The sequence below is a fragment of the Oryx dammah genome, unplaced genomic scaffold (assembly GCF_014754425.2).
Source record: "Oryx dammah isolate SB20612 unplaced genomic scaffold, SCBI_Odam_1.1 HiC_scaffold_27, whole genome shotgun sequence".
NCBI lineage: Eukaryota > Metazoa > Chordata > Mammalia > Artiodactyla > Bovidae > Oryx > Oryx dammah.
In genome coordinates this window covers 89,324,677-89,396,765 of record NW_024070211.1, presented here as the reverse complement: position 1 = coordinate 89,396,765, position 72,089 = coordinate 89,324,677, and the positions used below count along the sequence as shown (strand labels likewise).

The 72,089-nt window shown below is 41.6% G+C and overlaps 1 protein-coding gene and 1 long non-coding RNA gene across 2 annotated transcripts; one reads left to right on the top strand and one right to left on the bottom strand.

Moving 5' to 3' along the window:
- Positions 1 to 3,434: 3,434 nt before the first annotated feature.
- On the top strand, positions 3,435 to 15,968 carry LOC120854777. Its single transcript, XR_005719057.1, has 4 exons — positions 3,435 to 5,672; positions 6,535 to 6,686; positions 11,371 to 11,477; positions 15,895 to 15,968. It is a non-coding gene; the product is annotated as an uncharacterized LOC120854777 (long non-coding RNA).
- A 4,724-nt stretch (positions 15,969 to 20,692) lies between these two features.
- LYPD6 (LY6/PLAUR domain containing 6) lies at positions 20,693 to 59,416 on the bottom strand. Its single transcript, XM_040229012.1, has 4 exons — positions 59,233 to 59,416; positions 42,213 to 42,311; positions 25,976 to 26,106; positions 20,693 to 23,876 (listed from the first exon to the last, which is right to left on the bottom strand). Exons 1-4 carry the CDS (start codon positions 59,348 to 59,350, stop codon positions 23,709 to 23,711), a joined length of 516 nt encoding a protein of 171 aa, XP_040084946.1. The 5' UTR covers positions 59,351 to 59,416; the 3' UTR covers positions 20,693 to 23,708.
- Between the last annotated feature and the right edge of the window lie 12,673 nt (positions 59,417 to 72,089).

The following is a 72,089-nucleotide window of genomic DNA, read 5'->3' as shown; positions in this document are numbered from 1 at the left end:
CTCCACCTATGTAAGAGGATAAATATTCCTTTTTTGGCTTTCAAGTCTCATGAGGAGTCTAGTTTTCATACAAATCTAATAATGAAAATGGGCTTCCCTGGTGGCTCAGTGGTAAAGAATCCGCCTGCCAATACAGAAGACGTGGGTTCAGTCCCTGGGCAGGGAAGATCCCTTGGAAGAGGAAATGGGACCCTACTTCATTTTCTTGCCTGGGAAATTCCATCGACTGAAAGAGCTGTTGGCCTACAATCCACGGGGTCACAAAAGTGTCAGACACAACTCAACGATTAAACAACAACAACTAATAATGAAAATAGATTCTCAATTAGTCAGAGAAGATCCTAGAACCTGATCTCTTAGGATTCCCTCAACATAAATCAATGTTACTCAAGACCTACTAAGTGCCAAGCACCAAGCAGGCAGTGGGGGTGTAGAGTAATGGGCAAAATGCACACAGCATGCAACTATTAGTGTTCATAGTATGGGACACACAGGAGAAAAGGATTTGCTTTCACTGCAAAGAGCATGAATGGAAGAGAGACAGGTAATTTTTTGTACTGTCCTTGCTCTATCAGTGGCAGAGTAACATGAGGAAAAATGTTATTTTTTTTCCCTAACAGCCAAGCAAGTATTCCCACCTGCCCAGCACATAGAACAGAATACCCTTGTGAAGTATTTATGTAAGCAGCTTTTGAAGAAAATTAAATGACAAAAGGTCTTCCTACAATCTTTCTATACTTTTAAACTCGACAATTTGAGACCGTAAGAATGACGGGAACAATCTGTAAAAATAGTACTTTAAAGAAAATGTATTAAAGTCTCAGATAACTACATTACATGTCATACACAAAGTAATCTTATTTCAGATTCTGTGATGAGCAAAAATGGCTATTTAGCAGAGAAGGCAAATGCTGCCTTATGGCTAAGAAGAATTGAGCTCCACGTCAAATGTGAGAAGAAAATTCAACTTCTCTTTAAATGCCATCTACTGATGGTTTCCAGCAAGCCTTTAGCTATTTTGCAATCACCCATTGCACAAGGAATTTTGATGATCAAGGGTATGTTAAAGTGTTTAGAGATCTTTCTGAGATGGATGATCTCAAACATCTCCTACTTGCTACAAAAGGCAGTTATTACTAAGTCAAAATTTCTCGTGATTTGAAAATCCTGTTTACTTGTGAGCTCTTGTTTCAGAATCTATGCTTCAGGCACAGAAATTTGCCTTAGGTCTAGTGTTTATGATGGTGGAGATCATGTTTGTTTAAAGTCGAATAGGAATGGGGCCAGGAGAGATGGCCAAGTGGGAGTCAGCCATCGGGGGGAAATGGCAAGTTACCCGTGTAGAGCAAGTATGAATCCTGTAACAGAAGGAAGGGAGGCCCCTGAAGCTACTTGTCACATGCTTGAACCCCTGCCCAAGACCCCAAAGAGGGATGAGCCTGTACTTGAGCATCTGGCAATAGGAAACACTGCTTCCAGTTTTAAACAACCCTGCTGCTGCTGCTAAGTCGCTTCAGTCATGTCTGACTCTGTGTGACCCCATAGACGGCAGCCCACCAGGCTCCTCTGTCCCTGGGATTCTCCAAGCAAGAACACTGGAGTGGGTTGCCATTTCTTTCTCCAATGCATGAAAGTGCATGAAAGTGAAAAGGGAAAGTGAAGTCGCTCAGTCGTGTCCTACTCCTAGTGACCCCATGGACTGCAGCCTACCAGGCTCCTCTGTCCATGGGATTTTCCAGGCAAGAGTACTGGAGTGGGGTGCCATTGCCTTCTCCGCATTTCAACCTAATGAAGATCTTTTTCAATCCTGATTTTTGTCAGTGTTTGTTTGCCATTCTTCCCAGCTCCAGGTCACATGCAGATTAATGAATGTGTCTTCTATACCTTTATCCAAGTTTTTTTATATTAAATATGAATACAACAGTGTTAAAGTTAGAGACTTATGAAAAGACACTAAAGAGTGTTCTTCAGAGTAACATCTATCTGTTAATTAGCATCTTTTGAATACAATTGTTCAATTCATCTATTTAAATGTACCTCATTTTTCTTCTGTTTTGTCCCCAGGCCCATCTTGCAACTTGGCTGCTCTATATGTATCACATTTTTCACTTGTGTCAATTTAATAACCATGACAACCTGAAAAAAAAAAAGATTCATTTGACATTACCTCTTCAATAATATCTATTAATCACCAGATTCCTCCTGTGTATAAGTTCTCTCTTGTTGTTAAGTCATGTCCACCTCTTTGCAACCCCATGGATTTGTAGGCCTCCAGGCTCCTCTGTCCATGGGATTCTTCAGGCAAGAATACTGGAGTGGGTTGCCGTTTCTTTTTCCAGAGGATCTTCCCGACCCAGGGAGTGAACCCTCATCTCCTCCACTGCAGGCGTATCTTTCCCACTGAGCCACCAGGGACGCCTATAAGCTCTCCCTACCATCCTGTTAATAAGTAATCCTAGAATCTTACTTAGAATCATATTTCCAAGAAAGTGCAGGGAGGAAAATGCTTCACCCTCTTCATTTTGAGAACCAGTATCCCACTTGCCCATCACCAGCCTTTCAACAACTCTCCTTCTCTCTGTAATTTCCTCACTGGAGAAACAATCTGTTTCTGAGAATCTCAGGATTCACTGAAACCTCATGAAACAAATCTTAGCCTCCCTCATGTTAGGGTTATTTGTGTAACATCTTACTCCCTCCACCCCCACCCTCAAGATCGTCAAACTTGATTATGAACTCCTTGGCAACAAGGGATGGTGCTTATTTTTCTTGTTGTCCCTGCCGTGCCTTGCACTGTATATTTGAAGGTTTGAATGGAACTGAATCACTCACACAAAGGAAGAAACTTAGTTTGATCTATGCAGTCTCAAAATCATTTTCTTGGTCAAATTGGATTCTTTTCATCTATCTTAACATCTAATTTGTGCATAGCTGAATTAGTCTTGCAGTTAATCTGATGTGGTTTTCCGTCTACTGACGACAGTAAATTCATTTTCCTGATCTGGTGATTTTTAATCATATAGTCACAGCCCACTCACACAGAAAAATAAAACAGCAGATTAAATAGCAAACTAATAGAATGATGAATGGAATTATCCCTAAACACAAAGGCTTTTATATATAATCTATAGTTTTTGCCAAGTCATTTTTTCAGTTTTGATCCAACACCCTTTTGTTAAAGTGATAATAATAGTCACAAATCTGTGAGTGTTGTTCTTGTTGTTTAGTCACTGAATCATGTCCAAATCTTTGCAGCCCCATGGACTGTAGCCCACCAGGCTCCTCTGTCCATGGGCTTTTCCAAACAAGAATACTGAAGTGGGTTGCCATTTCCTTCTCCAGGGGATCTTCCTGACCCAGGGATCAAACCTGCATCTCTTGTGTTGTACCCATTACTATTTGTGTGACTTTAAGCCAATTAATTCAATTGTAGAACAAAGTATAATAAAGGTTAGTTATACCATCATTATTTAAATGTATTATCTCATTTAATCCTCACAACAACCTTGTGAGCCACTATTATTTTCTCCTACTTTACAAATTTGCTAGGTACTAGCTGCTGGATGATGTAGCATTCATAGAAATGGTCATGTCAGAATCAGTCAAGGTCTTGCCCCCAAGGACTTCACAATTGAATTTTGAATAATTAACTGTAATCAAAGAGCAGAATCATATATTTGCTATAGCAACATGAATGCAAAATGTGTGTGAGCACAGAGGGTTTATTAGCTAACTTTATATAAAAGAGATTCTGCCCTTGGGTGTCTGTTCAACTCCCTTTTTACCTCTCTCAGCCTTGCTAACTCTGCCACACTGCTTTTCTTTCATTCCTTGAACAAATCATGCTCTTTCCTATGACAGAGCCTTTGAAGCTACTCTTTCCTCTACCTGGATGCTCTTTCCGCTACCTCACCTGACTACTCTCATAGGACTGTCTCATCCTTTGAATCTTACCTTAAAAGTCCATGCCCACTTAAGATGTTCTTTCTCTTCATTCATATCCTTTCTCAGTCCTTCACTGGATTCCTTCATATACTTATGTATTTATACTTTATAACTTATCAGATATTTTACTCCCATACTTGTTTTTATCAGTCTCTGCCTTTGATAAAGAAGAGACCCTTTGGGAATCATCTTTTACCTCTACCCCATTGCATTCCCAGGACCTAACAAAGAGTAAATATTCTTTAAATATTTGTTGAGAGAATTGATGACTATACTGCTGGATGACTTGGGTAGGATTTTCAAAAGCTAAACTTCATTTCTCCTCACTCCCCAAAACAAATTTTAAAGGTATACAGAAAAGAGTTGACTTTCATTGGATAGATAATCAAAGCTGATCATAATAGATTCTTTATCTTCCAACATCAAAATTGAGTGTGTATATTGAACTGGATAACCAGGTCATTGTTCCCTTTTTTGTATTACTTGTTATCTAAATGGTCACATTTCCTTGTGTTTACAAAGTTCCTTTTGTTTTTTCATTGTTTCGGTTCCTATTTTGCAGGTATTTCATCCCGGAGTTTTTATGATGGTTAGTAAATTCCCACATGCAGATAACATTATCTTCCGAGAATCAGGAAATCACCTTCTCCTGGAATTAGTGGCTACAGAACTGGCTTGATGGTGAAGCTGGGAACCCTCTTCTGACAGTTACATGCCCCCTCCACCCCTTCAACAGTTCAATACCATTGGGGAGGAAAGAGAAAGGCAGACAGCAAGAGCTTGAAAGCTCCCAGCTTGTTTCTGCCAAGACACATCAGTTTCAGGTCATGCTTCTGCAGCGCACGTGTCATGGAGCGAGCATAAGCTGTCAGCATGCAGAACAGAGACGTTCCTTTGACAGATCCCACGTCTACATTCCAAACCCATTACAACAGGAGAACTTGTTTCCCTCCAATGAGCTGCCCCCTCCCTCAAGTGGACGCCCAGCTGCAGAAAGGCACTCATGGCTGGAGAGCCACGTCTTGAGGAGGCCTGGAAGAGCCGCCTCTCTAATTGTCATATGTATTTACAGGGCAGAGCTGCTATATTCACAGCTGGGGTAAGGGTGGGGAGGGACAAGCAGGCAGAATCACAGCCTGTCTCTATAGAAAGGGCTGCCTGTCACTTCACATTCTCACCAAATGTGTTCCATTCATATCTAGAATCATAAAAAAGTGAGCTTCAGATTTAACTTTCTTTTAGTGTAAACCTCACACTTCCAAAAGTAGCTTTCAAGAAATGACTAAATAAACACTATAATGAAAATTATAGACTCTGCCTAATTACTCATTACCTTTGTGTTCTAGTTTCCAGGTATAAGAGGCCTGAGGAGGAAGGCAAAAAAGTATTCATTGACCGGGGTTACACATTTTGAAATAATGGGAGAGAGGAAGTTCCATTTGACAACAGAATGTGGTTTGAAGACAACCCCCTGCCCCCACTGCATTTCTCTCCCAACTTTCCACTAAATCTCATAAAACCCAGAAATGGATGTGAACTTTTTACACTGGCTAGAGCTAGTACTAATAATCAAGCTATTGCCAGAATCTAGGAGGAATTTCCATGAACTACAGGATGGTGGAATTGGATTGAGAAACACATTCTGTGGTCTTCTAATTCTTCATCTCTAGAAAGAGAGCAAATCTGAACAACCTTCGACCACCCTCCCGTTGTCCCTGGCCCAGCAGGTAAAAGCTGAATCACCCAGAGATACGGGGAACTGTCTCTGTACCACGCAGGGGGTGGAGAGAGATGGGTTGGGGTGGACTGATGATGTTGATGGCAGGATATGAATGTGTGAAGGCAATAAGAGCACCGCATGCTGGAAGAGGTACATTTTCACCTATTTTGGATGTTCTGAGTGTCAGAGCATCTTGCCACAGTCCAGTTGAGCCACACTGGATGAAAATGTGTGGGATATGAGGAAATAGTCTTGGAGCTATGCATAAAATCCTTCAAGGGCAAAATCATTCATTCAGCCAGTGTTTACTGAGTACCTACTATATGCCAGACACTAGTCTTGCCACTGGGTAAATAATTGCTTTCAAGGAGCTTACTTTCAAAGTGGGAAATAAAATAAATAAAAAACAAATGTTGTAACTCAACAGCAAGTGCTATGAAGAAAGTTATATCTGAATAAGAAAGTAGAGATGGGAGTGTAGGAAGGCCTGAGGAGGAAGTCCTCCTGAGGACTTGAAATTGAGATAGGAGGCCAGTGTGAAGGTTAAGGGAAAGCTTTCTTGAAATCAACAAAACTAAAAATGCACTTTCCTTTTTACAACACAGATTCTCATTGCATTTTAACTCAGTAGAGTAATTAGGATGTTTCATAGTACAAACAGCATTTATTCACATGGGTGATATCATAGCACCACCCTCAACTGCTGGGGGGATAAACTCCAGTCAGTCTGGAGAATTTATTAACGACAGGAATGGATAAGCTATTGTTACCAGCCTGATCAGATGTCTGCCTACCTTTATAAATAAAGTTTCTTTGGAAAAACATTAGGCCCATGAAGCCTAAAATGCTTACTATCTGGCTCTTTACAGGAAATGTATGCTGAATCTTATTATAAAACATAAGGAAAGAATTTGAAAAATAATGGACCTGAAGACAAGAGCTGGAAGTTAGGTTCCAAGTGGAGGTGCCAGCCTGAAGGAGGAACGGGGACATTTTCCATGTGTCACTGGGGTAAAGGCAGGTAGGATATACAAACACGGAACATCAGCAAATCTGGAGATGGTTTACCAGGTCGTTCTCCTCTGATTCTTTCTATTTCTTCCATGAAGAAAAGAAGCGAAGTCATCCACATGGAGTGTGGAGAGGGGAGAGTGCTGGATTTACAGATATGAGAAATGAATCAAAAAACCAGAGGGACCAGAGGTGAGAAGGGACACATCCAATTATTTAACAGAGTGTATCTGCAGAGTTCTTCCTTCATTTGAGAATTTGCAGATTAAATAGAATTTGCAAATTAAATAAAATTAACATGGGACTTTCAAACAATCACCGAGGATCAGGAGAAAAGAAATATCCTCACCAAGACTTCAAAAAGGAAATAGCTACAAACTGATAGTTTATTATAAGAGATATTAATTTCTAGCAAAATTTAAAACATGTTTTCAATGGCCAAGCAACTGCATTTTCAGGTAAGTACCTTAGTGAAATGTGTAAACATGAACAAGTAGATAAATAAACCTCATACAAAGGCTTTTATTGCAGTCCTTCTAGTAAGAGCCAAAAATTGAGGCCAACCTATATGTTCATAGCAGTGGTATAGCCAAAATAACTTTGGTATATTTACATGATGGACTTCATTCATGTAAAAGTGACCTTGAAAACACAATGTTGAGAAATATTCAAGTTGCAGAAGATTATTTATAGTCCAGTCAATCATTTACATAAAATTTACACACTCATAAAATAATGTGTTGTTTATTAATCTATATTTAGAAAACAAAAACAAGGACTGTGATCACAAAATTCATGACAGCAATTAACTGTGAAGAGAGGAATTAGGAGAAATTGTGTTGAGGGAAAGATTTATAGAAGACTTTAACTTTATGATAATAAAGTTAAATGTGACACAGATAAAATGTGATATAATATTAATATTTGTTAATTCTAGGTAGGCAGGTGCATGGGTATCTTACTATCTTTTTCAAAAACATTTTGGTTCAATTATTTTTCAAACTGAATTATGAAAGTTTATAAGGATTTTTTGAAAACACTGAAACTGGAGTTGAGATTTTTCTTAAGACTGTAACAGGGCACGGCCACCCATAAGCTCAGCACAAGGACTTCCCCGGCAGTCCAGTGGTTAGGACCTTACACTTTCACTCCTGGGGACCCCGGTTCAATAGCTAGTTAGTTAACTAAGATCCCAAATGCTGCTCAAAACCTTAGCACTGATGGTAGGTGGGTGGGGAGGCACATTGGCCCTTCACCATTTCACCCCATCTCCTCGAGATCTGCAGCTGGAAGCCCCATCACCTGAGGTCTATCTCCACCTCACCTTTCATTTCTCACCTTACACATCCTTCTCTCAGGACCTCTTTTCCTACTTTGCACGAGTGAATTCTACTCCCCTCCATTGCACTTGACAAGCTGTCTGTGTGCTCCACCTTGCTGCAGTTAGCACTCTAGAACAACTTCCCATTTACTTGTTTGGGCCCACTCTGGCATCGCTGACTCCTTAGGGAGAGGCTGTGTGAAACCATCAAGAGTTCTCCAGCTGGCACAGTTCCCAGCCCTGACTACATGCTTCCTACATTTTTGATGATTTTGTAGATTTTGGGTCCAGACTGTGCTGTAGGGTGCTCTCTGCTGGCAGAGGGCAGAGTAAAGGTGCTGAATGCCTGAAGATGCCAGAGGGAAATCATCTAGGCAAATTGTCTACTGAAAATCTTTCGCCTGGAGTTGGATTTGCATTTCAGAATCATTGATGTCTGAAGCTGATCTTCATAAAAAAAAAAAGTAAACTCAATTTTTAAAAAGCAGCTGATCTTCAGGCTTGCTTTTCCTCTTTGCTTTATCTAAACATATGTGTAGGGAAAGTTGGCTCAGAAATTATTCAAAATTGGATTTTTCTTTTATAGTTTCCACTCAAAATCCCCCATGTTTTCCACATAAAGTAGCCAAGCCTCAGCCCTACAGAAAACATCCTATCGATATTTTCCTATTTTTCCATCTTGTCCAATTTTGGAAAATGTTGGAACCACATCAGACCCACCCATTGTAAGTGATGGGGAAAAGATGGATGGGGAAAAACCACTCTTCCACACTTCTGTCAAGCTTGACCTTAACTCATTTCTAGTTTTAAAATAATAACTTAATAGTGATGCCCTCAGCTTGAAAAATACTGGTCAGAACATGTTAAAAAGGCATGAATTCAGGGACTTTCCTGGTGGTTCAGTGATTCAGACTCCATGCTCCCAATGCAAGGGCCACAGTTTCGATCCTTGGCAGGGGAACTAGAACCCAGAGGGCCATGAACTCTATTCTAATTTTTGAGTAACGCAATATTGTTTCCAGGACCCAGACAAACAGCTGAGTCTGCGACCGTGTAGTAGGTTGTGTAGTCCTTCTAGAGTGTTCACCATCCCTCCCTACACTCTGCGTGCCCTGTCCATGACTTGGAGCCCCAGTGGAGGAGAGCCCTGCCCTCCCCCGTGGGCAGCAGCTTGGCCAGGGAACATGAGTGGAGGCAAAAGGTACCAATCCCCAAAGAAAGCTCCAGGAGGCATTGGTCTTTCCTTTAGCCAGCTTGTTCACCTTTCCTGACTCCAAGAGGACAGCATATTACAGAAAGAGGCTGCCCTTTTAGCCTGAATTCCAGAATAAAGAAAATTCAGGGAGCTAACTTGCAGCTGATACATAATGTGAGCAAGGAGAAAAACCAAACAAAATGAAACAAAAACCCTTTGTTTGGGAAGCCACTGAGATTTTAGGGTTGTTGGTTACCATGTCATAACCTATTAAAAGATGACAGATGGTGAACTTAAAATTAGAATAAATTAAAAATATGTCCCCATGCAGTAGGTACCAGGTCAGACTCCTCTCTGCTACCAAGAGCAAGGGCTCTGTAGACGGTGAGAGGGAATTTTGCTATAGCCGGGCCTCTTTTTTTCTGGAAGTCTAGCTACAGCACATATTCTCTTTCTGGTACACAAGTTGACATGAAGCCTCTTGTTTATTGTTTGTTTGTTTGTTTTCCAATTCATCTCAAAGGTCCAGAATTTTCTGAGTCTGGAGCCAGCTCCAGGGTCCCCCTAACTTCTAGGCAACTCTTTAACATTTCTAGCCTGGTTGCAAATCACCATTGCTATTTGAACTGAGCAGATTATTTCCTGTCTTCTCTGTATCACTGGTTGGAGAAACCAGAATTTCCCAAATTAGAGTAATTTTTTTCCTATTGATTTTGCCATTAGTGACCTGCAACAGTCTCTCCAGGAAAATAGAAAGACTTTCATTAAATATTTCTTGAATGTGGGTGTAGCCCAGAGTCTGCCTGTGGCTATCCTGTTGTTTAGAAGCAAGACCAGAGTATCATAGTTACAGAGAGGAAAAAGGCTGAGCTTCATGGAAAATGGTTCTTGGCAGGGGTGATTTTCCGGAGGAAACATCCCTGACTAGGGATGACAACACAAATGCTGGATACAATACAATACAATAGAAAGTAAACCCTGGATCCGTGAAATGAGCGGTATCCATTTAATTTTAGTAAAATCAGTGTATCGTTTTATTCAGCACACATAGGAACACTCTGTTTATCAAAATAGCTTTCTCAATACCAAACATGCATATGCTGCTGAGAATTCAACATATTATCCTTACTTCCAATTATCATAGGTCCACATTTTAAAGTAGGAACAAAAATACATGACTACAAAGATCACTTTTAATTTTTAGAATCTTAGTTAATATTATTGGAATATTAGTGACAAACAGCATCTTAGCTTCTTTAGAAGAAATTCTTCTTTAGGTAGGATGTGCTCTTTTACAGTATATCATCTATCTTTGGCATGAACTCTCTCTTTTTGGTTTCTCCCACCCAAATTCTTTGCCTCTTTTTTCCTCCTTTCTTTTCCTTCTCTCTTGTTCCCCACCCTTTGCTCTAAACAGCTTTACCCCTTTTTTGCCTGGTGTCTGTTTCCCATTTTCACCATCCACCTGATGACCTTAACCCTGGGAGGGGCTGTATCGTGGCAGGAGGGTGAACTGAACTTAGAGTCAAGGGGGTTAGGGCTGAGTCCTAGTGCTGCCACCAACGTATCGTGTGACGTGGGGTAAGTGACATAACTTCTCTGTGTATCCATGACCTCATCCATAAAATGAACTGAGGAAACAATTCAGGACAGAGGGAGTAGTCCAGGTGCTGAATGATGCTGAGAAGTTGGGTGAGGAGGGGACTGGGGCGTGACACCAGGTTGAGCGGCTTATTCCTCATTGGTGGGTTCAGTGGATTCACTGTGGGCTCAGCAGACAGATGCGAATGTGATGAGGAGTGGGGGGGCGGTAACAGGGAAATGAAGACAATGAGCATCACCATCTTTCAAGAAGTTTGGCTTGTGGGACACAGCAAAGAGAGAGGGGGTAGCTGCAGGGGGAAGTAGGGTTCAAGTCAACTTTGCTTTGCATTGCTTTTATGATATTGAGTGTGGACGGGAGAGACACGATGAAGGAAGAACCCAAAGATGGGGGCTGGGGAGTGGTCTATTCAGTGAGGTCCTTGAGGATCCTGTGCACAGACGGGGATCAACCCTGTCCACAGCACATAATGAGAGGGACAGAGGCCATCAGTGTGGATGGAATGAGGTGCCTGGTTTAGTGGCAGTAAGTTGAGCTGTTCCCTATTGCTCAGTTTTCTTTTTCATGTAAAGTAGGAGGAGAATTTCATCTGTGGAGGACGAGCGGAAAGCTGGAGGTTTGAAGAGAGTAAATACTTCGTGAAGTTCTCCAGCAGGGAGTGCCTGCGAGTTCCAAGATGCAGGTAAAGCACAGCGTTGGAGGAAGCTGAGAGTTGAGGTTGCTCTGCCGGCTGGTCCTGGTAAGGCAAGGACCTCTAGGTCAAGATCTTTGCACCAGATGAAAATAAACATCTCTAATCTGCCCTGCTTATGTCTTAGGTCTGTTGCTCAATAACTCAGTTTAAATGAATTACTTCTTCCTTGTGGGCTAGGTTGATTTCACTGGACAGGATCAGCTGGTGGAAGATAACCCTCCAACTCCTATGCATAAACTTGGCCAAGATCAGGCTTTTTCAGAGGCATCCACAGGGAATACTGTATTGGCAAGGTCCTTTTGTATCAGTTTGATCTGGTTTAGTAATATACATCTCTTCTGTGTCCCATATGTGCCAGATACTAAGAAAAGAGCTGAGAATGAAAAGGAGATATTACCCATTTCCATGGAGTTTACAGTATAGTGGGGACTCATAATAATAACTAATTAAATAATTATAAGTGAGCAAAATATCATAAGGGAGTTTAGTTCTACAGCAAGCAGTGGGCTTCCCAGGTGGCACTGGTGGTAAAGAATCCGCCTGCCAACACAGGAGCCTCAGGAGATGCAGGCCCGATTCATGGGTTGGGAAGATCCTCTGGAGAAGGGAAGGGCAACCCACTCCAGTATTCTTGCCTGGAGAATCCCACGGACAGAGGAACCAGGCAGGCTACAGTCCCTGGGATCGCAGAGTCGGACACAACGGAAACCACTGAGCATGCGCACATGCATAGCAATCAGTAGAGAGGGCTCCACTTTTATCTTGCTGCTGCTGCTAAGTCACTTCAGTCGCATCCGACTCTGTGCGACCCCATAGACGGCAGCCCACCAGGCTCCCCCGTCCCCGGGATTCTCCAGGCAGGAACACTGGAGTGGGTTGCCATTTCCTTCTCCAATGCATGAAAGGAAAACTGAAAGTGAAGTCGCTCAGTTGCGTCCAACTCTGTGTGACCCCATAGACTGCAGCCCACCAGGCTCCGCCGTCCCTGGGATTCTCCAGGCAAGAACACTGGAGTGGGTTGCCATTTCCTTCTCCGCCACTTTATGTTAGAGGTGAATATGTTATCGAAACCTATGTTTGTGGGGTCCAGCTGCTCACCATTGAAAAGCCAATAAACAGGCCAAGTTGGTGGAAAGGAAAGTTTGCTTTATTTCAGATGCCAGTAACTACAAGAAGAGGGGTGGCAGGCATCTGTCCAAAGGCCGATTCTCCTGCACTGACAACCAGTGAGGGAAAGGGCTTTTATATGCAAAAGTGTGTGGGGTGGGGCGGGGGAGAGAACTACATGCAGAAACAGCACAGTCATCTGTAACAGTCATCTTCAGGTTGGTCATCGGTGGTCTGCCCAGCATCATCTTTGTTGTTTTAGATATAGTTAATCTTCAGTTCCAGGGCTTCCCTCATAGCTCAGTCAGTAAAAAACCTGCCCGCAATGCAGGAGACCTGGGTTCAATTCCTGGGTCAGGAAGATCCCCTGGAGAAGGAAATGGCAACCCACTCCGGTATTCTAGCCTGGAGAATCCATGGATGGAGGAGCCTGGCAGGCTATAGTCCATGGGGTCGCAAGAGTTGGACATGAGTTCGTGACTAGGCCACCACCAGTCTTCAGTTCCAGAGTCCATTTGTTCCCATTTCTCTGAGGCCAGTTCTTAGAACTGTGGCAGCTCATGTCCTGGGTATGGTCTGGTCATCGTGTAATTAACTTTCCACCTGGTATTTTAGTATCTATAAGGATATGGCTCTGAATATTACCTCTAGCTCCTGAGAAAGAACTAAAGGTCCTTGACTATGCTTCATGACTACAGTATTACTGTTTAGTCTTCTTTGACAGTTTTCCTTCATTTCCCCATTTCTTGCTTCTCTGATTAAACTTATTCTTTGACTAAAGTTTTCCACAGACATAAGGCAGGCAGAGGTCATGGTGGAGGGGCAAGGACCATAAGGCCCTGCTGTTTCAAGAGAAGATGCCAGGGATGCGTCCAAGACATGAAAAATGAGTAGGTGAAAAGAGTTAGCTGGTAGGGAGGGGTGAGCATCAGAGGGTCATGGACATTACATCTTAAGAAAGGTGTGAGGTCAATCGGGAGAAGTTGGTAATTAGCTGTAAGTGACTCTAACTTGGAAAGTTTTGGGTGCCAATAGACTAGTCATGATTTCGTTTTCCAGACTCACCTTCACTAAGGCTGCTTCTGTGATTATGGATCATCCCTGATGGATGTTTAGCCTTTCAAGTCCTTTAGCTAATGGCTGCCCGTTGGTCACCTTGTGCACAAGGACTCCAGACCAGCTACATCGGAATCACTGCACGTGGAGCCTGGCCATTATTTAGAAAGCTTCCAGGTGATTCTAATGTGGAGCTGGCATTGAGGCCCCCCTTCTCCTCCCCACCTCCTCTCCCCTCTGCTGTGGGGAGACGTGGGTGCACTGGTGCCAAACCCTCAGGACACCCAACTTCAGGTCTGAGAATTAGGGCAGGAGCATTCACATCCCTCAGCTCCACCCTCTTCCTTCAAATGCCTCAGGGAATTCCTGCTTCCACCAGGTCTGAGAAATTGAATTCTTGCATACGTTTAAGTCTGAACAGGCTCTTGCTTCTTCCTTTTGAGACATTTGCGTGCATCTTGGTAATTTGGGCCTCATATCCTTGTCTAGTTCGTTTACAGGTGCTCCAACCGTCCATCCACCTACCCTCCTTGCTGAGGCCTTTGTGGCTGTTCTGGCCAGTGGGGCAGCAGGCAGTGTGTTCTCAGCTGCTCTCTCAATGATGTTCCCCTACTGCTCACAGCATTGGAATAGTTAGGTGTCTGCAGAGATCTACAATCATTCATTCAATCTCCTCTCTTGAGCCTTCCAAACTTTGCCCTGTTCTTTCCACTTTAAATACCAGGGATAAAGTGCCCCAGGTAGCAGGCTACACATATCAAAGTAGAAGTGTCCATGTTCGTGCTCAAAAGAAGCATTTCCCAGCTAAGTCAAATGTTCACCTCTGTGTACCAAAGGGTGAGTTCATCTTCTGAGAATTTGAGGCAGTATTTGTCTACCCTATTTGCTCATGGGTAGGACTTCTGAACCAGGTGCCTGGGGACCCTAGTACAAATCAGTTTCCTAGTAGTCCACCTAGGTGGCTTGAAGGTCCTGAGGTAGGTGAGCAGCCAGGAATTCCCTGTCCCCTTCTCAGAAAATGAAAATGATGAGAGGCCAGCTAATTGGACTAGATACTCATGTTGGCTAGTCTCAACACATTCAACTCTAACCTTGCCTAAACACTACCATTAGGCTTTTCTCCCAGACTTCTCACACTCCAAATAGACCTTCTGGTAAATTACCCCGCTTTGAGGACAGAGGTCTGGGAGGACAGAGACCTTCCTGGGAGGTCTGATTGCACATTGTGTGTTGATCTTGGCTGTCTTGCATGGAGGAGGGTGCGTCTCTACATGGTACACTTGGTATTTAGGTCAGGCACACGCAGGGTCATTAATTAATTAAATATGATAATAAAGCTAGGGATGGGCCCAATCCTTTATGCACTGAGAAAGACTTTAAAGGTAGGGATACTCCCAGGTCTGAATGTTTCCCGGGGCCAAGCGTGAGTCATGAGTGAGCCCAAATGTGTTCTCTCTGGACCTTTTCACCCAGATACCTCAATGCAAAGCACCTTGAGCATGACCCCTGTCCTCAAACAACTCATCTTCACACAACACCACTGTGTGATACAGCCCCTCGTTGCTCACTAAGGCGTGTGTTATTACTGCTGGGAGAAGCTGGGGTCAAGGCAAAGCTAAACTGATGGGCAGCTAGGAAGCTGGACCAGTAGCCTTGGGCCCGTGAACACCAGGGAGAAGGCAGACAGGGTGTGGGGAAGGCAAAGCTCTGGGTGCAGACTCCCCATGACCCAGATAGTGACACTCCTCTCTAGAGAGATTAGGCGTCAGACAGTAAGTCGCTTTTGAATGCTTCTTAAAAGATGAATGGATGTGTTGAGTATGACTTATTTTTAGCCCTTCCTTTTACATCATGGCTATTTCTGACAGTGTTTTTTCCATTTTGCCTAGCTTCAACAGAGTTTCTTGTCACACACATTTCCCCACATTCACAGAATGATCCTGTCCCTTTCATAGGAGGACTTCAGTGGAGGCCTCAATTCCTAGCCTGAACGTGGCTTTGGAAGCTGGTTTTTGACACTTGATGTTCTGAAAACCCTGAGAAAACTGTTTCTGAATAAGTGATTATCTTTAATTTAGATAAATAATCCTGCTTGTTTAGGCCATGATTCTGAAAATGATTTTTCCCACTGAATATTTTTTCTTCTCAAGTGAGAATGAACAGTCTATGTTTTTTCATCAGGTTAGCTTGCATTTCTGGTTAAAATTTGCTCCCTCTAAATTTATTCTCTGCCCTTCCCTAGGTTGGTAATGCTAGTGGCCCTGCCCATCTCACAGCTGAATGAAGGAAGAGGAGGCCTCTAAAACCTGCTCTCCATTACCTATGTATTAATTACTTTGAGCAGCGAAGAAGGAACATTTTGATAAGTTTATCTTTTCTCTAACTCAAGCACAAGCAATATAGCTTTCTGAGACTAATGGTCTGGGTTCTTTGGGGTTCTTTTCCCCTCCTGTATACAAAGAAGTGGGCTTCCCTGAAGGCTTAGATGGTAAAGAATCTGCCAGCAATGTGGGAGACCTGGGTTCAATCTTTGGATCGGGAAGATCCCCTGTAGGAGGGCAGGGCAACCCATTCCAGTATTCTTGTTTGGAGAATCCCATGGACAGAGGAGCCTGGCTGACTATAGTCCCTGGGGTCGCCAAGAGTTGGACACGATTGAGCAACTAACACTTATACAATAAAGGGGGCGGATTAGATGTTTTCTAAGTTCCCAGTCATCTCTAACTTTGTGACCTGAGAGATGGCTTTTTAGTAAAAGTGCCAGATAAAGGTAGACTGTCACTCATGCCATCCTGGTGACAAGTGTGTGTGGAAGAGAGTCCTGGATCAGGAGCAAAGTCCTTGTGGTAGAAACTACCAGTTGGACCTCCTTTAGCTACTCTCAAGTTTTAGCTGTAAAAGCTGTAAGTGAGGTCATGTTGACTAACTGAAGCAACGATTTGTTGGAAGTGCTTTGATGATAAACTAAAATACAAAGAATCAGGAGTTGCTATTAAGAAAATAGCAAAAAGCCTCTTTCAGAAACCATTTCTCAGCTTCTGAATTTTAGGTCTCTAGTCAGCTTAAAATATAACTATATAGAAATTCCTCCTCCCACCCACTGTCCCCCATCCAATTTCAACAACTGCAATGAATTAAAATTTGCAAAAGGAAATAACAAAACAATAGTAATTTGCTAATGGGAAAAGCCATGATTCTAAAATGAGCTACGGAGAGCAACCCCTGAAAATGAAGGCTTGATTTGAAAGTCACTTTGGAAATCTGCTTTGGTTATGTGATGTCAAGTTGTAAGTTAGAAATTTCTATGTTCAAAAAATGCAGAGACCTGTTTTTCAGCAGATTCCAGTGGTGAACACACCAGGCTAAAGTCATATGGCTCATGTCCATCCTTTAGTCCTGCTCCAGAGTTGCTAGGCAAGCTTAGAAAATTGGCGGAATCTCTTAAGATCAAGTTATCCCAGTCACAATGTGGATTGATAGCAGATGCTCAGAGTTTTCACATATTTCACTCTAGTATGAAAGTTAAAAGTAATTTATTTTCAAGTATTTGTGAAAGCCCTTTTGGTATTTCAGATAAAAGTTACCATAATGCAGCTAAGATACCACATCTAGCTTTACATACGCCCCGAACATTATTTGTAAATAGAATCTTATAAATATGTTAGGAAGGGGATATAAAAGGCCTTTATAAAGCAAAGGATCCTTCTGGAACTCCAAATTGGGTTACCACGTAAATCTATGTTTTCAAAACCAGATTTTCTATAAAAGCACAGTCTACCTACAGCACTGCTAACCTTAAACACACAGAGCTATTCACAGAGGTTAGTAGTAGGAGCTATATTCATGTAAGTGTGACACCTTAATAAGCACCAATCACATCACCAATACAGAGCCTAATAGAAAATCTCTAACTTTGGGGAAAACATATATTTTCCTGGAAATTTCAAAATAAAGGGTCAACCAGTAATGCTGAAGAAGCTGAAGTTGAACGATTCTATGAAGACCTACGAGACCTTTTAGAACTAACACCCAAAAAAGATGTCCTTTTCATTATAGGGGACTGGAATGCAAAAGTAGGAAGTCAAGAAACACCTGGAGTAACAGGCAAATTTGGCCTTGGAATGTGGACTGAAGCAGGGCAAAGACTAATAGAATTTTGCCATGAAAATGCACTGGTCATAGCAAACACCCTCTTCCAACAACACAAGAGAAGACTCTACACATGGACATCACCAGACGGTCAACAGTGAAATCAGATTGATTATATTCTTTGCAGCCAAAGATGGAGAAGCTCTATACAGTCAACAAAAACAAGACCAGGAGCTGACTGTGGCTCAGATCATGAACTCCTTATTACCAAATTCAGACTTAAATTGAAGAAAGTAGGGGAAACCGCTAGACATTCAGGTATGACCTCAATCAAATCCCTTATGATTATACAGTGGAAGTGAGAAATAGATTTAAGGGACTAGATCTGATAGATAGAGTGCCTGATGAACTATGGAATGAGGTTCGTGACATTGTCCAGGAGACAGGGAGCAAGACCATCTCCATGGAAAAGAAATCCAAAAAAGCAAAATGGCTGTCTGGGGAGGCCTTACAAATAGCTGTGAAAAGAAGAGAGGCAAAAAGCAAAGGAGAAAAGGAAAGATATAAGCATCTGAATGCAGAGTTCCAAAGAATAGCAAGAAGAGATAAGAAAGTGTTCCTCAGTGATCAATGCAAAGAAACAGAGGAAAACAACAGAATGGGAAAGACTAGAGATCTGTTCAAGAAAATTAGAGATACCAAGGGAACATGTCATGCAAAGATTGGCTCGATAAAGAACAGAAATGGTATGGACCTAACAGAAGCAGAAGATATTAAGAAGAGGTGACAAGAATACACAGAAGAACTGTACAAAAAAGATCTTCACAACCCGGATAATCACGATGGTGTGATCATTCATCTAGAGCTAGACATCATGGAATGTGAAGTCAAGTGGGCCTTAGGAAGCATCACTACGAACAAAGCTAGTGGAGGTGATGGAATTCCAGTTGAGCTGTTTCAAATCTTGAAAGGTGATGCTGTGAAAGTGCTGCACTCAATATGCCAGCAAATTTGGAAAACTCAGCAGTGGCCACAGGACTGGAAAAGGTCAGTTTTCATTCCAATCCCAAAGAAAGACAATGCCAAAGAATGCTCAAACTACTGCACAATTGCACTCATCTCACATGCTAGTAAAGCAATGTTCAAAATTCTCCAAGCCAGGCTTCAGCAATATGTGAATCGTGAACTTCCTGATGTTCAAGCTGGTTTTAGAAAAGGCAGAGGAACCAGAGATCAAATTGCCAACATCCGCTGGATCATGGAAAAAGCAAGAGAGTTCCAGAAAAACATCTATTTCTGCTTTATTGACTATGCCAAAGCCTTTGACTGTGTGGATCACAAAAAACTGTGGAAAATTCCGAGAGAGATGGGAATACCAGACCACCTGACCTGCCTCTTGAGAAATCTGTATGCAGGTCAGGAAGCAGCAGTTAGAACTGGACATGGAACAACAGACTGGTTCCAAATAGGTAAGGTGTACGTCAAGGCTGTATATTGTCTCCCTGCTTGTTTAACTTCTACGCAGGGTACATCATGAGAAATGCTGGACTGGAAGAAACACAAGCTGGAATCAAGATTGCCAGGAGAAATATCAATAACCTCAGATACGCAGATGATACCACCCTTATGGCAGAAAGTGAAGAGGAACTAAAAAGCCTCTTGATGAAAGTGAAAGTGGAGAGTGAAAGAGTTGGCTTCAAGCTCAACATTCAGAAAACGAAGATCATGGCATCCGGTCTCATCACTTCATGGCAAATAGATGGAGAAACAGTGGAAACGGTGTCAGACTTTATTTTTGGGGGCTCCAAAATCACAGCAGATGGTGATTGCAGCCATGAAATTAAAAGATGCTTACTCTTTGGAAGAAAATTATGACCAACCTAGATAGCATATTCAAAGGCAGAGATATTACTTTGCCAACTAAGGTCTGTCTAGTCAAGGCTATGGTTTTTCCAGTAGTCATGTATGGATGTGAAAGTTGGACTGTGAAGAAGGCTGAGTACCAAAGAATTGATGCTTTTGAACTGTGGTGTTGGAGAAGACTCTTGAGAGTCCCTTGGACTGCAAGGAGATCCAACCAGTCCATTCTGAAGGAGATCAACCCTGGGATTTCTTTGGAAGGAATGATGCTAAAGCTGAAACTCCAATACTTTGGCCACCTGATGCGAAGAGTTGACTCATTGGAAAAGACTCTGATGCTGGGAGGGATTGGGGGCAGGAGGAGAAGGGGACGACAGAGGATGAGATGGCTGGATGGCATCACTGACTCAATGGACACGAATCTGAGTGAAGTCCGGGAGTTGGTGTTGGACAGGAAGGCCTGGCATGCTGCAATTCATGGGGTTGCAAAGAGTCGGACATGACTGAGTGAGTGAACTGAACTGAACTGAAAGAATAACCAGGAAACATAAATGAGCTGGAGTTTTTCAAGGTCATTTTCAATTTCTATCATTTTACTAAGAAAAATGCAATAAAAGTGTTGCATAGCTAAAAATGACATTTTTACTATTTAAATATTTGTTTCCTGTTGCAGAAGATACTGTCAAGGGAAAATGTTTTCTATTGCATCATCACTAATATAATCGACCCCAAGAATAAAATAAAATGTAAAAATAACGAGTTAATGGGATAGCACTTAAATATATAGATACACACACACACCTTTTTCTATTTCCTGATTTAACAAAGAAAATGGTCTAGGGAAACTGCAGATCTGATTGAAGGGTCTGGTAATCTTTCCTTCTTTGATTTTCTGCAGCACTTACTGTCTGCATGAAACATTTGGCATGGATGAACTGTCTTGTGTCTTTTCATGCATGTATTTCTTGTCTATACAACTAAGTGAGCTCCTGGAAGGAAGTTCCCTTCAACACTGAGCCCAGTCAATGCCTTGTACGTAACCCGGGTGCCTTTGTCATTGATTGGCATGTGCATTGAAGGGAGGAGCCTGATGAGATACACTTAAAATCTTTATTCATTGATTTACAATATGTACAATATTTACAAAGTTTAGGCATTAAATCCCATATTGATGTGAATGCTGTGGGAAATCTAAAAATAAATAAATGGCACGTAGGTTCATATACACATTGCGGCTCTTTGCATTTCATCACCAACTGTAGGATTTAATGGAAGATTTAAGGTGGTAGAAATTCAGATGGATGATTGGTCCTGGACCTTCCACATGAATAGCCCTTCCTTGGCTCCTCGAGGCTGGGGTTGGTGAGTAAACTACTTTCTTTGAAGAGAGTGAAATACCAGCCATTCTATAGGCACACGGGTGCACAAAGTCAACCCATGTGGAGTTTGCAGTGACCCCTTGGGTGGCAGCTAAGTTTGCACCATTGCGGACTGGTCCCTCCACACCAGTCAGGGAGGCTTCGGAGAGGTGCCTTCTTACAAAGAACCAAGATTTGGACTTTATCTCTTATTCTAATCACATGCAGTACGTGGAAGGTGTCAGTGGAGAGTGACCCATGCATGAAAATGTATTTGTAGGTATATACAACATCAAACTGTCATTGGCTTATGGCATCTTCAGAGGTAGGAACCACCTGCCTCCTCTTTGATAGCAAAAGGAATGAATGAAGAAGCCATACCTCACCCCCCAAAAGAAGAAACACTGTCTGAGGTCACACACAAATGACATCCTGTAGAAGCAGGACTAAACAAATTCACATATAAGATGAAAAAATACCCATGATGTTAGGCCTGGGAGTTTTCCTAGGGGTGGCAATTCTACCTTCCCTTCCTCTTCCATCCCGCCTCATCCCACATAACCTAAACCAGAAGGAAAAGCTTCTTAGAGCCTCAGTACCTTCATCTGTTAAGTGTAAATAGTAGTAACATTCCTTACAGGGTTCTCACAGGGCTTATATGACCCAGCTCACGTAAAGTGCTTAGCCTAGCGTCTGGCACCTAAGAGGTGCTTAGTAAATGTTTTGCTTTCTCTCCCTCTACTTCCCCTACCCCAACTGTAAGCAACATATTGATAAGCCTACCAAACTCAGAATTAAGGCCATTTGATGCAATCAAAATGATTTTGTATCAGAGTTTCTGATGTCAGTTCCCATTTGGTCCCTTCGTGGTGGTGGGGGGAGGGGGTGTCTCATTTTATGAGTCCAAGATCTCTTCCTGTGCAGGGCTGATGGCCCCCAACAATTGTCCTCCTAATCAACAACTGTCCTCCTAATCAGTAATGATTCCACCGAGGTCCATGCAAAGATATGCCCTAACCCTGCTGAGAAACTCATACCAGTGATGTTCACCACCTGAATACCTCTTGGACAGCAACACTGAGGAAACCATGAGCAAAAACCTTGAGGCCAACATGTTACTCTTTTTCATAAGTTTTTTCAACACTGGTGCAAGTATTATAGATAACTTTCAACAAAGATATATTACAAGCTCTACCACCGTTGAAAAATAGGCGTTCTGATTTGATTGTTTTGTTCAGAATAAAGAATCTTTTACAATATATCTTAGTTTCTAGTTATGCCATACAAAAATAAATATTATATAAGTGATTTATAAGGAAGAAGAAAAAATTGTAACCTGAGGTGCCAAAAATATAGGAAGGATGGTGAAAGTTTTACCATTCAAAAGCAATCATCTGAAACCAAGAAAAACTTCTCTCTGGGTTTTTGTACTGTTCTCATCATGACCCTACTGGCCCACTTGCTTCTCATCCTGGGATATTACAACTTCTTTCCCTATCAACCTGGAGACAACATAATGCAGAAACTTCTCCCTGAAGTCACCGGGGGTTTGGAAGAGAAAGAACAAAGGAGGCTCTTGGGCAGTGTAAATTGCAGATGAAAGGTTTGGCAGAGACACTGACTGGGCACTCACAAATCAATTCCACATGTCTTCCTTTCATTCTGAAATCCTTTCTCTGTCTCGATTAGCCATGCCTGAATAGAAGCTCACGCTTGGAGGAAATAAGCCCATCTTGCTGTCAGCCACTTTGGAAACCTATTGGTCCAAGTAGAATCCAGAATTTCATGGAGCAAAATTAGGTGCCAGTCAAGGCTAATCTCACCAATTATATGAAGGGATAAACAGCTGCCTTATGAACGTTAATTCAATTAAGTTGGGAAAAGTCCTTTTCCAGCCACCTCTCCTCTCATACAAAAAACCTTATGATTGCCTTTTTTTATCCCATGCAGAAAAAAGGGGAGTATGATTCCTATCACTGGAGAAGAATATTGGGACAGTTAAATTGGACAAAATGCTTACTATTTTTCTAGGGACTTAGATCAGAATTGCCAAGAAAATTGTCTATTCATTTGGGAATCAAAGTTTTTAAAACTCTAAAGCTATAAGTGAATTCATGGTTGGACCACCTAAATCAGTGGTCATTGACCTTTCTCCTGAAGAACACAGATCTATATGTGTCCATATAACATACTGGGGCTTCCCAGGTGGCACTAGCGGTAAACAATCCACCGGCCAGTGCGGGAGACAAGAGACTCAGGTTCAATCCCTGGGTTGCAAAGATCCCCTGGAGTAGGAAATGGCACCCTACTCCAGTATTCTTGCCTAGGAAATTCCATGGACAGAAGAGCCTGGTGGGTTATAGTCCATGGGGTCACAAAGAGTCAGACACGACGGAGCGACTGAGAACACACAACATCTCAGAGGGTCCCAGGACTTCTGTGGTTCGTGCATGTATTCCAAACTAAGAGCCCCAGATCGCAGTAAACGAAAAACTATTTTTTGGAGGGAAAACAAATGCTTATGGCATAGAATTCAGGGGTTGTTTGGGGGCAGGCTGCTTTGATGAGGTCTTGAAATGACTACATTGAAGCAATGCTTGTTCCTTGTGGTAAGTAGAAGTGCTTGGCTGTGAAGACATCCGGAGTGCTGTGTTTTCACATATGTGACTATTGTCAGGCCAATGCCTCATGCATGACTATGGACCCTCAAGGCCCCCAGGGATTGCTACTACAGGGTGTCTCTGAGCTGCTATAATGTGAGTCCCAACCACACCCACAGGCAGGACACTATCACGGACATGCAGTGTGGGTGCCCATTCGTCTGATTTATGGGTGATGTTGTAGCAAATGTGGCATCAGTTTCATTTCGGGGGAGCGGCAAGTTACAGATATTTCCTTCACAACAGGAAGTACAGACCTGAAAGAAAGAAGAGAAAAAGAAGGGTGATGAGGAGCTGGCAGATGAAGGGGGCAGAGACTTTTGAAGGAATTGGCTCCCTCACAGCAAGACTCAAATGAAAATTACCTGTTCTACAACGGAAACACCAACTCTGTGTTTAAGTGGGTGGGATGAAATTTCACCTGGAAGGGTTGTGATCAAAATAAAACCTCCTGCCCGGACTAAACTTCTAGGGGTATGCGTTCTGTTTTTCACATTCTACCAAGTGGTTCTTATGGGTTTCCCTGGTGGCTCAGATGATAATAGAATCTGTGTGCAATGCAGGAAACCTGGGTTCAATCCTGGTGGGGAAGATCCCCTGAAGAAGGGAATGGCAACCCACTCCATTATTCTAGCCTGGAGAATTCCATGGACTGAGGAGCCTCGCAAGCTAAGTCCATGGGATTGCAAAGAGTCGGACACAACTGAGCACAACAACATGTGGCTATTATATCATTTTACCGCCTTCCAAGGTCTCAGTTATTCCATCTGTGAAATGAGAATTGTCAAACTTACATTTGTCAGAGAGGCTCTCTGACTACTTGAGGAAGCTGTTAAGACAGTAATTAATTGGCTACGTTTTCACAGTGAAAGTGAAATGCCTACAACCCAGTTAATTTAAACTTATTTAACTTTCATTAGAACTGTCTGCATAATTATCTCCACTCCCATGGGTAAGTTAAAATTTGAAGGGCTTTCATTTATGCAGTTACTCCTGCTTTATACTGCTTTCCTCATGCAGCATAAGAAGAAAAACCCGAAAGATTATTGACAGAAATTATTTTAGGCCATGGCTCCCAAAGTACAGTAATCTCAGCTTCAATTGCAAAGTTACTAGAAATGCAAAATCTCAAACTTCACCCAAAATTTAGCAATTTAGAATCTGCATTTGAACAAGATCCCCAAGTGATTCTTACACACAGTAATGTTTGAAAAACTCTTTGATGCTTAATATCTTGTTGTTATCTTGCAGAGATCTGAGTTAGGTCATAGGTGACATGGACTAGGAAGACATGATGTTGAAGAGAGAAACCAAAGGTCAGAAGTGAGTTTGGATTCTGTCTGTCACTAGTTCACCTGAGCACATGAATCACTTCTCTGACCTACAGCTTCCTTCTTGGTAAAGTGTCACCATAATATCTGAAAGCCAAGCTTAGCTTAGAGTGGGGTAGGGGGGTCTGGTCAAATAAAACCTTTGGGTTTATGTTTCATATTTCAATTATTATTTATGACCATAATTTCTCAATAAACCAAAAAAAAAAAAAAAAGAATTTCTAGTGTATTTCACAAGTCCCTTGAAAATTGAGTGTTGTCTTAGGAGAAAGAAGCCCCCGCTAATAGTGAGAGTGGGGGCTGCCTCCAGCCACCAGGAAGGTGGCCCAATGGGGAGAAGATGGCAGCCTCCAAGGTCAAGGACTGACATACAAGACAGGTACAGCCAGCTTGGAATGAATGGCAGGAGAGTCCGGGGTGTTCCCCGCTCCAATCATGAGTCTGGCTGCCCTTCTCTGAGTCTTGAAATTTTCCTTCAAGGCTGCCTTTGAAGTCTGTTCTACACTGAGTGCTTCTGTCCAGGGACCAGATGGAGTTTAAGGAAAGTAAACCCACAGGAAACAGCAAGGTCTCCTGTTACTGGCTCAAATGACTCAGGAACCAACGTGTTAGTGTTGGTCACTCAATCATGTCCGACACTGTGACCCCAGGAGCCAGCAGATAACTTCCAAATCAATGTCCCAATAAAGATATGCGCTCCACTTTACAGAAAGTTATCAAAGCTAAATTACCTTGTCCATCCTCAGTTGAATGAACTTAACAATAATTTTCAATACTTTCCTGGTGTTGTGTTTACATAATTTATATTGGTATACATAATTTATACTGGTTATCCTACACCTTGATATAGTTTTTTTATGCTTTTAGCACCAACATGAAAGGAAGCATCTTTTCATAATGGTATGAAGACAGTCAAAAGTCAGCCTACATGGGGTAGTCGGCTCATGGAGCTCACGAGCCCTAGTGGGCATCTGGAGAGAAGGAAGCCTGACTATGGTGTCCCGTCATTTGCTCTGTTGCCAGACCTTGTGGCCTTCATGCTCGGAGTCTCTGCAGCCAGTGGACAAGCAGTCTTCCAGTGGAACACAGCGCTTGGTGACAGAGATGCTGTTTCCCGTGACTTCCATGGTGTGTTGAGTGTAGCAGTATCTAGTTTCTGTCAATAGGGAAAACATGTTTTAATTGAGATGGGAAACATTAGCCCATCCTGGATGAAAACCAAACAACAGGAGTGTCGACACTAAGATCTAATGGCACCCTGAACATACACTGTGTTAAGTTGATATCCAATCCCAAGATCTCCTTGGAGAGATCCATTCTCTGTGATAGAAGGAGACCTTCTGAATAACACTGCTCTCTGCCCATAAAATCTTCATAAACCAAGACCTAGTGGTACCACTCTTTGTCTTCCAACAAATTTTGCCACTGCCAAATTTTGCCATGGTACTGATTTTTATTTTTAGGGCACGAGAGGTTTGGAGGAATGATTTAGGATGTGGGAATCATATAATTTTCAGGAAGACAAAGGGGTGAAAAGTCAAAAGAATGCAAGGTTAAAAGAAAAAAAGTGAGACAGGTAATGAAGATCTTCAAGGAAAGAAAAGACTATAGCAGAGACTGGTGTGTGTGTGTGTGTGTGTCCATCCAAGTGTGTGTATAAATGTCCTTACGTGTGAGCCCATGTACAAGATTGGGGAACAGCTATTCCCAAGTATGACAGAATGATTAAAAACAGATTCATTGTATCTGGAGAAAATGACTTCATCCAAAAGAAACAACTTTTAGCCTATGAGCATTGAATCCTACAATTCATGACAGGAGAAAACTAATCCAGCAATAAGAGTTATCTCTCCCCAGGGTGATTTCAGTTTCTTTCCAAAAAGGCAGATGGACATCATGAAGTGAGTTTTCAGAGTCCCTCTAAGCTTAGGAGTCTGAAAACTTGAGATTTCCTCCAAAATTCCATGGAGAATTTTTTAACTTGCAATTTAAAGAATAAAGAAAAATGACTTTGTCAATGTAATTCTTTAAGGCCTCTAGGCAGTGTTCAGCTTTCTAAGCCTGGGATTTAGGAGAATGTTCCTGCTTCACTGTCAGATTGAAAAAAATAATAATAACTCTTAAGAAATGCCACCGAGATGTTTTTCATCCATATCTTGGACCCAACTTTGCATGCTTTATACATTTTGGATATTTAGTGACTAAAATAGAATTATGACCTTCTGTGATATTATTTATTAGGCAATAAAAATTCCCCTCACCAAAGTACTAAAATTAAGAGAAGAAAACTCAGGAATTTTAGGCCCAGAGAATGAGCTAATACCACACTGACATATTCTGAGGGTCATGAAAATCAGGGGTTTAATATTCTTCCCCGACACCCTCACCCAACAGAATCTGAGTGGCCTGACTGAGTCGTGCTAAGGGTAAAAATGTATCCAAAGGGCTGTTCTCACACTGCACCCAACCAGAATTTCATCATTTGGGACCAGGTCAGGGAAGTTCCTAGTCCCAGTTCAGGAAAGCTCAGGATGTGGGGGCTGTCTGGAGTAGGTAAAAGTAAGGTCACCCTATGAGCTCACAAGAAAACCTGAAAGTTTTGCATCTGGCGATGGTTCTCTCAAAGTTCTAAAATATTTTCAAATTGAAATGGTTGCTTTTCTGATGAAGAGGAAGTGGCATGATTTTTTAACTTATTTTTTTAAGCCTTTAGCAGTGTTTAACAAATGGAAGCCAGTGCGCTGAGAGGTTTACCGCATCTTCCAAAGAGGACTGGCTTACTTTAGTACCAGACCTGGATGTTTACGGCCATGTTAATAGATGCCTTTCTCAGCCCCCACCCCAACTTTTAGACATTCAAGAAAGCAATAAAAACAGGAATGTTCTTATCTTCTGTCTCTTCTTCCCGCAGACAACCAGCAACAGCTGCCAGAGGTTTTATTGCTCCAAATGTAAATCTGAGCAGATAAGTCACACATTTATGGAATAAGTAAATCATTACATGGTTTCAGTTTGGGAAATTAGGTTTTGTCCCTCAAGTATCGAATTACTTTGTTTTAAGGAAGCAATAAAATAGCAATGGGTAAACTTCATATTACTACTTTTTGTTCATATTTTTATAACAAACTCTCTTTTAATTTAGTAACTGGAATAATTAAATGAAAGTAGAGACAATTGATGAACCTGTTTTTTTTTGGGGGGGGCACAATATGCAAAAGCCCAATATGTAATAAGCCAATTCTTGCCATTCTGTGGGGAAAATGGTGATCAGTGATGAGACTGGTTAAGAATTTGTTTCTTACATGTCAACAAGTCCAATCCATAAAACAAAGATACATTGAGAACACCCCATTACTTGCAGCCATAGAGACCTCAGATCTGAAGTGTGAATCCCTTGAAAATGTCCATTCTTAAAACAAAATCCAAGGTGAATTGTGAAACGTTAATGTGGAAAAGGATTCGCTAGTTAAATAGGTGTTGGAAATGCTCAAAGTTGAACAGCTTGCTTTAGTGGATAACTTATGAAAGCCTTGAATTTATATTGCGATCTCTAAGGAGGGAGGGCTGGGCAAGCAGGCAGAATTTCCCAAGCAGAACTAGGTGGACCACATGTGACTTATCACTGGACCGTAGGATTAATAAAAATTCAGCCCCAAGCCCTGCTCTCTATGCATTTTGAATAATCCTTGGGTTAGTAATGAGGTTATATGAGAATCAAGCCTGCTGATAACTTCACAGTAAAAGGATTTCAAAGACTTTTATCTAAAAGATAAAAGATGGATTTGAATTTCTACCAGGTTAGTTTCAGCCTCTAAAATCTCATATTCCACAACTGCATGGAATTCCCAGAGGTGGTGAAACAAAAGTCTTTTACTATGATACTCACAGGCATTCAACTAAAATCAGAACTGGGTAAGAGAGCTTGATCAACTACTGGAAAACACAAAATGTAATTTTTATGAAATTCACACACACAAAGTTTCTTACAGTAGCATAAAGTTGGGTTATGTATTTTAGTACACTCTGCCAATCCATTTCTTTAATTTTGCATTTAATGTAATTAATTATTTATATGGTAGCACTTAATTCTGCCATTTTAATTTTTATTTTCTGTTTGTTCTGCTTTGTGTTTGCTTGTTTTGTCTATTTTCTTTTTCCTCCATTCCTGTGAACATTTTCTAGAATTCCATTTTGATTTTTCTACAGTGTTTTTGGATGTATCTCTTTTTATAGCTTCTTCCTTTTTTAAGTGGTTGCTCAGGTATTGTTACACACATAACATCACAGTCTGCTGGCATCATTTTATCAGTTCAAGTGAAGCATGGCAATCTTCCCTCTGTCCATGTCTTATTACCCTCTCGTTTGTAATATAATTGTCTTCAATAATCCCTTACATACCTTTAGAACCACATTAGACAGCACTACAAATTTTGCTTCAACCATCAAACATAATTTAGAAAACTCAAGAGTAGAAGTATGGTCATATTGTACTATCAAAGACATATTTTCGCTTACCATGTTTTTTCTTCCTTTCTGATATTCCAATTTTCTTTTTTCATCACTTTCTTTCTGTATAGAGAACTTACTTTGGCCATTCGTTTAGAGTAGGTTTGCTGGTGAGAAAGTTTCTTTGTTTTCTTTCATCTGAGAATGTCTTATTTTCCCTTTCTTTCCCAAACAAAATTTTCTCTGGATATGGGATTCTGCATTATTTTTTTTCTAATGCTTGAAAAATGTTGTGCCATTTCCTTCCATCCTCAATGGTTTCTGATGAGAACTCTTGTCAAATAATTTTTCTCTGACAAGGTGTTTTTTCTCTCTTCATCTTTCAGTATTTTTCTTTGTTTTTAGTTTCAGAAGTTTGACTATTATGTGTCTTTGTGTAGGTTTCTTTAGTTTTATCCTCTTTGGGGTTCACTTGAGTTCTCAAATCTGCAGGATTTCATCTTTAGCTAAATTTGGAAAGTTTCCTCCATAATTTCTCTGAGTACTTTTTTCAGCTCTGCCCTTTTTCTATCTTTCTGAGACTCCAATGACACACTGTTAAATCTGTTGCTATACTCCTGCAGATCCCTGAGGCTCTGTTTTGAGAGGGAATTATTATTTTTTTTTCCTTTCTGTTGTTCAGAATTTGGTAATTTCTATTGTTCTACCTTCCAGTTCACTGATTCTTTCCTCTATTTGTTCCATTCTACTGATGAGCTCATCCATGGTGTTTTAATTTTTAGCTACAGTATTAACAGTTTTGAAATTTCCATTTGGTTCTTCTTTATATTTTCTTTTTTTGGCTGAGATTTTATTTCTCATTTGTTTCAGGTGTGTTTGTATTTGTTCATTGAAACATTTTTGGTATGGTTACTTTAAATCTTTGTTAGCTAATTCAAACATCTTTGTAGATATCTCATTGCTCAGTTCAGTTCAGTTGCTCAGTCGTGTCAGACTCTGTGACCCCATAGACTGCAGCACACCAGACTTCCCTGTCCATCACCAATTCTGGGAGCTTACCCAAACTCATGTCCATCACATCAGTGATGCCATCCAACCATCTCATCCTCTGTTGTCCCCTTTTCCTCCCACCTTCAATCTTTCCCAGCATCAGGGTCTTCTCCAATGAGTAATTTTTTCTCATCAGGTGGCCAAAGTGTTGAAGTTTCAGCTTCAGCATCAATCTTTCCAATGAATATTCAGGACTGATTTCCTTTAGGATGGACTGGTTGGATCTCCTTGTAGTCCAAGGAACTCTCAAGAGTTTTCTCCAACAATACAGTTCAAAAGCATCAATTCTTCAGCGCTCAGCTTTCTTTATAGTCCAACTCTCACATCCATGCATGACTACTGGAAAAACCATAGCTTTGACTAGACAAACTTTTGTTGGTAAAGTAATGTCTCTGCTTTTTAATATGCTGTCTAGGTTGGTCATAGCTTTTCTTCCAAGGAGCAAGTGTCTTTTAATTGCATGGATGCAGTCACCATCTGCAGAGATTTTGGAGCCCAATAAAATAAAGTCTCTCACTGTTTTCATTGTTTCCCCATCTATTTGCCATAAAGTGATGGGACTGGATGTTAGTATCTATTAATTGTCATTTTTTCATTTTGTTTGAGATCTTCCTAGTATGACAAGTGATTTTTTATTGAAACCTAGACATTTTGGTATTATAACATTTCAGATCTTATTTAAACCTCCTGTTTTAGCTAACTTCCTCTGACTCAGTCCCAGTAGGGGGAGGGGGTCTGCAGCCTCATTACTGCTGGGTAGCAGTCAAGTCCAGGCTCCCTACTGTCTCCTTTCACAACTGGGAGTGCTATCCTCATTACTTCTGGGTGGGATTTCCAGCTCCCCACTAGGTCTCCTATGATACCTTCTTGGCTAAGAATGGTAGGAGTGCCTTGTTAATAATTCCCACATGGCCTCAACTGACGCCACTCTACTAGTGGGAGTCTGGCCTTATTACCACACACTCCCTAGTAGAGTCCTGACTCTCCACTTGGCCTCCTCTGACACAGTCCCAACAGGGATTTGGGGGAAGAACAACGTCATTACTTTTGGATAATGGTACAAGTCCAGGTCCCAGACATGGTCTGTACTGACACCATTGGGGAGGCCTCATTACCACCCAGGGGGAATCTCAGCATCTCAGGGGAGGTTAGTATGTCTCATTACAGCTTGTTCATGGTGGAATTCTAAGCCTTTGTTAGCATGGGGGTGGTGGTAACCTACAATTGTTTTCTGTGGTATTCGGCTGGAGTGGTTATTATCTAGATTTCTGTCTTTCTAGGCTGCCTCCTTCTTGGTCCTTTGGCTACAGAGAGATAACTTTTGTTGGAGTTTATTATTTTGGTGCCTGTGATATTTCCAGGTTTCCAGCTTTGCCATCTCCAAGTCTGGAATGTATAGGACAAAAACAAAACCAGAGAACTCACCTCCTTGGGTCATGAGGACCTTAGCTAATCTGCCTTTTTCTCTCTTTTAGTCTTTCCTTTCACCAATATATATAATGTTCAGGAATTTAGTTGTACTTAGCAGGAGGAACAGAAAAGTACATCTGCTCTGTCTTTCCAAAAATCCTCAGTATTTCTGACATTTTGAGTTAGCTACTTCTGGGTTGGGAAACTGACTTGTACAATGTAGTATATTTATCAGCATCTGTGGCCTCTTCTTGCGAGATGCCAGTAGTACCCCAAGCTGTGACGACCAAACATACTATGGAAACATATTAGTAAATGTCCTCTGAGGGGCAAAACCACTCTCAGTTAAGATAAACTATTCAAGATTATAATCTTCTTGAGATTAAAGTTCATTCTTGAGTATGTCAGCATTCCCCACCCCCACTCCAATATACAGCACAGGACCTTGCATAATATAACAGGTGCTTAATGTATTAAGAATACAGGTGGATGGGTGGAAAGAATATATATATCTGGTCTCTTCAACTCAAGGTTGAACCAAATCAACTCTTTAACTTAGTTCTATGATATCTATAACATCTCTTCCATTTCTGTAGTTTGAGTGATCTCTTCAAATTTGAAAGTGAAATAATACTATATTTCAATCAGAAGCACAACCTTCACACAGTATAACTGCTTTGGGAAATCGCTTGCCAGGATTTACTAAATCGAAACTTATACATATCTTAGGAATCAGTAATTCCACCCTTAGATATACATCCAACAAAAAAGATAAGTACTTGAATGTTCATAGAAAAAGTATTTATACAAAAAAACTGGAAACTACAAAAATGCCCAATGATAGAATGAATAAATAAGTTATGGCATATACCCACACAGCAATGAGAATAAATTGCCTAGAAGTAGACCTAACAAAATGAATGAATCTCCCATAACATTGAGGGAAAGAACTCAGATACAAGATGGTATATACTGTATGATTCCACTCCTATTAAAAGACCTGATAAGAAACAAAACTAATCTATGCTATTGGAAATCAGGAGGATAATTTCCTTAGTTTTCTAGGGCTGCCATAGTAAAGTCGCACAGTCTGGGGATCTTAAACCAAAGAAATTTATTTTCTCACAGGTCTAGAGGCTAGAGGTCCAACATCAAGATGTCTGCAAGGTTAATTTCTTCTGATGTCTCTTCACCTTTCTTATAGATAATCATCTTCTCTATATATCTTTACATGGCCTTCCCTTTGCATGTTTGTGCCCTAATCTCTTCTTATAAGGACACCAGTCATATTGGGTTAGAACCTACCCCAATGACATCTTCAAATATAGTTACATTTGGGGGTACTGGAATGAATTTGGTGGATGGTACAATTCAGCCCATAACAGGGCCCTTGGTGGTAGGGACAGTGACTGAAAACAGACATGCTAGAATGTACTGGGGAGTGCAATACAGTCAATTTCTTAATGTGGGTGCCACGTACATGGTAAGATCAGTTTGTAAAAATTCATCATGCTGTTCACTATTCTATATGGATATCTCAATTTTAAGTTCAGTTAAATGAAACTGAAAGAAAAGAAGAATCCACGATGAAGAAAAATAGACTTACAAGAAAGATGAACTACAAATGAGTTGCAGATAAGCTGAATTATTTAAGATGTACCCTAATTAGGAATGTTCACATGCTCTCCTCTGGTGTCCAGGCAGCTGATTAATCTCGTGGCTTTCCTAGTCCTATCAACTGCTATCCACAGGCCTGTAAAAAACACTGTTTTCTTTTCCCAAGTAAGACATGACTCAAGGCAGAAAGGAAAAGTAAATAAACACTTTTCAACCAGATTGAGTCATAACTGCTCTCCTTTACCCTGCAGTCAGCATCTCTTGAAGAAACTACTAAACAGTTACTTCTCTCTTTTTTAAAAACACCATCCACAGTTCTTAAGGACAAGTGACACACTTCAGGAATCTCTGCTTTAAAGCAAATCCCTGAAACTCAGAGAGCGATGTGTTTATCTCCAGACAAAGACTAAGAAGGTGACTGAAAAGGATGCAACTCGAGTGAGGATAAATAGAACTTTATGGTGGACAGTAGTTAAAATCAAAGCAAAACGCAAAAGCATGAAATCGATGCTTCCTATCTGCGGCAATTCTGTTAACAGAAAATATTTCGACAGAAACACTGAGTTGGAGTAGGTCAGATGCTCTCAGCTCAGTTCAGTTCAGTAGCTCAGTCGTGTCCGACTCTGCGACCCCATGGAATGCAGCACACCAGGCTTCCCTGTCCATCACCAACTCCCGGAGCTTGCTCAAATCCATGTCCATAGAGTTCGTGATACCACCCAACCATCTCATCTTTTGTCGTCCCCTTCTCCTCCTGCCTTCAATATTTCCCAGCATCAGGGTCTTTTCTAATGAATCAATTCTTCGCATCAGGTGGCCAAAGTATTGGAGTTTCAGCTTCAGCATCAGTCCTTCAATGAATCTTCAGGGCTATTTTCTTTAGAATTGACTGGTTTGATGTCCTTGCAGTCCAAGGGACTCTCAAGAGTCTTCTCCAACAACCAGGTTCAAAAGCATCAATTCTTCGGCACTCGGCTTCCTTTACAGTCCAGCTCTTACATCCATAATGACTACTGGAAAAACCATAGCTTTGACTAGACAGACCTTTGTTGGTAAAGTAATGTCTCTGCTTTTTAATATAGTCTTAGTTTTCTGAATGTTGAGTTTTAAGCCAACTTTTTCACTCTCCTCTTTCACTTTCATCAAGAGGCTTTTTAGTTCTTCACTTTCTGACAGAAGGGTGGTGTCATCTGCATATCTGAGGTTATTGATATTTCTCCCGGCAATCTTGATTCCAGCTTGTGCTTCATCCAGCCCAGCATTTCTCATGATGTACTCTGCATATAAGTTAAATAAGCAGGGAGACAATATACAGACTTGACGTACTCCTTTCCCGATTTGGAATCAATCCGTTGTTCCATGTCCAGTTCTAACTGTTGCTTCTTGATCTGCACACAGATTTCTCAGGAGGCAGGTCAGGTGGTCTGGTATGCCCATTTCTTGAAGAATTTTCCCGTTTGTTGTGATCCACACAGTCAAAGGCTTTGGCGTAGTCAATGAAGCAAAAGTAGATGTTTTCCTGGAACTTTATTGCTTTTTTGATGATCCAGCGGATGTTGGCAATTTGATCTCTGGTTCCTCTGCCTTTTATAAACCCAGCTTGAACATCTGGAATTTCACGGTTCACAGTTCACATACTGTTGAAACCTGGCTTGGAGAATTTTGAGCATTACTTTGCTAGTGTGTGAGATGAGTGCAATTGTGTGGTTGTTTAAACATTCTTTGGCATTGCGCCTTCTTTGGGACTGGAATGAAAACTGACCTTTTCCAGTCCTGTGGCCATTGCTGAGTTTTCCAAATTTGCTGGCATATTGAGTGCAGCACTTTCACAGCATCATCTTTTAGGATATGAAATAGCTCAACTGGAATTCCATCACCTCCACTAGCTTTGTTCATAGTGATGCTTCCTAAGGCCCACTTGACTTCGCATTCCAGGATGTCTGGCTCTAGGTGAATGATCACACCATCTTGGTTATCTGAGTCATGAAGATCTTTTTTTGTATAGTTCTTCTGTGTATTTTTGCCACCTCTTCTTAATATCCTCTGCTTCTGTTAGGTCCATACTATTTCTGTCCTTTATTGTGCCCATCTTTGCATGAAATGTTCCCTTGGTATCTCTAATTTTCTTGAAGAGATCTCTAGTCTTTACCATTCTACTGTTTTCCTCTATTTCTTTGCATTGATTGGTGAGTAAGGCTTTCGTATATCTCCTTGCTGTTCTTTGGAACTCTGCATTCAAATGGGTATATCTTTCCTTTTCTCCTTTGCCTTTCACTTCTCTTCTTTTCATAGCTGTTTGTAAGGCCTCCTTAGACAAGCATTTTGCCTTTTTTGCATTTCTTTTTCTTGGGGACGGTCTTGATCACTGCCCCCTGCACATTGTCACGAACCTCCCCAGAGTTCTTAAGTGACTGTCTGTCAGATCTAATCCCTTGAATCTATTTGTCACTTCCATTGTATAATCATAAGGGATTTGACTTAGGTCATACCTGAATGGTCTAGCGGTTTTCCCTACTTTCTTCAATTTAAGTCTGAATTTGGTAATAAGGAGTTCATGATCTGAGCCATAGTCAGCTCCCAGCCTTGTTTTTGCTGATTGTATAGAGCTTCTCCATCTTTGGCTGCAAAGAATATAATCAATCTGATTTTTGGTTTGACCTCAGATGTTCTAAGGGTACCAAAAAAAAAAAAATCTTGCTTAGGCTGATAGCAGAACTTTTGGTTAAAAAGTTGCTGGAAAGTTCTAATTGAAGAGTGATTTTGAGAATTCCAATGCCACCTGAGATGAAGCAAGAAATGGTAGCATAAAACTAAAATAGCTGGATAATATTAAAACAACAACCAAAATCTTGTGAAAGCATAGGTGAGCTACCAAGGCAGAGGGGATTTGGTGAGTAAGATACCAGCCAAGCCAACAATGCATTAAGGTTCACCTGACACTCTATACCTATTCTGCCCTCAAGGCATTTGCTAATACACAGGTGAAAAGGCTGAGAAGCCAGGCAGAAAATGCTGCTGGGAGATGGAGAAGCTAAGCAGAGCCTTTGTCTCAACTGGAGGCACAAACAGGAATGCAGGAGCGGGGCAGCCAGGAGACAAGGGAGTACAGAGGAGGGAGACTGACAGTCTTGGTATAGAATTATAGGTTGCAGGTTATGTGCTTCTGGAGCTTTAGGAAATGTCATTCCATCCACTTCTAGCTTCTATTGTTTCTGTCCATATTAAGTGTTGGCAAGGTGGTGCAGCAACTGGCACTCTCACACATTGCTGGAGAGGCTGAAATTGGTACAGTGACTCTGGAAACTGTTAGGTAAAATCCAGTAAAGCCAAAGCATGAGTACCGTGTGCCCAGCAACCCCATCTCCTGGGACAGACCTGGTGGAAATGCATATACAGGTGCACCAAAGGATACATGCAAAAATGCGGTGCACAGAAGCAGTCCAGATGCCTATCAACAGTGGAATGGATGGGTTTTAGTATGCTCATATAATGATCTACTGTGCTTCTGTGAGAAAGAATGACTGCTGCTCACAAAAACACAGATGAATTTCACATGCAGAAGGTGGGAAAGAAAGGAGGACATTCTGTATGGTTCCAGTTATATAAAACTGCACAACACTCACAACTGTATCGCCTGCCGGAGATGGACAGTAATGACTGGGGACCCTCCAGTGGCCTTCTGGGCCACCCTGACTTCTGTGCCTTAACATGAACAGCAGATACATTGCATGTTCATGCTGTGAAAATTCAACAAACTGTGCACTTATGGTCTATGCACTTTCCAGAATGTATGTTAAACTTTAATTCTTAAAAGTTTGTTTTTAAAACAAGAATAGAACAGATGTGTGGACACAAAGGGGTAAGGGGAGGGTGAGATGAATTGGGAGATTAGGTCTGACATAAATACACTATCACATGTAAAATAGATAGCTAGTGGGAAGGGTTTCACAGCACAGGGATCTCAGCTTGGTGCTCTGCAATGACCTAGAGGGGTAGGATGGGGAAATAGGAGGGAGGCTCAAGAGGGAACCTATCTGTATACATATAGCCAATATACTTCATTGTACAGAAGACACTAACACAACATTGCAAAGTAATTACACTGCAATAAAAAAAGTTTTTTTTTTAATTTAAAAGGATGAAATATAAGACTTTCATTTAGCAATATGACAAATAGATCACCTGAACACTACCTCATTACATAGCAGCCAGAAGTGTTGGATAACAGATAACCAATACCTTTTGTAAATGTACAAATGAACTCTCCAGGAAGCTAGGGAAACCCCAGGGGCCAACACTGAGGAAAGCACTGAATTCTCTACCCTGGTGGGAGACAGGAGGGCTAAGACATAAAAGATAAGAAGATGCAAAGCCTTGGATCCTCACGGGGTGTAGAGGTACAGACTCCTGTATAAGGGCAGGAACCCTGAAGGGCTATGTCCTATGAATAAAACTGTCTGAAAGAGAGAGAGAAAAAAAATCCACAGTTAAGTAAAGTAAACAGAAAGACTGTCTGTCTAGCCTGGGCTCGATCTGAAAAAAATTGACCATAAGGAAGATTTTCCTGAAAATCTGTAACTGTGGGGCTTGTCTTCAGTTGAGCTGGGGGGTCACATTTGTATTCCCTGTTTAAATGAGATAACAGATACAGAAAGAGCTGCCAAGGGACATGCTCAGATTTTTCTTTACTTTCCCAGAAAGACAGTGAGCAACAGAGAAGCTGGAATGAAAAGAATATGTCCCTCTATCTCAAAATTCTGGCCAGACTTTATATCAGCAGAAATTTCCAAGGAAGAGTTTACCCTCAAGGGAGCCACCTGCACTTTATAATTAAGAAGAAACATGAAATCCTTAGCGGCTTAGGTATCTTCCACAGAATAAGCCTTTTAAAAAACTGCAATGTTTTTGACTTGATATTTAATTCTACAAACTCTTAATAAACTCTTAAGACAGTCCCTGTCTCAAGGAGATTTTAATCTCTCAGCACAGAGAAAAGTCACAGGCAAACACACGTGCCTCTGAGCACAGAATGCTCAACTCTTGTTTGCCTTCACCAGTTTCTTCAACTGGTCCCTCATATAATATGATTTCCGGATCCTTTCCCATTCTGGTTCATAGAGATAAGAAAATTACATAGATTTATAATGAGCAGTTGATGAAATTTAGGTTATTGCAAAGGAAGTGCTCAGGGACTAAAGCAAGCTGAGGGGTGAACAACGGCAGTCCATGATGGAGGCTGTCCTAAATTCTCATGTCTTGGGAAGGAACATGGTCCCATGAATCTATAAGTGCCAAAGGCAGTAACAGTGTAATGGAGGAGAAAGCACTTTTATAACACACATTTCAAAAGTCAGAATGAGAGGAACTTGAAATCCAATCAATCTCCTAAGCAATCTGGGATGCAAGTTTATTCCATAGGGATAAAATTTAATATTTACACAAACTGGTTATTTTTTACTTTCAACCAGTTATTTTCATATCAGGTGTTAATTGAAACCTAGTTAAATAGATCACAAAATAAGCCAACAAAAAACAAGGAATGTCTCAGAAGAAACTACTGAGCTGTCCTTACCATACCTGTTAGTAGTCCTATAGCTGTTTCAAACTAATAAATGGGTGGAAAATGTAGATTTTATGAGTAGTTTTCAGTAGACACATTTTACATTTTGGTGGCGCTAGTGGTAAAGGACCCACCTGCCAATGCAGGAGATGTAAGAGACTCGGGTTCGATCCCTGGGTCAGGAAGATCCCCTGGAGGAGGACATGGCAACCCACTCCAGTATGCTTGCCTAGAGAAGCCCATGGACAGAGGAGCCCGGCGGGCTAGAGTCTATAGGGTTGCAAAGAGTCAGACACGAGTGAAGTGACTTATCACGCACTAGTAATGATGGCATTATTTTCATCCTTAGAAAAATCTGGAGCAAACCCAGAAGAAAGGTCGATGGCTCACGGGAATCATGGCTGCACAAGAAAGAATCTTTTCTCAGGTTACAGCTCCAGTTCTCACACCTTACCTGATGTTCAAGACCCCACAAAACAGCATGGCTCCTCTATTCTGCTCCTCCCATTCCCAAGCACATTCTGCTATACGCAGTTCAGGTCTTTCAGGGTCTGCTGAGCCCACATGGGCGCACCCATGCCTCTGCTCTGAGTGACTTCCTGGAAGGCACGCCCCCTTCACTCTTCCTCCCCCTCCTTGCTCACCTGTTGGGCTGCAGCCATCTCCCAGCCCATAACACTGTCAGTGGCAACCTCAGCCCCTCAACTGCAATTCTTCCCCTTCAACCCCCACAGCATTTAATGCCATGCTGCCTTTGGCATTAGCCTTTGTCCTGCTATTTTTGACATCTGATATGTCCAGATTGTATCTCCTTGGCTAAACTGCCGGCTCCTTGAAAGAAGAAACCTGATTCCTATCTTTCACCATATAATCCCCCAAAGGGTTTGGCATAAGTGGTTCTGTGTCATGAACCTCAGGGCATCACTTTCCATTTAATCCTATAAATTTCAGGATAAAAAAGGGAGAAGGAGAAATTGTGTAAAGACCTGTGCTATTTCCAGGTATCTGTACTTTAGAAGGATAGATTTTGACCTTGAAAGAAAGCATGAAGATGGAACTTTCTTGTGTCTGGAGAGGAATTCAGAGTACTAGCACTCCCTGTTTGCCCTTTGTGTCAGGAATAAACTTGTACACCCCCTGACTCAGACAGGGCCTCTGTGAAATACAGCCCACAGCCCAAGAGAGCACCAGTTCACAAGCCCTCCTTTTCCTCTGCATTGTCTCTGCCAGGGTGATCTCAGAGAAGCACTGTCGGGTTTCCCATACAGTATCTCTGACCAGCGCCAGTGGTTTCAAAAGCTCATCTGCCAGCTTTGTCCCAGCAGGAACCAGCCCAAAGGTTACTGGCCACACAAGCAAATCATCCTGTTTTGTCCAGAGTCACTGTTTACAGTGATTCTCCAATTTTGCTGCCTATTCGAAGTACTGGGGAAGCTTTCAAAAATTCATATGTCTGGCTGCACCCACACCATCTAAATATGAATCTCTGGGAATGGGCTTAGGCATCAGTGTTTTCCCCTGTGATTTCAATGTGCCGCCAAGTTTGAGAAGCCATGCTTTAACCAAGTCCATCAGCAACCCACCGAAATTCACTCTGCAGTATAATATTAGAAAATATTGCTGATTCTGGAATGAATGCCTGACTGCAGACGGCAATGCAGACAGGACTTCTCTTTGATTACTTGGCTGATTAGATACCTAGCTTGTGATTAAGCTGATCTTCAGTGTTTCCATATTTTCTTCTTCCCTGTGGTCTTTTGAAACTCCAAATCAAAGTAAACGAGAATCTAGAAATGACAATACTACATTTTGCTCTCTGAGTAGGGAGAGGAGCTCCCAGGGTTTCTTGTGCCTGACTGTTCATTAGAATCACCTGGGGTATTTAAACACACAGATGCATGGCCCTAACCTCAGAGATGTTGGCTCAGGTGGTCTGGAGCTGTGATTCTGAATGCCTGACCTCCAGAACAACAGCTTTTATAACACTGTGGATTGCTTTAGAAATGCAAACTCTCAGGCTCGATCCCAGATCTACTGAATCAAAAACTAGGAAGGAGGGGGAGGTGGAGGTGGAGGTGGGGGCCAAAATCTGTATTTTAATAAGCACTCCAGGGAATGATGGTCTTGATTAAGTTTGAGAACCACTGGTCCAGGAAGGACACAGGTCCAGATGATTTTGAAAAGACCCACAGGTATTTCTGCTGGGCAGTCTGGGTAGAGACTCCTGCACCACATAAATAGCACTGGCTTAGGGAGATAACACCTGCCCTTCACTGCAATCTCCATGCTCTCCTGATGCCCAGTCCTCCAGGAGAAATAGCGTGCCTTCCACTGGGGTGAGTATAAGAGCTCTTGCATTACATTGAAAAAATAGCAGGTTTGGTGTTGGTATATTCAGTCATTTTAACAAGTGAATTAGATCAGCAGTGAAGTCTATCTTACTATATGCTCAAATATTTGTCAATAAAATACCCCATCCGTATCATCTCCCCATCAAATGAACTGACTTTCCTTCAAACCTAAAAGAGCCAGTTAACAGTGACTCCATGTAAAAATATAACCATCTTATTTGATTCTATAGGATAAAAGAGACCTGAATATGAAACATCTACTTCATTTTGAAACAGGCCTTTGAGTCAAAATTTCATGATCCATAGGGCATCCATCTCATCCTTCAAAGAGAACTTAATAGTTTAAAAAAGCTCAGGGTTTTTATTTGTGCGATGATGACACTTAGAATTCTAGCTTTCATGCAGTCTCAGGATAGAAGCCTCTGGCAAGATATGTAATAAATGGGATCTTTATATGAATAGCAATTCATATTTTTACTTAAAGGAAGTTCCTATGCAATGACTAATGCTTCCAAGAGTGGATTACAGGCTGGTTTTTCTCTTCTTGTCCAGCGTTTGTCGGGCCTGGGGGTAAGAAGTATCATTTACCTCTTTTGGAGCTCCAACGATGCTTCATAAGAAAGGGGATAAGCCTACAGATCAGTTTATAGCTCTGACAGTGTCTGGTGATAAGTTATTGATGTGGCATAAAAGATCTACTAATAGCCTTAGACAAGAGAAGTTGAGACTGTAAGCATGCCTCTTTCATACATGCATCACAACACAGTCAACAAGGCATTCCACTCAAGGACAGCTCTGGGCAGTCCAACGTGCCTACTGAGAGTTTACCTCGAGGGCAGTAGATGTCTGGAGCCCATCGGTTGCACTCATAATTGTCTGCTGCCTTTTCGCAGGTGAAGCACTTAAATCCACCAGGATATGGTGTGGCTACCAAAAAAATCAAGAGAGAAGATTATTTATTTATTTATTTATTTATTTACTTTACAATACTGTATTGGTTTTGCCATACATCAACAAGAATCTGCCACGGGTGTACACGTGTTCCCAATCCTGAACCCCCCTCCTATCTCCCTCCCTATACCATCTCTCTGGGTCATCCCAGTGCACCAGCCCCAAGCATCCTGTATCCTGCATCAAACCTGGACTGGCGATTCGTTTCTTATATGATATTATACATGTTTCAATGCCATTCTCCCGAATCATCCCACCCTCTCCCTCTCCCACAGAGTCCAAAAGACTGTTCTATACATCTGTGTCTCTTCGGCTGTCTCGCATACAGATCGAGCATAAAAGCCTACATGGTGAAGTGAGAAGTTTTTATATTTTTAAATTTTATTTGTATTTCTTATTTTCTTTTATTAAAAATAACAATAAAGGATTATTAGATCACAGGTTATTTTCAAAGAGTCTGAAAGTGTTAACTGGCAACTAGCACGAGCTGGAATCAAGATTGCCGGGAGAAATATCAATAACCTCAGATATGCAGATGACACCACCCTTATGGCAGAAAGTGAAGAGGAACTAAAAAGCCTCTTGATGAAAGTGAAAGAGGAGAGTGAAAAAGTTGGCTTAAAGCTCAACATTTAGAAAATGAAGATCATGGCATCCGGTCCCATCACTTCACGGCAAATGGATGGGGAAACAGTGGAAACAGTGTCAGATTTTAGTTTTTGGGGCTCCAAAATCACTGCAGATGGTGACTGCAGCCATGAAATTAAAAGACGCTTACTCCTTGGAAGGAAAGTTATGACCAACCTAGATAGCATATTCAAAAGCAGAGACATTATTTTGCCAACTAAGGTCCGTCTAGTCAAGGCTATGGTTTTTCCAGTAGTCATGTATGGATGTGAGAGTTGGACTATGAAGAAGGCTGAGCACTGAAGAATTGATGCTTTTGAACTGTGGTGTTGGAGAAGACTCTTGAGAGTCCCTTGGACTGCAAGGAAATCCAACCAGTCCATTCTGAAGGAGATCAACCCTGGGATTTCTTTGGAAGGAATGATGCTAAAGCTGAAACTCCAGTACTCTGGCCACCTCATACGAAGAGTTGACTCATTGGAAAAGACCCTGATGCTGGGAGGGATTGGGGGCAGGAGGAAAAGGGGACAACAGAGGATGAGATGGCTGGATGGCATCACGGACTCGGTGGACGTGAATCTGAGTGAACTCCGGGAGTTGGTGATGCACAGGGAGGCCTGGCATGCTGCGATTCATGGGGTCGCAAAGAGTCGGACACGACTGAGCGACTGAACTGAACTGAACTGAGCCCTATATTTGAGAATTTGTAAAATGCTGGACAAAACATAAAAAACAGCAATATAACAGTGTGGGGCATGTAGTTGTAGGTGTTATATAGAAATGCACACAGGAATTTTTAAAATTATTTTTTAAAAGGATTATCCAAATAGCCTGACAGTTTCTTAAAAAACCAAACATGCAACTATCATATGACTCAGCAACTGCACTCCTGGGCATCTATCCCTGAGAAATGAAATGTATATTCACACAAAAAACTGTACACAATGTTCACAGCAACTGTATTTGTAACATTACCAAACAGGAAACAACCCAGATGTCCTTCGATGGGTGAAGGTTAAACAAACTGCAGTACATCCATACCATGGAACACTAGTCAGCAATAATAATGAATATTAATATAGTCAACAACCTGGGTGAATTTCTAGGAAATTATCCTGAGTGAAAGAAGTCAATCCCCAAAGGTTATATACTGTATGATTCCATTTATGTAACATTCCATTTATGTAACATTTTTTACATGAGAAAAGTTTAGAAGTGGAAAAAAGATTAGTGGTGGCTAGGAGGCTGGGGATGAGAGTGGTAGTAGAAAGAGGGTCAGAGGAACATGGTGTGAATGAGGCCAACAGAAGGAATCTTTGTGCTACTGAAATTGTTTAGTGTCTAGACTTGGTGGTGGATCCACAAACTTACATGTGATAAAATTATGTAGAAATAAATACACAAAAATACTCATGCAAAAATACACAAATGAACCCAAGTAAAATGGGGGAAGTCTGAATAAAACCAGTGAATTAATGTATTAGCATCAATAACCTGGTTGTGAAATTATTCTACAGCTTTTTAAAATGTCACCATTCGGGTAAACTGGGTAAAGTACACATGGAATCTCTACATATAATTTCTTACAAATACTGAAGTAGCTATAATAATCTCAGTAAAAATATCAATTAACAAAGGGCACTCTAGATTTCCTATCATTGACTTTTATATGTCAACTTAAGTAGACATATTTACATGGCAAATATAAATACTATGCTCAGTCATTAAAACTTTATTGATGTTTGATCATTTCTTATCAACATCATTTCTTTAGCTCAATCTAAAATTTTTATTGGGCTGGGCATGACATAATTAGGCATCCCGGGGGATAGTAAGTGTCAGCTAAGAGAATAGTCTTTGTCACTAAAATACATGCTGCCTGTGCAGAGGTGACCCTCCTAACAAGGCCTGGGAGCCCATAGCCAATGTCAGGGGCAGCATGCTGAGGGCATGGTGGGGGTGTGAATGCACTGTGGGATCCTAGCTCCAGCCTCAGGGATTCATGATTCCTGGAAGCTCTTCCTAGCCATCCCCTCCATTCCCCATCCCTGAGCTGCCTTGTCCTTCCTTTTGAAGGGTCTGTCCTCCAGTACTTGTATTCTTTGCCTTGCACTTGTGTTCAGGTGGGATACACCTATGAGAGTCAGGCTCTTAAGAGTGTACCACACACCAGGATCTCCTTGGCATTTAAGGAAGAGGATCCATAAGGAATGTCAGGGGAGGCTGTCTGTCCTTTTCCCTGATGTATTTTCATTTGCTGCTTAGTTCTAATCATTTGCTTGCTTTGTTGCTTAGAGTTTTGCCTTTCATAGGCAGAACTTGTGTGTGTGTGTGTCTGTTCTAATTTGTAAAACTACCTGGCCTCTTCGAAAGCTGCAAACACGCAAACACTTCATCTGCAGCAGCCAACTGTTCTTCCTTGCAGATGGCTGAGCCTGCATGTCCCACTGGCAGAAATAATCATCTCAGGGTAAATTGCTTTGCCCACATGGAACCAATTAAGTATGTTATCAAAAATAAATGAAGGAGGAGGCAGCAGCTTAAGGCCAGAATTATGGGCCAGATATAACTTTGATTTTCACCTTGCCTAGAATAGCTGCCCATCTTGCTTGCAATATTTCACAGAGCTGACTCTGACAATATCCAAATAAGCTAACATGATCAAAATTTATAAACTGTCTAAAACAGACAGATAACTGGAACATTTAACAGGACCATTTGAGAGTTCTATGTTCCTCCTAGTGACTGGTGACTCAAGTTCATAAGCAGAATGATTCTGAGAGCATGGGTTGTCTTAAAAAATGAAGAATGGAAGGCAGCCTAGCCATAGCCATCCAACCACTGCCTTCCCAGAGAGAAAATTTCACTCTGGTTAAACATGCTCTCTCTATCATGTAATTATAATAAAGCAGAAGTCAACAGTTTCGTAAAACTACATATAGAAAATTTTTCTATCTTTACACCCTACTGCCTAGATACGTGGGTTACACTCAAGTTAAAAGATTCTGGTTTAGGTAAGTACACACCTAAAGAATTTAAAATAGATTCTCATATTCCAAAAGGCATTCAATATTCTTACAAACATTTTAATTAGATTATTTTTACAAATACCATCATTAAAAACCATACAAAGTATTTTAGGAAATTATCCTGATTGGATACATTAAATATAGTTTTGCTACCTACTTTAAGGTTTTCAATATATAAAAAAGTGTAACAGGTAGAACTTTGTAAGATTTGAAGTAGAATCATTAAAGCAGGAGTTTTGAAAAAAAAAAAAAGATGTAAATGATTTGTCAAAGAAGAGCATTTCTCAAAAAATGATCATATTCACCAAGGTTTATGACTGCAGTTCAGTTCAGTTCAGTTCAGTCGCTCAGTCGTGTCTGACTCTTTGCGACCCCATGAATCGCAGCACGCCAGGCCTCCCTGTCCATCACCATCTCCCAGAGTTCGCTCAGACTCATGTCCATCGAGTCCGTGATGCCATCCAGCCATCCCATCCTGGGTCGTCCCTTTCTCCTCCTGCCCCCAATCCCTCCCAGCATCAGAGTCTTTTCCAATGAGTCAACTCTTCGCATCAGGTGGCCAAAGTACTGGAATTTCAGCTTTAGCATCATTCCTTCCAAAGAAATCCCAGGGATGATCTCCTTCAGAATGGACTGGTTGGATCTCCTTGCAGTCCAAGGAACCCTCAAGAGTCTTCTCCAACACCACAGTTCAAAAGCATCAATTCTTCGCAGCCTTCTTCACAGTCCAACTCTCACATCCATACATGACCACAGGAAAAACCATAGCTTTGACTAGATGGACCTTAGTTGGCAAAGTAATGTCTCTGCTTTTGAATATGCTATCTAGGTTGGTCATAACTTTTCTTCCAAGGAGTAAGCGTCTTTTAATTTCATGGCTGCAGTCACCATCTGCTGTCATTTTGGAGCCGCCAAAAATAAAGTCTGACACTGTTTCCACTGTTTCCCCATCTATTTCCCACGAAGTGATGGGACCAGATGCCATGATCTTCGTTTTCTGAATGTTGAGCTTTAAGCCAACTGTTTCACTCTCCACTTTCACTTTCATCAAGAGGCTTTTTAGTTCCTCTTCACTTTCTGCCATAAGGGTGGTGTCATCTGCATATCTGAGGTTATTGATATTTCTCCCGGCAATCTTGATTCCAGATTGTGCTTCTTCCAGCCCAGCGTTTCTCATGATGTACTCTGCATAGAAGTTAAATAAGCAGGGTGACAATATACAGCCTTGACGTACTCCTTTTCCTATTTGGAACCAGTCTGTTGTTCCATGTGCAGTTCTAACTGTTGCTTCCTGACCTGCATACAGATTTCTCAAGAGGGCCGGCCGGCACACTAAGCATGGCTGAAAGGAGCTACCCTGTGTCCCAGGTCAGGGGCAGCCGCCTAGAGTGCCAGGCTGCGACGGCGCAGGAACGGCCGAGAGGAGCTACCCTGCGTCCGAGGTCAAGGGTGGCGGCCGTGAGGAGCTACCATGCGTCCGAGGTCAGTGGCGGCCGGGAGGAGACACCCCGCATCCGAGGTCAGGGGCGGTGACCCTGAGGAGCCACCCAAGCCCAAGGCCAGGGGCAGTAGCTGGGAGGAGCCACCCACGCCCGAGGCCAGGGTCGGCGGCCGGGAGGAGCAACCCGGGGAGCGGTGGCTGTGCAGGCTCAGGAAGGCCTAGAGGAGTTATCCCCACACTGAAGGTCAGGAACGGCGGCAGCAAGGAGATACCCCTAGTCCAAGGTAAGGAGCAGCGGCTATGCTTTGCTGGAGCAGCCGTGAAGAGAAACCCCACACCCAAGGTAAGAGAAACCCAAGTAAGATGGTAGGTGTTGCAAGAGGGCATCAGAGGGCAGACACACTGAAATCATACTCACAGAAAACTAGTCAATCTAATCACACTAGGGCCACAGCCTTGTCTAACTCAATGAAACCAAGCCATGCCTGCGGGGCAACCCAAGACGGGCGGGTCATGGTGGAGAGGGCTGACAGAATGTGATCCACTGGAGAAGGGAATGGCAAGCCACTTCAGTATTCTTGCCTTGAGAACCCCATGAACAGTATGAAAAGGCAAAATGATAGGATACTGAAAGAGGAACTCCCCAGGTCATTAGGTGCCCAATATGCTACTGGAGATCAGTGGAGAAGTAACTCCAGAAAGAATGAAGGGATGGAGCCAAAGCAAACACAATACCCAGTTGTGCATGTGACTGGTGATAGAAGCAAGATCCGATGCTGTAAAGAGCAATATTGCATAGGAACCTGGAATGTCAGGTCCATGAATCAAGGCAAATTGGAAGTAGTCAAACAAGAGATGGCAAGGGTGAACATCAACATTCTAGGAATCAGCGAACTAAAATGGACTGGAATGGGTGAATTTAATTCAGATGACCATTATATCTACTACTGCAGGCAGGAATCCCTCAGAAGAAATGGAGTAGCCATCATGGTCAACAGAAGAGTCTGAAATGCAGTACTTGGATGCAATCTCAAAAACAACAAAATGATCTCTGTTCGTCTCCAAGGCAAACCATTCAATATCACAGTTATCCAAGTCTATGCCCCAACCAGTAACGCTGAAGAAGCTGAAGTTGAACGGTTTTATGAAGACCTACAAGACCTTTTAGAACTAACACCCAAAAAAGATGTCCTTTTCATTATAGGGGACTGGAATGCAAAAGTAGGAAGTCAAGAAACACCTGGAGTAACAGGCAAATTTGGCCTTGGAATACGGAATGAAGCAGGGCAAAGGTTAATAGAATTTTGCCAAGAAAACGCACTGGTCATGGCAAACACCCTCTTCCAACAACACAAGAGAAGACTCTACACATGGACATCACCAGATGGTCAACACTAAAATCAGATTGATTATATTCTATGCAGCCGAAGATGGAGAAGCTCTATACAGTCAACAACAACAAGACCAGGAGCTGACTGTGGCTCAGATCATGAACTCCTTATTACCAAATTCAGACTTAAATTGAAGAAAGTAGGGAAAACCGCTAGACCATTCAGGTATGACCTCAATCAAATCCCTTATGATTATACAGTGGAAGTGAGAAATAGATTTAAGGGCCTAGATCTGATAGATAGAGTGCCTGATGAACTATGGAATGAGGTTCATGACATTGTACAGGAGACAGGGATCAAGACCATCCCCATGGAAAAGAAATGCAAAAAAGCAAAATGGCTGTCTGGGGAGGCCTTACGAATAGCTGTGAAAAGAAGAGAGGCAAAAAGCAAAGGAGAAAAGGAAAGATATAAGCATCTGAATGCAGAGTTCCAAAGAATAGCAAGAAGAGATAAGAAAGCCTTCTTCAGCGATCAATGCAAAGAAATAGAGGAAAACAACAGAATGGGAAAGACTAGAGATCTCTTCAAGAAAATTAGAGATACCAAGGGAACATTTCATGCAAAGATGGGCTCGATAAAGGACAGAAATGGTATGGACCTAACAGAAGCAGAAGATATTAAGAAGAGGTGGCAAGAATACACAGAAGAACTGTACAAAAAAGATCTTCACGACCCAGATAATCATGATGATATGATCACTAATCTAGAGCCAGACATCTTGGAAAGTGAAGTCAGGTGGGCCTTTGAAAGCATCACTACGAACAAAGCTAGTGGAGGTGATGGCATTCCAGTTGAGCTGTTTCAAATCCTGAAAGATGATGCTGTGAAAGTGCTGCACTCAATATGCCAGCAAATTTTGAAAACTCAGCAGTGGCCACAGGACTGGAAAAGGTCAGTTTTCATTCCAATCCCAAAGAAAGGCAATGCCAAAGAATGCTCAAACTACTGCACAATTGCACTCATCTCACATGCTAGTAAAGTAATGCTCTAAATTCTCCAAGCCAGGCTTCAGCAATATGTGAACCGTGAACTTCCTGATGTTCAAGCTGGTTTTATGACTGCAAGTTAACCATAATACTTCAGCTTGCATGATTAATTTACTAGAGTATCCAATTTTATCTGTCTGTCACAGCAGCCAGTAAGATTTTTAGCTGGAATGCTGGATTAGTTATTCCTGGAAACTTTCCCATCAGAGATAAATTAAGAACTTTGAATGAAGACTGATGATCCAGGCATTCCAAAAATAAACTTATTGAGACCCTAGCACTAGTAAGTTGTAGTGTCTCCAAATTTGGATTAATAGAGTCTTAAAATTATGTTTTGCAAGACTAGTGACAATATTAAACACGCCATTTCTTATTTGAGTAGGCCTAGACTCTGAAATTAACTCAAAGTGTATATAACTTTAAACATGAATATGAGCTAAAATACTAGGATAGCAACAAACATTGTGTTTAAAATAATTTATCTCTGAAAGTGTTTGACAATTAACCAAATGATCTCATTGTTGGTGAGCTTGATTTTTGAATCCACAACTTCATATCTGTGTGCATTCTCAACAATGACAGTCTAACATTTACTTCTAGGAACTTGTATTTATATCTTGGCAGGTAGCAGTGATCAGTGAATAATCAAATCCTTTTCGATGACAACTCTCTGAAAACAGACTAAGCTTTCAGTCAATAATTACAGCACAATGCTATGTAATGGTTAAATTCCCCATCCTGGAAATATTTAGCTAAAAAGCAAGGTCTACAGATAAACAATTATCTCTACTAACTTGCTAACTGATACTGCATCTGATAAAAAAGTTTTGTTTTCTTTTTAAAAAAAAAAAAAAGACAGAAAGAGGTCCCTAAGAGATGTGCTATTTTCTTCTTTGTTACTTCAAAGCGTTACAAAGCAAGCAGGGTTTCAAATTGTTGTGGCCCCAGCTGCGAATGAATCTAATTTGGCTCTTGATCACAGAGTTAATAAGCTTAGTACTCTGTATTTCAGGGCATAAGTCCTTGTTCCCTCAAGAGAAAGTGATTGTAAAGAAAAAAAGAAAAGCCAAAGTGCCCAGTTACTCCCTGTAATATAATCTGTCCATTAACTTTCCTGGTCAGCCATAGTTCAACCAACCATAATTCATTTGTAAGGCATCAGAAAAGATTTCGTCTTTGTTTCCATCTCTTGGAAATTTTGCCTAGGTACAGGCCTTAAGTTACCAAAACCACGGTGAGAAGAGAGTCTTATTTTAAAATGTATATTGATGTATAATGTATCCAAACTTTTATTTTTCATTCTTGCTAAATTAATTACCATTGGTTTTGGAAACTGGATGCAAACACAAAATTTCTAGAACTCTAATAAACTGACCTTCTCTGTCTATTAGGCAACAATATGTTGTCAGTATAATTTAATACCATGAATATATTCCTGATAGAAATGCATTTCCTGGGGCCTTTCTAAACAGTCTTCATACTCCCTAAAATTTCCCAGGCAAGCCCACTGCAGTGGATAGCTATTCCTTTCTCCAGGGGATCTTCCCAACCCAGGGATTGAATCCCAGTCTCTGTCATTGTAGTAGGATTCTTTACCTCTGAGCCACTAGGGAAGCCCTCTTGTAAAGTAGAATTATGTAAATTTTTCACTGGCTCACTAGCTGGCCGTAAACAAGGCACCTGCAGAGATAGGACTCTTTGGTCCACATGACTAAGAAAAGCTACAGAATATGCAACCAGAGGATTTCTCTGGAAAGGTTTCTATTACAAGGACAGAAAAGAGGCCAATAACAGGCTGAAGTCACTTAAGATGGGAAATTCTGCTATTCTGTATGAGGTCTAACAACCAAATAAGTAGCTCCATGTCTCTTAAAATGAACACCTGCTTTAAAGGTTTTTATTAGGCTTGTGGTACTTTAATCATGGGCTGGGAAGAAATCCATCATTTTTCACATGAAAAAGAAAAAACATATAAATGATGAAAAAGAATGTTATTGAGGACGGTGCCTTAAGTTTGAAAGCCATTAAGTTTATTTCTTTAAAAGGCTTAGAAACTTAAAAGATTACAGGGAATCATAGAGCAAAGGAGATTAGTCATGGGAGGCTGAACTTTGCCAACCCAGGTTCCAGTCCTACACCTTGCTATCTCTGAGGGCTGTTTGGGGTCTTGGAGAAAAGAGTTCGTGTTTGTCTGGTGTAGAAAACGTGTCTTCTCACATCTCAAGCATCACTGTATTTCTCCTTGGGCAGGTTCTGAGCAGTATCTAATATTAATGGAATTGGGCTCACTCACTCACCCCAAGAAAGTTATCTGTGCCTCCATCTACAAAGGGAGGCGATTATATTAATAATTCAAAATCAAAATAATCCCACACTTCCCTCATCTATTTTTTATTATCTATGTTCTACAGAAACCTGCTTATTTGTGGAGAGATAGCTTTATCTAAATTCAGTCTACCAGGTGCTGCTCAAGGGCAGACAACTATGACCATTTAAAAAAATCCAAGTGTAGAAACAAGCAAACATACACCGAAAACTTATGAAATAGTGCGGAGAAATGTGAAGTTAACTCTGCTTTAAAGTGTGCAGAATAAACCAAGTTCTGGCCAAGTGGGAGACATGGACAGGAGCTTGAATCCAGCATGAACTTATATTCCTCGTGACCAGTTATGGAGACTCTGAAAGAGAACCCAGCCCAGACCTGCGGGTGAATCAACATACGATGTAGCTTATGAACGACTGCCTCTGCCCTTCTCCACATTCCAAAATCACATCAGAAAACTCCATCACTTCTTTCTGTATCAGTCAGTTCAGTCGCTCAGTCGTGTCTGACTCTTTGTGACCCCATGGACTTTTAGCACGCCAGACTTCCCTGTCCATCACCAACTCCTGGAGCCCACTCAAACTCTCAAACTCATGTCCATCATGTCGGTGATGCCATCCAACTATCTCATCCTCTGTCATCCCCTTCTCCCGCCTTCAATCTTGACCAGCATCAGGGACTTTCCCAATGAGTCAGTTCTTCTCATCAGGTGGCCTAAGAATTGGAGTTTCAGCTTTAGCATCAGTCCTTCCAATGGATATTCAGGACTGATTTCCTTTAGGATTGACAGGTTGGATCTCCCTGTAGTCCAAGGGACTCTCAAGAGTCTTCTCCAACAACACAGTTTAAAAGTATCACTTCTACCGTGCTCAGCTTTCCTTACACTCCAGCTCTCACATCCATTCACAACCACCGGAAAAACCATATCTTTGACTAGACAGACCTTTGTTGGTAAAGTAATGTCTCTGCTTTTTAATATGCTGTCGAAGTTGGTCATAACTTTCCTTCCAAGGAGTAAGCGTCTTTTAATTTCATGGCTACATCACCCTCTGCAGTGATTTTGGAGCCCCCCAAAATAAAGCCTCTCATGTTTTCATTGTTTCCCCATCTATTTGCCATGAAGTGATGCAAAGAATGCTCAAACTACTGCACAACTGCACTCATCTCAAACGCTAGTAAAGTAATGCTCAAAATTCTCCAAGCCAGGCTTCAGCAATACATGAACCGTGAACTTCCTGATGTTCAAGCTGGTTTTAGAAAAGGAAGGGGAACCAGAGATCAAATTGCCAACATCTGCTGGATGGAAAAAGCAAGAGAGTTCCAGAAAAACATCTATTTCTGCTTTATTGACTATGCCAAACCCTTTGACTGTGTGGATCACAATAAACTGTGGAAAAGTCTGAAAGAGATGGGAATATCAGACCACCTGACCTGCCTCTTGAGAAACCTATATGCAAGTCAGGAAGCAACAGTTAGAACTGGACATGGAACAACAGACTGGTTCCAAATAGGAAAAGGAGTACATCAAGGCTGTATATTATCACCCTGCTTATTTAACTTCTATGCAGAGTACATCATGAGAAAGGCTGGGCTGGAAGAAGCACAAGCTGGGATCAAGATTGCCAGGAGAAATATCAATAACCTCAGATATGCAGATGACACCACCCTTAAGGCAGAAAGTGAGGAGGAACTAAAAAGCCTCTTGATGAAAGTGAAAGAGGAGAGTAAAAAAGTTGGCTTAAAGCTCAACACTCAGAAAACGAAGATCATGGCATCTGGTCCCATCACTTCATGGCAAATAGATGGGGAAACAGTGGAAACAGTGTCAGACTTTATTTTTGGCGGCTCCAAAATGACAGCAGATGGTGACTGCAGCCATGAAATTAAAAGACGCTTACTCCTTGGAAGGAAAGTTATGACCAACCTAGATAGCATTTTGAAAAGCAGAGACATTACTTTGCCAACAAAGGTCCATCTAGTCAAGGCTATGGTTTTTCCTGTGGTCATGTATGGATGTGAGAGTTGGACTGTGAAGAAAGCTGAGCGCCAAAGAATTGATGCTTTTGAACTGTGGTGTTGGAGAAGACTCTTGAGAGTCCCTTGGACTGCAAGGAGGTCCAACCAGTCCATTCTAAAGGAGATCAGTCCTGGGTGTTCCTTGGATGGACTGATGCTAAAGCTGAAACTCCAATATTTTGGCCACTTGATGCGAAGAGTTGACTCATTGGAAAAGACTCTGATGCTGGGAGGGATTGGGGGCAGGAGGAGAAGGGGAAGACAGAGGATGACATGGCTGGATGGCTGGATGGCTGGAGACCGACGTGATGGACATGAATTTGGGTGAACTCCAGGAGCTGGTGATGGACAGGGAGGCCTGGCGTGCTGCAATTCATGGGTTTGCAAAGAGCCAGTCACAACTTAGCTACTGAACTGAACTGAACTGATGGGACTGGATGCCACAATCTTAGTTTTCTGCCATAACAGTGGTGTCATCTGCATATCTGAGGTTATTGATATTTCTCCTGGCAATCTTGATTTCAGCTTGTGCTTCATCCAGCCCAGCGTTTCTCATGATGTATGCTGCATATAAGTTAAATAAGCAGGGTGACAGTATAAAGCCTTGACATACTCCTTTCCCAATTTGGAATCAATCCATTGTTCCATGTCCAGGTCTAACTGTTGCTTCTTGACCTGCACACAGATTTCTCAGGAGGCAGGTCAGGTGGCCTGGTATTCCCATCTCTTGAAGAATTTTCCACAGTTGTTTTGATCCACACAGTCAAAGGCTTTGGCGTAGTCAATGAAGCAAAAGTAGGTGTTTTTCTGGAACTCTGTTGCTTTTTTGATGATCCAGTGGATGTTGGCAATTTGATCTCTGGTTCCTCTGCCTTTTCTAAATCCAGCTTGAACATTTGAAAGTTCATAGTTCACAGTTCACATACTGTTGAAACCTGGCTTGGAGAATTTTAAGCATTAGTTTACTAGTGTGTGAGATGAGTGCAAGTGTGCAGTAGTTTGAGCATTCTTTGGCATTGCCTTTCTTTGGGATTGGAATGAAAACTGACCTTTTCCAGTCCTGTGGCCATTGCTGAGTTTTCCAGATATGCTGGCAATTTGAGTGAAGCACTTTCACAGCATCATCTTTTAGGATTTGAAATAGCTCAACTGGAATTCCATCACCTCCACTAGCTTCGTTCGTAGTGATGCTTTCTAAGGCCCACTTGACTTCGCATTCCAGTGTGCCCGGCTCTAGTTGAGTGATCACACCATCGTGGTTATCTGGGTCATGAAGATATTTTTTTGTGTAGATCCTCTGTGTATTCTTGCCACCTCTTCTTAATATCTTCTGCTTCTGTTAGGTCCATGCCATTTCTGTCCTTTATTGTGCCCATCTTTGCATGAAATGTTCCCTTGGTATCTCTAATTTTCTTGAAGAGATCTCTAGTCTTTACCATTCTATTGTTTTCTTCTATTTCTTTGCATTGATCACTGAGGAAGGCTTTCTTATATCTCCTTGCTGTTCTTTGGAACTCTGCATTCAAATGGGTATATCTTTCCTTTTCTCTTTTGCCCTTAGGTTCTCTTCTTTTCTCAGCTATTTGTAAAGCCTCCTCAGATGACCATTTTGCCTTTTTGCATTTCTTTCTGTATAGTGAGCTCTTTTTAAACAGGCCATGGCTCTATTCAATTAACATAGGTCAGTTCAGTTCAGTCCAGTCACTCAGTCATGTCTGACTCTTTGCAACCCCACAGACTGCAGAATGCCAGGCCTCCCTGTCCATCACCAATTCCCAGAGACTACTCAAACTCGGTCCATTGAAGTTGGTGATGTCTTCCAACCATTTCATCCTCTGTCATTCCCTTCTCCTCCTGCCTTCAATCTTTCCCTGCATCAGGGTCCTCAAATGAGTCAGTTCTTCACATTAGGTAGCTAAATATTGGAGTTTCAGCTTCAGCAGCAGTCCTTCCAATGAATATTTAGGACTGATTTCCTTTAGGATGGACTGGTTGGATCTCCTTGCAGCCCAAGAGACTCTCAAGAGTCTTCTCCAACACCACAGTTCAAGAGCATCAAGTCACCCGAGTGGAAATTTTCCATCAGTTTCTAAACAGCACAGATGGTTGCCCCTCCTGTGCTATTCAAAGGTCATTCTTCAAATATCTCATTCTGAAATGGACTTTCCAAATATGGCTCCATTTAGGACTTCCTTGGTACCCCAGTGGTTAAGAATCTGCCTTCCAGGGCAGGGGACATGGGTTTGATCCTTGGTCTGGGAAGATCCCACATGCTGTGGAGCAACTGAGCCCAAGAGCCACAGCAACTGAGCCCATGTTCCTAAAGCCCATGCTGTGCTATAAGAGAAGCCACTGCAAAACAAAAAGCCCAAGTTACAACGAAGAGTAGCCCCCCTCTGTCACAACTAGAGAAAACCTACACACAGCAGCAGAGACCCAAAACAGCCAAAAATAAACAAATAAACAGAGGTCCACCCCGCAGCAGCACTGACACATCATACCACTGAGGCAGAAGCAGTGGGTATGTTTGTCTGGCTCTTGATCACTAAATCAACCCCTTTTAATTTTCCTTCCCATTCTGTGTGTACAATCACAGCCGCAGAGAAGGCCAGGCATGGGTCTGTTATGAGGCCCAGTGACTTCTGAGTCTGTCACTGAAGCAGACAAAGAATCCCACAGAAACTTTAAGTCCTGGCAATCAAACACAAGAGACCAGAACCTAGGCTTTTTTTTTTTTTTTTTTCTCACCAACTCCAATTAAAAAAAGCATGGCTGTGACCCCATGGACTGGAGCCCGTCAAGCTCCTCCATCCATGGAATTCTCCAGGCAAGAATACTGGAATGGGTGTTTATTCCCTTCTCCAGGAAATCTTCCTGAGCCAGGGACTGAACCAGGGTCTCCTGCATAGCAGGCAAATTCTTTACCATCTGAGCCACTAGGGAAGCCCTTGGAGAAAATAACACAATGCAATCCTAGAAAACAGAAAAACTACCAAAGCACTCTCTTTTCATGAACGTTACTAAAATAAACTGCCTTGCAGAAACAAGCAGCCAGATAAGCTTTCCACACAATTAACTAGTAGGCATCAGTCTATACTGGTGATAACAATAAATCTACAGAAAGTACTAGCTGCCAATCAAAAATATATTTTGAGTTAAAAAAATTAGTGATGTATATTTAGTATTATCAGTTTACTATCTGAGTCAATTACAATAGCATAAATAATAAGCATCTGATTTCATGTTATGTATGTGCCTAGTACTTTACAAGTACTATCTCTAGTCCACAGTACAATACTATAGGGTATACATCATTCTAACCATGCTAGAAATGTAGAGATCAAACTTCGAAAGATTCTCCTCATATTTACTGAGCATTTACAATGGCTCACGGGCTTCCCAGGTGGCACTAGTGATAAAGAGCCTGCCCGCTAATGCAGGAGACGCAAGAGACATGGGTTCAATCCCTGGGTCAGGAAGGTCCACTGGAGGAGAAATGGCAACCCACTCCAGTATTCTTGGCTGCAGGTCCCATGGACAGAGGAGCCTGGTGGGCTACCATCCACAGGGCTGCACAGAGTCGGACACGACTGAAGCGACTCAGCACACATGCATGGCTCACAGTGCTAAGTGCTGTGTGTGTTTTCTTTTACTTACTCTTCACAAAGTTAGAGAATTTATTTCACGTCAGAAGGCTATGAAGTAGCTGACTGAGGTGCTCACCCAAGGTCAGGTAGAGTCCAAGCCCCTGTGCATTCCTTGAACCATCTCTCATTTAACCAGACCATGAAGACATCAAATATTTTAACTATGTGGCATCAAAGGAGTCCAAGTGACTGCCTCTACCTTGCAGACTGCAAGTTCCTCAAAAGCAAGGACTGTGGTTGGTTTGCCTTTCCATCTCTCATGCCTATCACAACGCCCGACACACACAGTACATGCTCAAAAAAGTTTGTCAAACAGAATATTTGAAAAGAGTGATACACCTTGAGGCAAATGCTAAAAGGTCAGCCCACAGACTAAATACCCGCCTCTCACCACCACCAGTATTCTTGCCTGGAGAATTCCATGGAGAGAGGAGCCTGGCTGGCTACCGTCCACGGGGTCACAAAAAGTCAGACAAGACTGAGCAACTAACACACAACTAACAACCACCACACTGGCAATCCAGTAGAGGGTCACGCAAATATAAAAGATGAGATAAATACAGAGATGGTGATCAGTAGAGGAAGCCAAGCTGCCGTGTTTCCCAAAGTGCGATTCTTAGAATATAGGCAGCAGCAGAATCACCTGATTCTTGCTGAAAGCAAAAATCCATGGGGACTGCCTCAGATACATGCAGCCAGACACTCCAGGGAAGGGGCCTGGGACGCACATTATTCTGCACTCAGAAGATAACTCTTAAACACAGGAAACTGAAAGTGATAGGTGATAGGAAGTGGTGAGAGGCAATTATGCTGAAACTGAGAATTAGATGCACAGACAGGAAGGCCAGCTATTATCTTGCTTATAAAGGCCTGATCTTTTACTAACACCTTCCTCTGGAACTTGGTCATTTACTTTGATAACTGACTGAGACCTGGCAGAGTCAGAGAGAAGAGGGTTCAGAATCAGAGCCATGGTGCAGGGAACAGAGCAAACAAGCCTAATATTTTACTTAAAAACAAACCCCCTGTAAAGGGGGAGGTAAACACACACAGCATATTTTGGTAGCATGCACATGTGTGCATACTCAGTCACTCAGTCATGTCTGACTCTTTCTCGACCCCGTGGACTGCAGTCCACCAGGCTCCTCCATCCATGGGATTTTCCCGGCAAGAATGGAGTGGGTTGCCATTGCCTCCTCCAGGGGCTTTTCCTGACCCAATGATCAAAACCTGCATTTCTTGCACCTCCTGCATCTGTTGCATTAGCAGGCGGGTTCTTTACCACGGGCGCCACCTGGGAAGCCCAGCACATCCACTCCCAAAGTCACCAGGTTTCCCCCACATGGAAGGCTGCCTACTCCTGGCCAGTTTTCAGCTTTCAAATCTTATTTGAAATCAGGTGACATTTCTGCAGCAAAGAGAAGGGAGTCTTACTTGAAGGGTGGAGGTAGATAATGTCTTTCACGGTGAAGTCCCGGGACTGGGCAGCTTTCAGACAGTCAGCCAGCAGACTGAGGAGCAGGAGCCAGGCCAGGGCGGGGCCAGCTTCCATGGCAGACCAAGGCTTCACTCATCCAGCGGACCTGGGAGCGGGAACTCGGGACGATGAAAGAGGATTTGCACCTGAAATACGAAGCCAGAGTCATCTCAGTGTCTAAATGGGGAAAGCCACAGAGATTCGGCCCAGCTTCTGCTGGCAGGATGAGCTGGGGAGAAACAGGGAGCCCAGGGCACAAGGATGTGGGTAGACAGGGAGAGAAACTTTATAGACTGTAATTTTAGAGCACTTAGAAAATTTCAACCCAAATCCATTCTTAATTAGGTTGCTAAAGCTCCACTGCTAGCAGTCCCTTCTAATATCCAGCAGAGATGATATCAAGAGAGATTGAATTTTAATGAAATCCAGCTATTTTTGCCAGGAGGCCAGGGGATGGCTGCCAGAATCGACAATAAATAAGTCAGGCGCAGAAGCTCAGAAGCATTTCTTTGATAACAGTGAACGCCAGGGATGAGAGCACAGCCGTACTGGGTCATACTGCCCATACAAACCTGTACAGGCTAGACTTTCAGATTAGAGAACAAAAAAGATACGTAGGTAAACTGGCCTCTCCAATGAACCAAAATGTGTCTGTATAGCTCGAAATCTCCTTCACACAACTAACATTATTGGCTGCCTACTGTTGAAGTCCTTAGTATGTATCAGCTGATTCTCCTCATAACCCTATGAGATAGGCACCGTTACCATCCCACTGCGAGGTAACAAATCCAACAAATATGTAGAGAAGTTGATTTTAACCCAGGCAGTCTAATAAAGAAGCTGCGTGCAAATGCAGAAGACATAAGATACCTAGATTCGGTCCCTGGGTCAGGAAGATCCTCTGGAGGAAGGTGTGACAACCCACTCCAGTATTCACTCTGGGAAAATCCCATGGACAGGAGAGCCTGGTGGTTTACAGTCCACAGGGTCGCAAAGAGTTGGACATGACTGAAGCAACTGAGTGCACACCCAGTCTGGCCATTGAGACCACAGTTAAAATTAGGTGATACTGTGTTCTTCCAAAGACTGATTCATGGTGTATAACAAAACCTGAAGAAATGAGACCAACGTGTCACCAACGTAACACTAAGCTATCATCATTCTATCCTTTATTTGGATTCTTTATTCTTTTCAATTAAATTGATAGCAGTAAAATCTTTACTTACTTACTTAGAATACCATCATTTGAGCACCCATGCAATGGGTCAAGTTAGATATTCACTTTATTTTAAACTGGCTAAAAAATAATTTGGACCTTTTGTTCATGAATTCTGATACAAATATTCAATGACATTTTTAAAACAGCATAACAAAACAATCCTAAAGTTATTCTGCCAAAACAAACAGAAAACAAGAGTAAATATATTACAAATCAAAATCAATAGAGAAAATCAATATGGATTAATCAGATATTAAAACACAGTACAGAGTAACATTAATCAAAACAGAATGAGAGAAAGCATAAAAATGAATTCAGAAAATAGAACACTCTAGGGAGCTCAGACATAGAACTATTTCACAGTACAAGCAATTTTTCAAAATCACAGAATAGGAAAATATTAAATAATAGTATGATAACTTTATTAAAAACTGTGAAAAAGATTAACTGACACCCAACAATGCATGATACACTCAAATTAACTCCAAATGGATTGGTGTGTTATTCTGTTTTAAACAGATGAATTGCTAGAAAACAGAGTAGAACCCTTATCACCATGTAACAGCCTCATGATGCCAGCTTTGCCAATTTCACACTCACTACAACCTCTTCCATTTATAATTTGGTTCCCCCAAACAGGTTTGCATTCAGAAAGGGAAGGAGAGGCTCATTCACTTCATAATGTGACTGCCAGGAACTGTGCTAGGCACTTGGTTAAATAATGTGATGAGAAAACAAGTATCAAGGATCTCTTTTCCTCCATGAGTGACAGACACAAACGTAATTTCATCTTAAATGGGGGTAAGAATACTTCCGTGTACATCCACTAGGTCGGCTGAGGCAGCATCTGAGGGACAGATTCGCACAGCGCCCCCTGGACCCCCAGAAGGAATCGCACTGACACCAGGCTCCTCACAATCTGGGCTCAGTTCCAGACGGATGGTGAGGAGAGCTTCCTGGTTTTATTTTGAATAATTTAACATTAAATATCAACGAGTTGCCAATCTTAAGTTCTTTTTAATCTGAAACTTGATGTCAACACATACCAAACACTGCAAGTGGCTCATTTTCATTAAAGCATCTTTCAACCACAGTATTCCTTCCAGTTATTGATTTAAATTGCCTCCCTCTGCACAGTCCTTGCATAAGCATCAAGCATTACTTAATGTCATCTGAAATTAACCTTACTTCAACCTCCTTGGCATGGCTACCCAGCCAAGAGCCTTCACTTCACAGCTTGTGTTGACAATGCATGAGTAACACATAGAGGGGAAGAGTGAGATGCCTGAATTTGAAACCTTACTCCAGTGCTCTCTTGCTGTGCAACCTTAAGGGAGTTACTTAACAACTCTGCGCCCCAGTTTCCTCATCTGCAAAATGACGATAATACTACCAACCTTAAAATTGTACTATGCTGGCTCAGTGATAATGAATCTGCCTGCCAGCTCAGGAGACATGGTTTGGTCCCTGGTCCAGGAAGATTCCCACATGCCACAACTAAGGCCCTGCACCACAACTAATGAGCCTGTGCTCTAGAGCCTGGGAGCCCCAACTGCTGAGTCCACATGCCATAACTATCGAAGCCCGCGCTCTCTAGAATCCCTGTTCCACATCAAGAGACGCCACCGCAGTGAGAAACCAGAGCACCGCAACTAGAGAGGAGCCCCCACTCCCTGCAACTAGAGAAAAGCCCATGCATCAACAAAGACCCAGCACAGTGAAAAATCAATCAATCAATAAAATTATATTAAAAAGTGTACTATGAGTTGTCCTGAGAAAACAGACTTGGGTTTGCTCAGTGGGGGGGGGGGGGGGGGAGGGGCGGTTCTTGGGAGGGACGGAGTGGGATGCTGTGGTTAGCAGATGTAAACTATTATATATAGAAAGGATAGAACAGCAAGAATGGGAGGAACAAACCCAAGACAATAAGGGTAAAGGAAAAAGAGAGAACAGGAGGGAGAAATAGACAGAGGTAATCCCAGGGATGGGGGAGCCTGGTGGGCTGCTGTCTATGGGGTTGCACAGAGTCGGACACAACTGAAGCAACTCAGCAGCAGCAGCAAGATGAAGCTAGAAAATATAAAGCAATGTGATCCTGTGTTACTATGCTGCTCACCACTTCATAACAAGCCACAAAGAGATGATTCCAAGGAGCAGCTGCACTCAGTGTGGTCCATGGAGGAAGAAACGAAGGAGAGTTTATCTGCCTGGTGCCGTTCTGTCTCTTGTCTCCCATTGATCAAGATTCACTCCACAAAGAACTCACTCCTCAACATTTCAGCAGTCAGAGTGGAGGGGCAACACCATGTGGATGCACCTCTGACCAAGAAAGAGAAAGAAGGCACCAGCCACAGGAATCTAAGATAACACTCAAGGTTTGTCCCTAGTCCATGTGCTATTAATCCTTGTAAATGCCACAGGTTTTTGTTTCAGGGTTCGTTATTTTTATTTAAAGTTTTTTCTATTGAGATGAAATTCATATCACATAAGAGTTATCATTTAAAAACCATACAATTTAGTGGGGGCTCTTAGTATGTTCATAGTACTGGGCAACCATCATCTAGTCTAGAATGTTTCCATCACCCCTGAAAGAAATCCTGCCCCCATTAGCAGTCATTTCCAATTCTCTCCTCTCCCCACTCCCTGGCAACTGCTAAGCTACTTTCTATCACTGTGGATTTGCTTATTGGGAACATTTCATGTAAGTGGAATCATACAAGATATAGTCTTCTGTATCTGGCTCCTTTCACCTAGTATAATATTTTCAAGGTTCATCCAGATTGTAATATGAATCAGTATATAATTCATTTTTATTGTATAACATTTCATTGTTATACCACTTATCATTTGATGCACATTTGGGTGGTTTCCACTTCTGGTCTATTTGTGACTAATGCTACTGTTAACATCGATGTACATTTTTTGTATAAACATATGTTTTTATTTTTCTTGGATATATACTTAAGAGTAGAATTGCTAGATCTTGTGGTAACTATGTTTACCCTTTTGAGGAACTGCCAAATGGTTTTCCACTATGACTACACCATTTTACATTCCCATCAGTAAAATTTCTCTGCTTCTTCACTAACATTTACTTTCACCGAAACATTTTATTACAGCCACCTTAGAGAGTGTAAAGAGCACTGTGGCTTTGAGTTCCATTTCCCAAATGACTACTGAGTGGAACATATATTCATGTGCTTACTGGTCATTTGTATATCTTCTTTGGAGCAATATTTATTCAAACACTTCACACACTTTAAATTGAGTTATCTTTTTATTGCTGAGTTAAAAGAGTTCTTTCTATATGCTAGACTCTGGACCCTTTTCAGATATATGATTTGCAACTGTTTTCTCCTTTTCTCTGTGCTGACTTTTCACTTTCTTGATGACATATTTTGATAAGCAAAAGTTTTAAATTTTGATGAAGACCTCACATTGCTTTTTATAAACAGAGATTGTGTTCTCTTACACAAGTCAAGCGCAACACAGTGCAACACACAAAAAAAGATGTGCTTACAATGAACAGTAAAAGAGCTCATCCACTTTATAGTAGCCAGAGCTATTTTTCCATCTTTTTTCCATGAGAAAACAGGATGGGCAGGACTACCTATTAATATCACCAGCTGCTTACATTTCTGCAATAAATCATGAAGCACCACTCGCTCTATTAGTATTTTCTGGGAGATGAAAAGTGAAAGATGAGCGGCAGGCATTCACAATTAGTCTAACTGCTACTGAAATATGGGCTCTGCTGACAGGGATGTATCTTTTCTTTTCAGATTCTCAGTAGTTTATGGAGCTCTAATCCCTGAACCCCACAGATAGCATGCTGGACATACTCATTGATATGAACAGTCATTTCTAGGACTTTGATGCTTTTCCCTAGAGTCCACTGTGCTCTAGAGATTTAGAAAAGATGTTGCATTTCCATTTTGTGCATTGCTATTTGAATATGTGCTGAGGATTCATCCCTGACTACAGCTCTCTTATGAAGAAGTACACTCTCATTTTCACAGCTCTGTGACCTTTCATTTGTTATTTATGAGCTTTTGCAAATCTAATACCATTCTGACAGATTTAATTTGTGCTCTAAATTACCTTTGCATGAGTTACTCAACTGCTGGGTTTATTCCAATAGACTACTTGCTACATTCTGAAACAGAAAAAAAAATTAGTTCAAGATCTATTAGACTTCCTCCACTTGGGAGAAAGTTGAAAAGAATGACATTCTGATTTTTACTCCATGGTACTAGATGGTATAAAGGAGGATTTCTAACTCTAGTCAGAGAGTCAAAGCAACAGAGTCAGAACAGAGATCAAACTTTACAAATCTACATCCTAACTGCTATTTCGTATAGAATCCATAAGAGAAGATTACTTCCTATTCCTTAAACTGATCACTGGGTAACAGTGAAGCACTTCTGGAAGTTACAGATATATTAACTAAGTACTAAATGACATGCCTCAATACTAAGTCAATATATAAGCAATTGTAAAGTAGAGAACTAACCCAAATATAAATATTTTCAATGCTACTCATATTAAAATTTGAACTGCCTTAATACAAGAACAAAATGGAATTCTAAAACCTGAAAGATCATTACAATTCTTGATTCAATTGTCAATATATATAGATTAGGCTTGGTGCCTTAATGATCTGAAAAAGTTAGTCCAGCTCCCAAAAGTATAAATTAAAGGTATCATGGCACAAAACTAAGTCCACTTAAATATTATAATTCTGACCATAGTACCTGTCTCACAATTTGGGGACTGCCCATAATATGTGGTGGTTTTAAAACATGTCTGCAAACCTGTTGACAGATCAGTGTTACAAGATGGGATCTACTTCTCCCCTTGATTCTGGGCCAAACTTCCTGACCAGTTGACCAGAGTGTGGTGGAAATGACACCACGTGACTTCCAAAGTTGGGTCATAGAAGGTGATTCAACTTCTAGCCAGTGCTCTGAAACACTCATGCTGAAGCTGCACAAGCAGTCTGGGTACTTTGGGTGAGATGCTGTGAGAAAGCTCAAGTCATCCAAACAGAGCGAGTGAGAGTTCATGAGGAGAGAGAGCTGCCTGCTGGTCCCCAGCTACTCCAGCTCCCTCTCCTCCCCTTTACCCCAGTTCCAACCACTGTCCGATTGCCACCGCGTGGAGACTCCAAGCGAGAACTGCCCAGCCAAGTCCTTCCCATATTCCTGACCCACAGAAACCATGAGATAAATGAAATAATGGTTACTGCTTTATGCCACCAGGTTTCAGGTGGTTTATCATGCAGAAATAGATATCTGGAACATAAGGAACTGGAGCAAGAGATCTAATTAGGAACTGCAGTTCCACTCAAGAAGATAGTCCTGCTTTTCACACTGGCTGGCAGGCACAGAAATCCAATCAAACAAGCTGTAACCCAAATTGAAGGAAAGGGGTGAGGGCCAGAATTTTACTGTCTCACTTGACTGTCCAGCTCAGACACAGCTGGACTTTAATCCCATTATCAGAAATTTCCATCCCTCTGAGAGGACTTCTGCCTTGTCCTCTCTCTTGCCTTTATTCTCACTCAGGTCTTCTCAAACTGTAACCACCAGCAGTTTCAGAAGCATTCCCAGGGAGGCCCTTCCCCATCTGTTCCAGGCAAAGCCTGAAAAAGGAGCGAGCTTTGTCCTTTGACCTTAACTGGCCAGGGCTGGATGACTAGCACACCACTGAGACGAACACAAAGCATCAATTTCATGGAAATCACATGGATATATTGGTTTCCCACAGGAAAATCTAGGTGTTGTTACCTGAAGAAGAAAACTGGATGCTGGGCTAGCAGAATTACACCAATGTCCACTACAACAAATAACACAAACTTCTAAGTAACTTCATTAGCCTAGAAGTGCAAAGTAAAATGAATGGAAGCTCACATGAACATTTCAGCAAATGCCAGAAAGTGGAGTGGTTACCTGTTGACATGATTTACTTCTGTAAAAATGGAATATTACTCCATTACAACTTTCAAATCAAATATAAGGTTTAAACAGTGAAGACAGTTCACGTGGGCGTATGGAATCAGTTTTGCCCTATACTTTCCCCTTCTGAATGGAATGGCTCCTCGATTCACACACACCATGCGTTGCTATTGGCAAGCACAATGTTCTTTCATGAGCCATCCTACAGGACATTGTTAATCAGCCCTCTCTGAAAAAGAAGCCCCCAGGAAGTAAAACTCAGGAGCATGTGTATGTCCTGTTCTTCCCCATGTGGAAGAACAGGGGAAAGGAGGGAGAAGAAGAGAATGAAGCTTGCTGGCCAACAGAAACAGAGGAGAGATAGAGAAAAAAGCCAAGCTATGTACAACCCTTGCTTTTTGATCAATTTTTAACTCTTCCTTTAGATGCTTCAGTTTCCATCCAATAAATAACACTTTGCCCAAGCTAGTTTGAGTGGCTTTCTGTCCCTTGAAATCAGGAGCTCTGACCAATTGAGTCTTCCAAAAGGGTCCAGCCACTAGGTTATATCTTCCTTTGCAACAAATATGCACTTTATCAACTAAAACATGCACTTATTAACTAAAAGGTTAGAGTTGGTTTTTTAAATGTCAATAATAAAGAACTATCTTTTTCAGACTTCACAGATACTGATGTTTCATTTCCATAACCTAAAGGGTGATTGATGGTCACATATTCCCAATTTAAATTGAGGATCTATTTGCATAAAAATCAATGCTTTGAAGAAATGTGTATTTCTTTTTCAGGAACCCCTTGGCAAGAGCTTGAGTTACAGGGAAAAGCTGCCTTTCTATTTTGCCCTAAGATGATTTAGAGGTCAATTGCATCAAAGATGCTTCAATTCTTGAAGGATAAATGATGCTGGCCAAATATGTCTAGCAGTATGTTCATGTTTCTAAAGATGCTGTATTAAGTCTCTTCTGCTTGTTGGCCATATGCTTGTTTGCCTCCTCTATTAATTTGAAGGTACTAGAGAACTGACAGTACTCTTGCCTGGAAAATCCCACGGGCAGAGGAGCCTGGTAGGCTGCAGTCCATGAGGTTGTGAAGAACTGGACACAACTGAGCGACTTCACTTTCACTTTTCACTTTCATGCATTGGAGAAGGAAATGGCAACCCATTCCAGTGTTCTCGCCTGGAGAATCCCAGGGACGGGGGAGCCTGGTGGGCTGCCGTCTATGGGGTCGCACAGAGTCAGACACGACTGAAGTGACTTAGCAGCAGCAGCAGCAGAGAACTGACAAGATGGTTTTCAAGTACACACAGCCGTAAGTGGATAAAGTCAAAGAACTCTCCAGGCAAGAATGGGACACTGGGTACATTTCAGCTAGTCTGACAATTTTTTATTTACTTTGAAGCGAGTAGCAATTTGGAGAAAGTTTTGCTTTTGTGTTTTTCACTAAATGTTTAAAAATGTCATGTTTACATTTTATTTTTTCTAGGAATTTTCATCTTAGAAACCTTCCAAAAATGTGGAAGTTCAAAATATTCTCAGCAACAATACAACAATTATAGGGACTTCCCTGGTGGTCCAGTGGCTAAGATTCCACACTCCCAATGCATGGAGCCCGGCTTCAATCCCTAATCAGGAAACTAGATCCCATATGCCACAACTAAAGATCCTGTATGTCATAACTAAGACCTTGTGCAGCCACATAAATAAATAAATATTTTTTTCAAAAGAAAGAAACTATATGATAGCGATAAGTGGATTTAATTGCAAATGCATTTGCTCTTGGGTTCGAAATAGCCCAGTTCCATATCCAACATTTAGATCAAAGAAGAGTTACCTTGGTTCTATATAGAGGCAGTCTTCTTTGTATTTGGAGTAGTGTGTTAATCTTTCCCCTGATAATTTAGAGTGTTTCCAAAATTCCCTAATAATCAGTTATAAAGCTGGCACTGCCTACTGTGAATCCATGGGGATGTTCTGCAGTGTTTGAAGCACGTTTACTGGCAGAGACCACTGCATGGTGTTTGGGGCCACTCTGTCTTGCTTTTAGAGACCTGGTGTGAGGATTCTTTCTGAGGCCTTGAGGCCTGTTAATTCTTCATGGCACCCCTCCCAGTTGGCTGTGGCCACTACCATGCTCATCCACACTAAGTGCTCTCTGCCTCTCTCACCTCCTCTTACACATCAGAAAGCCGGATGTAAACAAATGACCCTACATCTCTAACCTCTTCATGAAATATTCCTTCTATTGCTTTAAGGTTGACTAAAATCTGGCTCACAGAGGAAAAAAAAAAAAAAAAACACACTTTCTCGGAGACTTCTGGTGGAAGATGCTCATCTACCCAAGCTCCATGGATCCTGGGGCAGGAGGGAGCCAACATTCCTCTCCCTTCTACTGCAGCCTACAAAACATTGCTCTTCCTCTTCAACTGATATTCCTCCTCATCTCAAAAGCTAAACCAGCTGCCCTTGTGGCTGTTGTGAAGTGGCTGGAGAATATTAAGGATATAGCCCACCATCAACCATTAACAGCATTCAGCCTAATCTTTGATTTTCATTCGAGATTCAGAAGAATCAACCAATTTTAAATCTTATTTCCTGTCTTGCATGGACTAGAGTTTTGCCCAGGGTTCCAGGAATCCTAATCAAGTTTTTGTCAAAAAAGGCCTTGAAGACTGTTTCCATTTAGCCATTGATAACTCAAGTTCAAGAAGACTGTGTTTGACAGGTGTGGAGGGCCCTTTCAGGATTTCTTACAGTGTAGTAGGAAAGAGAGCCTTGTTCTCTCTTCTTGTGGGAAAAACGGAAAAAAAAAAAATCAAATAGCCAACATTAAAACAATGGCTTATGTAAAAACACTATGGCTATACTTTTTTCAAATCACTGGGTTCTTTGCAGCTAATTATAGACAGCCCCACCCCCACAGTTTATAGTGGTTCAACTTAATGATTTTTCAATTTCACAATGGTGCAAAAGCAATAAGCAATCAGTAGAATCCATTTTTAATTCTGATCTCTTCCCAGGTTGGTGATTGATTGATGGGGCTGGTGATACACAATACAATCCATCCCAATGCTGGGCAGCAGTTTCAGTTCCCATCAGCCATGCCATCATGAGGGTAAAAAACTGCAACAACAGTCATTCTATTAGTATATCCATACAACCATTCAGTTTTCCACTTTCAGTACAGTATTCAAAAAATTCTATGAGCTATTCAACACTTTATTGTAAAGTTGCTGTTGAGTCGCTAAGCTGTGTCCAGCTCTTTTGTGACCCCATGGACTGCAGCCCACTAGGCTCCTCTGTCCATGGGATTCACCAGGCTCCTCTGTCCATGGGACTCTCCAGGCAAGAATACTGGAGTGGGTTGCCATTTCCTTTTCCAGGGGATCTTTCCAACCCAGGGATTGAACCCACGTCTCCTGCTTGGGCAGGCAGATTCTTTATCACTGTGCCACCAGGGAAGCCCTCCATATAAAATAGGCTTTGTGTTGGATGATTTTGCCTTAACTGTAGGCTAATGCAAGTGTTCTGCTTAAGGCAGGCTGGGCTCAGCTATCATGGTCCATAGGTTGGGTGTAGTAAATGCATTTTTGACTTCAGGACACTTTAACTTATTAAAGGTTTTTCAGGACCTAACCCCATCATAAGTCAAGGAAGACATGTACTAAATCTTACCCCATGTTTCTCATTTAATAAGTAGTATATTTTTAAAAACAAAATTATCCATGCATTCATCCCCCAAGTTTCTGATAACCAATACCTTGAGCAACACACAGTATGTCTCTCTCCCAATGACTCAAAGATCATCAGTTTGGTTTTGGTTTTGTGAAAGGGTATTGGGGTCTGCTAAAACTCAGAGTCCAAACTATAACTTGACTTTTTAAGAACACTGTACAGATTAACACAGTCGTGAGGAAGGAATGCTTCCCTCACTCTGGGTTTGAAGGCAAAGGAATGTATCAAATGACTCTCTAACTCTATATCATTGAGGTAGCATTCTTCCTTTGTAACACTCCATCTTCATTTATAAGTCTCCATAAATAATGGTTATTAAAGAAGTCTACTACTGTAGCAGAACAGATTCTAATAAGCTTTTACATAGTATTCATTCAGATAGAAAAGGATATGGGAATTATTAATAAAAGAAAATTATCCTCGGTAACAGAAGATTTTTTTGTTTTTGCATCTAAATTAATTTTCTTCTTGCTGAAAAAAATGACTGAGTAGCTTCTTGTGTATAAGGAAATGCAGCTATCTGCTCCCTGACTGCTGACACTGAATTCAGCCATGTGAGAGTGAGTTTCCTCTCCCTTCTCCCTTATTACTGTTTTCCTATTTCTGTTCCCCATTCATTCCCCTTGCTTTCTATTTCACTTGTTAACTCATTCATTCATTCATTCACCATCCTCCACCATTGTTCATTCATTCATTCACCATCTACCATAGTTACCTAGGTGGCTGTAAGTAGCGTTTCCTGTTACACTTGTTATTGTTAATAGCTCCAGTTTAATACACAAAATTTTCAAATCTATTAATAAAAATTAATGCAATTCTTAAAAGTCTTTTAAAAAAGACAGATGATGCATCTTTGAGTCATTTAGTCAAGAGTGATCATGGTGTGATGTTAACCTTCTTTCCTTACAACCAAGGCTACGTGTTTGTAAGATGCCAAGCAGAGGAGACAGGTAACACAATCATTGCACCACCCCTCCACAGGCCCTCTGGGCGGGAGGTCATAAGACACTGAACAATGAAATCCAATAAGAGGTCCATATTCCTGCCTATGGAAGCAGCTTAACTAGAAAAGGGAAGAAAGGAAGAAATGGAGACAGGCATGAGACATTTCACTTTATAAAGATCCAGTTAATCTCTAGGTTCATATGAACAATGGTAATAATAGGGCATTGGAACTAGAGGGATCGGAGAAAACAAAAGATGTTTAAATTCCCAAGTGTCATAGCCAGAGGTGAACTCTTCGTGCAGTGAAGGGTAAACCTCAGGGTCCCTACAGCATGGGCCTCTGCCAAGAGTCCTTCCTAGATTTAGGATTGCAATTCATGTATTCTATTCCTTAAGGAGAGCTCTTTGCTAAAAATCTGGCTCAGCCAGTATAATGCAAAGTCAAAAACTTTTACTACTCCTAATAATATTCTTGCATTTTCCCTGAGGGAATTAGGTTAATGAATAAAAATACATGCTGTCATTCTACTCTCATGGAAAGGAAAAAAGGAAAATGAAAAAGAAGGAAAGTCAACAGATTCACAGAGGCAGGCCTCCTCAAAACTAGGGAAGTAATATCAGAGCTGGAAAAAGCAATCAACCAACCAAGTAACTCCAAACTTCTGCTGGTCCTCCAACACTTGTGTGTGCGTGTGCTAAGTCACTTCAGTTGTTTCCGATTCTTTGTAACCCCATGGACTATAGCCCAACAGGCTTCTCTGTCCATGAGATTCTCCATGCAAGAATACTGGAATGGGTTGCTATTTCCCACTCCAGGGGATCTTCCTGACCCAGAGATCGAACCCACGTCTCTTGTGTCTCCTACAGGAGGTGCAGAGGCACTGGAACTGGAATGGAGGCCAGTCTAAGGGGAACCACCCAGCCACAGTCAGCAGGGGCGTGCAGGGCTGATCGGGCACTGG

Bases quoted from the DNA above. Each gene is read 5' to 3' on its own strand.
- LYPD6 (XM_040229012.1), bottom strand. From the start codon at position 59,350: ATGGAAGCTGGCCCCGCCCTGGCCTGGCTCCTGCTCCTCAGTCTGCTG. The intron at 26,107-42,212 runs GTAAACTCTCAG...CCCTATTGACAG, and splicing joins AGACATCTACTGCCCTCGAG to AAACTAGATACTGCTACACT. The intron at 23,877-25,975 runs GTCTGGCAACAG...TCTTTCTTTCAG, and splicing joins CCGAGCATGAAGGCCACAAG to GTCTGTACTTCCTGTTGTGA.